The sequence below is a fragment of the Bidens hawaiensis genome, unplaced genomic scaffold (genome assembly GCF_021521415.1).
Source record: "Bidens hawaiensis isolate Kalapana, Puna unplaced genomic scaffold, B.hawaiensis_p1.1 tig00419431_1, whole genome shotgun sequence".
Taxonomy (NCBI): Eukaryota; Viridiplantae; Streptophyta; class Magnoliopsida; order Asterales; family Asteraceae; genus Bidens; species Bidens hawaiensis.
The window spans coordinates 287879-359540 of record NW_027504858.1 but is presented as its reverse complement, the minus strand read 5'-3'; the positions used below and the strand labels follow the sequence as shown (position 1 = coordinate 359540).

The 71662-nt window shown below is 37.3% G+C and overlaps 5 protein-coding genes, 1 long non-coding RNA gene and 4 pseudogenes across 8 annotated transcripts; 3 read left to right on the top strand and 7 right to left on the bottom strand.

The window, feature by feature from the left end:
• Positions 1-13527: 13527 nt before the first annotated feature.
• On the top strand, positions 13528-16219 carry LOC143608790 (rho GDP-dissociation inhibitor 1-like). Its single transcript, XM_077083731.1, has 5 exons — positions 13528-13924; positions 14561-14624; positions 14752-14973; positions 15736-15860; positions 15960-16219. Exons 1-5 carry the CDS (start codon positions 13700-13702, stop codon positions 16026-16028), a joined length of 705 nt encoding a protein of 234 aa, XP_076939846.1. The 5' UTR covers positions 13528-13699; the 3' UTR covers positions 16029-16219.
• Positions 16220-16792: 573 nt separating this feature from the next.
• LOC143608807 (phospholipid--sterol O-acyltransferase-like) lies at positions 16793-20593 on the bottom strand (annotated as a pseudogene). The gene is made up of 15 exons (XR_013149325.1): positions 20441-20593; positions 19835-19960; positions 19596-19740; positions 19351-19520; positions 19197-19273; positions 18881-19094; positions 18627-18798; positions 18434-18533; positions 18267-18361; positions 18084-18135; positions 17898-17969; positions 17629-17797; positions 17450-17554; positions 17283-17367; positions 16793-17202 (listed from the first exon to the last, which is right to left on the bottom strand). The product of XR_013149325.1 is annotated as a phospholipid--sterol O-acyltransferase-like (transcript).
• A 13-nt stretch (positions 20594-20606) lies between these two features.
• On the bottom strand, positions 20607-22606 carry LOC143608806 (cytochrome P450 93A3-like). Its single transcript, XM_077083745.1, has 3 exons — positions 21968-22606; positions 21672-21890; positions 20607-20651 (listed from the first exon to the last, which is right to left on the bottom strand). Exons 1-3 carry the CDS (start codon positions 22604-22606, stop codon positions 20607-20609), a joined length of 903 nt encoding a protein of 300 aa, XP_076939860.1.
• A 2130-nt stretch (positions 22607-24736) lies between these two features.
• LOC143608789 (putative disease resistance RPP13-like protein 1) lies at positions 24737-28972 on the bottom strand (annotated as a pseudogene).
• Positions 28973-30875: 1903 nt separating this feature from the next.
• LOC143608785 (exocyst complex component EXO84B-like) lies at positions 30876-34948 on the top strand. The gene is made up of 7 exons (XM_077083726.1): positions 30876-31110; positions 31764-31861; positions 31955-33005; positions 33119-33553; positions 33642-33827; positions 33923-34059; positions 34333-34948. Exons 1-7 carry the CDS (start codon positions 30940-30942, stop codon positions 34772-34774), a joined length of 2520 nt encoding a protein of 839 aa, XP_076939841.1. The 5' UTR covers positions 30876-30939; the 3' UTR covers positions 34775-34948.
• Positions 34949-35038: 90 nt separating this feature from the next.
• Positions 35039-36762, bottom strand: LOC143608783 (multiple organellar RNA editing factor 2, chloroplastic-like). Its single transcript, XM_077083725.1, has 4 exons — positions 36291-36762; positions 35562-35659; positions 35399-35464; positions 35039-35311 (listed from the first exon to the last, which is right to left on the bottom strand). Exons 1-4 carry the CDS (start codon positions 36704-36706, stop codon positions 35169-35171), a joined length of 723 nt encoding a protein of 240 aa, XP_076939840.1. The 5' UTR covers positions 36707-36762; the 3' UTR covers positions 35039-35168.
• Positions 36763-38838: 2076 nt separating this feature from the next.
• Positions 38839-40975, bottom strand: LOC143608809 (magnesium transporter MRS2-3-like; annotated as a pseudogene). Its single transcript, XR_013149327.1, has 5 exons — positions 40506-40975; positions 39849-40071; positions 39622-39778; positions 39339-39508; positions 38839-39236 (listed from the first exon to the last, which is right to left on the bottom strand). The product of XR_013149327.1 is annotated as a magnesium transporter MRS2-3-like (transcript).
• A 2289-nt stretch (positions 40976-43264) lies between these two features.
• LOC143608805 (magnesium transporter MRS2-3-like) lies at positions 43265-47504 on the bottom strand (annotated as a pseudogene).
• A 1903-nt stretch (positions 47505-49407) lies between these two features.
• Positions 49408-49909, bottom strand: LOC143608808 (uncharacterized). Its single transcript, XR_013149326.1, has 3 exons — positions 49835-49909; positions 49708-49748; positions 49408-49515 (listed from the first exon to the last, which is right to left on the bottom strand). It is a non-coding gene; the product is annotated as an uncharacterized LOC143608808 (long non-coding RNA).
• A 5113-nt stretch (positions 49910-55022) lies between these two features.
• On the top strand, positions 55023-57694 carry LOC143608788 (plasmodesmata-located protein 1-like). Its single transcript, XM_077083730.1, has 3 exons — positions 55023-55756; positions 56628-56828; positions 57450-57694. Exons 1-3 carry the CDS (start codon positions 55024-55026, stop codon positions 57455-57457), a joined length of 942 nt encoding a protein of 313 aa, XP_076939845.1. The 5' UTR covers position 55023; the 3' UTR covers positions 57458-57694.
• Positions 57695-71662: the final 13968 nt, after the last annotated feature.

Genomic DNA, 71662 nt, shown 5'->3' with positions numbered 1-71662 from the left:
GTATTGTTTGACACTGGAGCTGATAGGAGTTTTGTGTCGAAAGCCTTTAGTCAACTCTTAGACTTAACTCCAACCCCGTTAGATGCTAAGTTTCCAGTAGAATTAGCCGACGGAAAGTCTGTAGAAACGACTCATGTACTTGCGGGGTGTAAGTTAAAACTGTCAGGTCATGTTTTTGATATCGACCTTATTCCTTTTACGCTTGGAAGTTTCGATGTCGTTGTCGGCATGGACTGGTTATCCGAGAACCGGGCGGAGATTATATGTCACGACAAGATAGTCCACATTACTACCCCTTCCGGCGAGATCATTTCGATCCGAGGTGAGAGAAGCGACATGACCACCAGCGTCATTACCCTCATGAAGGCGCAGAAGTATCTACGAAAGGGTCATCCGGCAGTTCTGGCGCAGATTGTTGAGAACCCCGCGGAGGAGAAGCGAATTGAAGATATACCGATTGTACGAGATTATCTGGAAGTTTTCCCGGAGGATTTGCCCGGACTCCCTCCTATACGACAAGTCGAATTCCAAATTGAATTGACCCCCGGTGCAGCACCCATAGCACGAGCCCCGTATCGGCTCGCACCGGCGGAGCTTCAGGAACTGTCCACTCAGTTGCAAGATTTATTGGATAAAGGTTTTATCCGACCTAGCTCATCGCCATGGGGAGCCCCTGTCTTATTTGTCAGAAAGAAGGACGGGACTTTCCGCATGTGCATCGACTACCGGGAGTTGAACAAGGTGACGGTCAAGAACCGTTATCCTTTACTCGAAAGGATTGAGTTACTACTCGAAGATCGATCTGCGGTCTGGTTACCATCAACTAAGAGTACGCGAAGAAGATATTTCAAAGACGGCTTTCAGAACACGGTATGGACACTTCGAGTTTTCGGTTATGCCTTTTGGTTTAACCAACGCACCAGCCGTATTCATGGATCTCATGAATCGAGTATGCAAGGCGTACCTCGACAAGTTTGTGATTGTGTTTATTGATGATATCCTGGTCTATTCCAAGGACAAGGCAGACCATGGGGAACACTTAAGGGTAATTCTGGAATTATTGAAGAAGGAACAACTGTACGCAAAACTCTCAAAATGCGAATTTTGGCTTCGTGAGGTTCACTTTTTAGGACATGTGATCAACGAGAACGGTATCCATGTCGATCCCGGTAAAGTAGAGGCCATCAAAATCTGGGAAGCACCTAAGACTCCGACTGAGGTGCGGCAATTCCTAGGACTGGCCGGCTACTACCGGCGTTTTATCGAGGGATTTTCAAATATTGCTCAACCCCTCACCGCTCTGACGCACAAGGGTACTAAGTACAATTGGGGTGACGCGCAAGAATTCGCTTTTCAACTGCTGAAAACCAAACTCTATAGCGCCCCTATTCTAGCCCTACCCGAGGGAACAGAGAATTTCGAGGTACATTGTGACGCATCAATACAGGGTCTCGGTTGTGTGCTGATGCAACTCGAGAAGGTTATAGCCTATGCCTCTCGACAACTACGGGTTCACGAGAAGAACTACACGACCCATGAATTGGAACTCGGAGCTGTGGTGTTTGCCCTTAAGATATGGAGACATTACTTGTACGGTACCAAGTTTACCATTTACACCGACCACAAGAGTCTCCAGCATATCTACGATCAGAAGGAGCTGAACATGCGACAGCGTCGTTGGGTCGAGCTGCTTAAGGATTATGATTGTGCCATCAAGTACCACCATGGAAAGGCCAATGTAGTGGCCGACGCCCTCAGTAGAAAAGAAACCGATAAACCCAGGCGAGTGCGAGCATTGCAACTCACGATTCATGCCAGCTTACCCGATCAGATTCGCGATGCGCAACTCGAAGCTTTGAAGGATGAAAACCTTCCATCGGAACTCATGCGGGGCATGAACAAACAACTTGAAACCAAATCGGACGGGGTCCGATACTTTGAGAACCGGATTTGGGTTCCACGATACGGAGAGTTGAGAACTCTAGTGATGGACGAAGCACACAAGTCCCGATATTCTATCCACCCTGGCTCAGATAAAATGTACCATGACTTAAAGGCACTTTAATGGTGGCCGAACATGAGAGCCGACATTGCCACCTACGTGAGCAAATGCTTGACTTGTGCCAGAGTCAAAATAGAATACCAGAAACCATCTGGCCTGCTACAGCAACCGGAACTTCCAATGTGGAAATGGGAACACATTTCAATGGATTTTATCACGGGGTTACCTAAAACACCGACGGGATGCGATACCATCTGGGTGATCGTTGACCGGTTGACTAAGTCGGCACATTTTTTAGCGATTAAGGAATCGGACAAAATGGAAAGATTGACTCGCGTCTACATGAAAGAAGTGGTGTCTAGACACGGAGTGCCTGTCTCAATCATTTCTGATCGAGATTCCCGTTTCACTTCGCACTTTTGGAAGTCACTGCAAAGCGCACTAGGCACCCGTCTTGATATGAGCACAGCATACCATCCTCAGACGGATGGGCAAAGCGAACGAACTATTCAGACCTTAGAGGACATGTTGCGTGCATGTGTGTTGGATTTCAGAAAAAGTTGGGAACCTCACTTGCCTTTGGTAGAGTTTTCGTATAATAACAGCTACCACGCAAGTATTAAAGCAGCGCCGTTTGAAGCACTGTACGGACGGAAGTGTCGATCACCTCTCTGCTGGGCAGAGGTGGGTGACAGCCAAATCACTGGTCCAGAACTGGTACTCGAAACTTCGGAAAAGATTGTTCAAATCCGAAATCACATGGCAGCAGCACGAGATCGCCAAAAGAGTTACGTCGACAAGCGCCGAAAACCCCTCGAATTTCAAGTGAACGATCAAGTGTTACTCAAAGTCTCACCTTGGAAAGGTGTGGTTCGCCTTGGGAAGCGAAACAAACTCAACCCACGATACGTTGGTCCTTACCGGATAACTGAACGCATTGGTCCGGTGGCGTACCGACTGGACCTACCAACGGAACTCAGTGGCGTACACAATGTATTCCACGTATCCAATTTGAAGAAATGCCTATCTGATGAAACCCAAGTAGTCCCTTTGGATGAACTGCAAGTTGATGAACAGTTACGCTTCATTGAAGAACCAGTTGAGGTTTTGGATTGGGAAACCAAAACGCTCAAGCACAGCAAAATTCCAATTGTTAAGGTTCGTTGGAACTCGAGACGTGGACCGGAGTTCACGTGGGAACGCGAGGATCAAATGATGAAAAAGTATCCTCACCTTTTTGAAGGGCTGACCAAACACAGAAAACCGCGAAACCCGACAAACCGTCAGAAATCACCGGAGGTATGAATTAAATTTCGGGACGAAATTTCTTTCTACTAGGGGATGATATGACAAACTGAAAATTTTTCTTACTTTTTTAGACACTCAGCATGACTTGACTCAAATTTTCGGGAAGAAAATTCTTTAACATGGGAATGATGTGACAATCGTCAATTTCAGGTTAACTCCGTTAACTCAACTCCGTCAATTCAAACTTTAGATCACTGAATCTATAACGCACACCTCATTACATTTAAACTAGGATTTAAATGACGCTTAACACTTACTACATGTGTAGTCTTTCGGGAATTGCACCGAAACGCAAACGAGTTGACGCAAACTATTGGTGAATAAACGAAAAACGTCAAAACAATAATTATGTGATAATTATGTGTTAGACTTATGTGTTATGTGATAACATTGTTATAAACGTTAACTCAATGTGCTAGAACTAATTATTTAAGCTAGAAAAATAACATTTGAAAGTGGAGGGACCTAGATGTAACATGATTGTTATTAAATAACATTAAGCAAAAACCCTAGCCTCTCTTTCTCTCTCAAAACCGATCGGCCAGCCCCCCTTCTCCCTTGTTCTTGGCTGCCGTCAATCACACACACACATACATACAAGAATCGTTCAAGTTTATTGGAGATTAAGGTGCTAGGAAGGTATAAACAACTATTCTATGCATCCTTTATGCTTAATCTTGATTTTGAATGGGTTAATTATAAACCCTAGGTCCGATTTTCATGTGTATATGTGTTCATAGGTTTTATTTTGATTTGATGATGTATTGATTGTGATATGATAACTAGAATTGGTGTTATTACATGTTAATCGTTGTGTCTTTGATTTTGAGTTCAAGTAAGACCCTAATCATATATGTAATGTGTAATTGATGTGCATGGATAATGATTATGGTGTCTAGAATGTCATATGAACGGATTATGGTCTATAGATGGTTAATATGTTGAGTTTGGATACAAACAGTTTCTGGACAGATTGTGTTGTTGATGTTCAATTGACTGTATCGGGGTGTAAATGTGAAAATTGATTGAGATAATTGATACTACAGTAAACTAGGTTGAGTCTAGTTTCTAAAGAATATAAATTTGCAATTTTTGGACGTGTAAAGGTTAACAATTATGATTTTACAAAAACGTTGTGCAAATCTGAGTTGTTAGACCTGCTGTTAGGTTGTTTTGTAAATGTTATATCTCATGAACCACGAGACCAATTGAGTTGGTTCTACTTCTGGAAGTTGACTTGTTGAGTTAGGAACCTAACCCAAGTGGTCTTGCATTTGTTGGATTTTTCATTTAACGGGAATTTCAAATAACATTCTGTTTGCATGAATTTGACTGTTATGAGTTTGCTGTAATGTTTTGATCATTGTGAGAAACCTATGTGGAATAAAATTAAAATAAAATATGTTCTGGAAACCTAATACATGCATGCTTTTGTGATGATTTCTGGTAAATTAATTGAGATGCTATGATCGGTGGAATAGTACAATCTTTCAAGTATAATTTCTGTCTCGGTGAAACTAGCTGCTGAATTTTGTGAAAATGCATGAAACATGATAATTGCTAGTTAATTGTTATGTTTTGACCAAATTGCCCCTGCGGGGAATACTTACTATATAATTGTGGTGTTTTGACCAAATTGCCCCTGCGGGGAATAGTTGCTAGTGATGTACATTATTAATACGTGACACGTAAATAATTGTTCACACATGTGTTGTATCACAATTGTACTTGTTAAGTCACAAACGATTCACAAACGAAACACGAAACATATTGTGTGCATAGGTATTATGTGCCGAGTCTAGAGACTCGATAATAGTTCCGACACTTAGAAAAATCTCTTTGTTGTTTTAGAACGCTAGAGAGAGTTTTTCTGTGACGCGCATTCTTTGGTGATTTATTTTGGGAATTCTTCGCAAACAGTGAGTTTCACTTACCCCTTTAAACTGTTTTAAACGCTTTTCACTTGGGGGAGATAACATACTCCGATAAACGCATTTAAGATTTTGTTAGTAAATTATATATCATTTGTAAAGGCTAAGTGGCAAACGAAATATTTGAAGTCCTACACATCGAACCGGTTAATATTTGGAATAGCGAGTCACTGTTGAGTAGTACTACTGGGTTTGACAAACCCCACCCAACGCTAAACTCGACTGGAGGTCGAGCGGGTGTAATTTTGGCTAACACATACCATGGTCTGGATGACCTGGTGACAAGGCACTTGATAAACAGTCAGCTTCGGTGTCGAACACTTAGTAATACTTGTTGTATAGGCTAGCTACCTATCGATATATAATTGATTTAACACTATCTGGTAAACGCTGAACGCAAAACGCTGAACGCAAACGCTGAACGCAAAACGCTAAACGCTTTATTTTATATAAACTTGTGAACTCACCAACCCCGTGTTGACACTTTTAGTATGTTATTCTCAGGTAGCCGAGGCGGGCGCGCGGTTTAGGATCATGCATTGCTTGAAACGCTTTTAATTATGCAAACTTATTTTAAACTGTTATCATTAGGTTTTAAGTCGTCCTGCGTGACGCAACATTGGTTTCTATGGTTTTACGCTTTTCGCATTTTATTACTCGTAAACGTCTTCATGGTTTGAAAACTTTGTTTTATGGTTTGATTATAACTAATGAATCCGATCTTGTTAGTTCACACCCTCTGACGGTAAAACTCCGTTGGTGGATTTTGAGGGTGTGACATCAACTATCTGTTTTTGCAGGTCTCCAAGATGCATTTAAAGAAATCTCTGGAATACTAACAAAGGTGGAAGAAGGGTCAAAGCAGATCTCCCAATGCGTGTACGAGTCAGATAGCGAACTTATTCGAGAAACCGAAGAGGAGGGTGTGCAGCTGGAGGAACAACCGATACCTAGTTATAATTATGATGCGGAAGGCAACTATTTGGGATACATGAATTGGTTGGGCGAGTTGTTCCCGATGTTTTCAGAAGAAGGGAAAGAGCCAATCATGGAGTATATAGATGATTCAGAGGAGAACATTCTAGATACGGAGACACGAGTGGCTGATAAAGTCCCACCTCAGGCCACACAGGTATGCGTTGTTGATTTTGCAGATTGTTACAGTGACTCTGATTATGAAATAAATGATGAAGAGTGGGTTGCTTATCAGAGGTCTTTAGTGAAGAAAGAAGAGATAGAGTTTGACGTGGATTTGGGGGATTCACTTGAGTCGATTTTTGGCGTTGAGGAAGAGGTTGTGAATGAATTGAGTGAGGAATATGAATTCCTTGATCTGGAGTTGGATGGATGGATTCACTTGAGTCGATTTTTGGCGTTGAGGAAGAGGTTGTGAATGAATTGAGTGAGGAATATGAATTCCTTGATCTGGAGTTGGATGGATTGTCAGAGTATGACGAGGGGGGTACATTGGACGTTAATGCGTATGTTGCGTTTTTCGAGGCCCTGCTTGTAGAGGACAATGTAGATGAGGATGTGGTGTTAGAGGAAGAACACTATTGCCGACCCGTGGATTGTGTTTTGAATGGTTCTCGGGAATTAAAACCACGGGAGAAGGTCTAGGATGAGAAATTACCTGAAAACAGAAGTTGTGTATATTTTAGGAGATGTTCTACGGGAGTAAAAAAGCCATTAAATGTCAAGCACGACCTGTCTTCTCGATACTTACAGGTAAGTTTAAATATAGGTGGTCTGACCCGTTACTGATTTTTAATTCTAATTTAATATTTTGCGGGTCCATAATTGATATATTACTGTTTGATAAATTCCGGGTGGAACTAAACGGGCTAGATAGGGTCCACATTAAGGAGAAACCTCCTGATTAAGTTCAAGTGTGGGGAGGTTTCGCGGAGTTTGTATATTTTATCGAGTCACTAACGTAGTTTTTTGTAGTTCGTCTTTGTTTTTGTGTTTTTAAGTTTAGCTAGTTTGAAAAAAGATTGAGCTAGAAAGACGATCCCCAAGGAAGAGTATATTGAAAAAGACAAGTGTGGGGATGGAGTAGCAGTGGAGCCGTATACTTTATATTTATTTATTTGCTACTAATTATTCATGTTTTATTTGTGGGTTGACGTACTTTAATTGCATAATATCTATCATTATGATAAGATACATTTATAGTTAGGTTTGTTTTGTTTTGCCGCTTACGTTCGTGTGTGAGAGGAGTTACCATTTGCTGAGCACGTTCGTAGTTGGAGGGCATTCATGGAATAATACTTTGGCATCATGTTTCATTCGCATATTACTAGCTAAGTCTTTTCCATTATCTAGCTTATTAACTTTTTATATTATTTTTGTTTTTATTTTTAGGTTTTTAATGTTTTGTAGTCCGACTTTATTTTTATTTTTTATTTTTATTTTATGTCGTCCTAATCCTTGCATTGAGGAAAATGCAAAATTTAAGTGTGGGGATAGGATATTTGAGTCGTAGTTTAAATTAAGTTTTTGTTTGAAAAATAAAATTAAAAAATTGAAAAATGTTTTAAAAATGTCTCTTGAATATAGTTTTTTGCGTTAAAGTGTGAGATGATGATATTTATCGGGAAATTGGTTTTTCAAACTACTAATAATATGAGATAAATAAAAGAAAACGCGCTTAACTTGGGATGTGTCGGTAGGCTCAGCCTTGAAAATGAAAGGGAAATTTGATAAAATGGTTAAAACGGAAATCTTTTGTGGGTAAAGCGTTTTGTCCGTGGAAAATAAGTAATGAAAGGTCGGGCCATACTCAAGCCTCAATATTTGGTATGAAAAGTGGAAATATCATAAATTTTAAAAATCTGAATATGTTATAATATGATGCTTAGGTAGGTTTAACGTTAGAGTATGTCGTGTAGCCTGTGATATAAACTTAAAACTGCTAGTTTAGTGTTTTACACCTCATCGGCGTATGGTTTTATAACCTTAAATCCTGTATTGATGGGATGCTTCGGGTCCGGAGACATGGGTCTGTATGCCGACTATTCATCTGGGTATTCACAATTCCTAAGTGGGGTTGTGAATATTTAAATAAAGCCAAAAAGAGCAAACCCTTATAAGTCTATAAACATGATCACAAGAGTACAAAAGTACAAAATTCACTACAGACTTGATCATCCACGTTGTTAGCCACGTGGGGTCCCCTTGCCCGCGTCTCATTACCATTAAGAAACGGACCACAAGGGACACGCTACATGTAAGCCCTACAGATGAAATTTTGCATGCTCACCTATGGTGATGGGTTTGGGGTGTTGCTTGATAACGGGGGTATGTCATGTTGTGGGGAACACTAACTATAAAGTAATTGAACTTTAATCGTATCTAATGGCTGCTTGGTAGACTTTGATGCTTAAGCTTAGGTGGATAAACAATACCTTCTTATTGGATGATCGTGAGACTTGCCAAAAATCGAAATTCTTGATCAATGGAGGAACAATACCTTGATCGTCTTAGCTATTCATGAAAAAAAAAATAGAGCAACAAAAGTTTTAAATCTGCTAATTTTGAGGTTTAAGTCAAGTTGGGGTGGTCTGGTCCGGTAAAAGCTGAAAATAAGCGGGTCTTAATTGTGTAAACCGCTGAGTAAAAAATTGTCGGATCATATTTGTCCCAGTAAAGATTAAGGCATGGGTTTAAGTGGACAACAATATCGGTGATCACGGTTTTTGCGTTCTTCTGAGCTTTAAAAATTAACCTATATGTTTGTTAGACTTTAATTTTCCGATTCTAATCCAACTGCATCAAACTTTTTCAGGGACGAAAAAAGAATAAGTGTGGGGATATTCGAAATAATGCTAAATATATATGTTTCCCTTGTTCATTTTTAATTAATATTTTAATAGTTTTTGTTCGTTTTTAGTCGAGATTTGTATACTACTAACATTTTTATGTTTCGTAGGTTCCGGGATTTGATCGTGATTAAAAAGGGCGAAAAACGAGCTAAAACGAGCCAAAACGGAGATCCGAAAAGCGTCAGGAAGAACCAGAACAGAAAACCGGTCAGACCGGGCCGGTCTGACCGGCCCCCATAAAGAAGCACACCGCGCCGCGCGAAGGGGGAAGGCCAAATGCCCTTAGCGCAGCGCCTAGGCAATACTGGGCTTAATTAATTTCATTTTCGCTTAATGTCGGGCCTTGTTTTCGCTTTTTAAACACCTTTAACTTAAAACCTGACATAACCTGAAGCCACCAGACGATTTGGAGAGTTCTTGGAGCTATTTTACGAGTTTGTTGGTGATTTTGAAGGCACGAGAACAGCCGGTGAAGAGCTTTACGTTCAAGATCGAAGACTACGGGTTTTATCACCTTTAATCTTTCGTTTATCATTATTTCACCATGTTTTCAGTTTTATTTGCTTTGTTTGATTTAGACTATATGATGCTAGGTAGTTATTTTCATCATCTGATTTAATCTAAGTGTTTTAATAGTTTATTATATTTTATTTAATTAGGGTTAGGTTTAGTTAATTAATAATTAGTTTAAAACCCCCACTTCAAACATTATTATTAAATAGTCACGTCTTGTAGTTGAGTCTAATTAGCTAGTATACGTAATTTATAGAGTCTCGTGGGTTCGATATCCGTACTTACTTAGCTGTACTAGAGTCGACCGGTACACTTGCCGGTTAGTAGTTTAAGTTAAGTTTAAGAGTCTAGAATTATTACTTAGTGTCTAGATTAGCTTATTTTTAGTTAATAATTATTTGACTACTTTTAGCACATCAATGGTGGTGGTTAAATCCTTGATTGTTATGGATATGGTGAAACCTTATGATTTTTTATTTAGATTTGATTTTTATTGGATTTGAGGGTTGCGTACGGACGGCGGAGAGCTGTGGGTTGGTTGGTGGCTGTGGTGGTTCGCCGGAGAAGATGGTGGTGGTGGTTCGCCGGAGAAGATGGTGGTGGTGGTTCGCCGGAGAAGATGGTGGTGTATGAAGAAGAGAATGTGTTCTTTTATTTTTTTTGAAATGTTTTTTTAGTAAGCGGGTAAAATGACCAATTTACCCTCATGTGCAAGGCACATGACTAGACTTAACGATAAAAACTAACTGGGTTAGGGCTAAAGGACAAACGGTGCAACATTTGGAAACGTAAAGTACAATTTATGTTACTTTTAAAGATAAATGACAACCACTGAAATTTGGTGTAAACATAAAGGACAATTTCTGTAATTCTGTCTAATATAACTATAAATTTTTTTATAAAAATATTATGATTATTTCATTTCATTCTATTCTTATAATGTAATCCCATTAAATAAATTGGTTGTGGCTCAATGGTAGAGCACTCACTTTATAAGTGAGAGGTAGAGGGTTCAAACTTCACTATCACCAATTTATATGGGAGATATGAGGGATGACCCTGGCTTGCCAGGGTTTGAGTCCTGATCTCACCCAGTTTTACTGGCTCCTCGTTGTCGTGCCATTTGGCGGGCGTGAGGGTTGGGTTTTATCCGGTGAATCCCTCAATAGGTGGACCGCTAGGGGCTCCGTCCGTCCGGACTAGTGGCCGGCTCGGGCTACCTTTAGCCAATGGGGGCCGCGTACGGAGTACCCGGCGTTACTTAGTTAATCGTTCAAAAAAAAATGTAATCCCATTAAGATTTAAGAACTTGTCATTTTATTCTTATGATTTAACCAAAGCAATGATTATTCACACACTTTTTTTTGTTTTTTTATATTCATACACCCTTTAACACACATTTTATCTATTATATACACCCTCTCTAAAGAGAGAGAGGGTGTATGAACCAAACTATTGTTTTTAGAGGCGAAATGGATTATAATAATCCCAACTTAATGCAGTTGGTCGATAATAATCTCAACTTTGAAAATAGCTGTCACTGGTCCCAACTTTCATCTTGATGTACATAAAAATATACATCTTTGCGGCATCAAATAATCTCTAAAAACTGCAATTTCTATCTAATAACATAGCATAAAAGACTACTTATCATAATAAAACATAATTTCAGGTGAAACCAAGCCTCAAACGAAGAAACAAGCAAAAAGATGAAGAAAAACATAAGAAAACACAAGAAAACAAAGAAACACGCCCCCATGCCTCAAGAAACACGCCCCCATGCTTCTGAAACAAGAAAAGACAAAATCTGCAAGCAAAAGCACGGGGTCGTGGACGGGAATGCAGAAAAGACAAAGAAGAATTGAGCACATGTCACTAAATAACACGGGGCCGTGCCTGCTAACCACGGGGCCGTTGCCACCTCACACAAAAGACAAAACAAATCTGGCACATGTCATAAAAATACACGGGGCCGTGCTCATCATGCACGGGGCCGTGCCTCATCGTCCAGATTGCCTATAAATAGTGGTTCATGTTGCATTCATCAAGTGTGCCTTGAAAAAAGTTCTCTCCGGTTTTCACTTATAAAAACACACACTAACACTCACTTTGAAGATCTAGTGAAGAGTTTGAAGGCATGGAGGTCATCACCACTAATCATCATCATCAACCATCATTACCATCATTAAGAAGAAGGATTCATCTACACTTGGTTAGATTGTTCTAAGTTTAATCATGTATTTGTTGTTATCAATCATCTTAATGTTCATCATTATGCTCATTATGAGCTAAACTCCTTTTACCATCTAAAATCTATGAAGAAACTTTGTTTTACTTGATAATTAATCAAGACATGTGATGCAGTTTAGTAAAGTACATGGTTATATTACAATTATCTTTTGATGAGAAATGTTTCACCATCTTAAATCACTAAATCAAAGTTGGTGGTTGTCAATATCATTGGCAATCGTTCATGATCGATTCATGTTCTTGAAAGATAGAAATACTTTGATACATTATCGAAACATGGATCCTTATATTGTACTTAGAAATGATGAGATATAAGTTATGGTGTATTTTTCTAAACCCCGGTAATCCGAAAATGGCTTTGCTTAGGATATCAAATTAGTTAAATAAACCATATGTTAACGGAATGTGTAATTATAACCTACATAAATCAACCAAGGGGAGGTTGTGTGATGAACTACAACCACCCGAAGTTGTTAGAATTGGTATTTGAGAAATCGAAGTCAATCCTAATCTTTCTACTTTACGAAACTACTTGTCAACTCAAATCGACATCATTGAGATGGTATGACATTAGGAAAGGGTGGACTTTAAAATGCGCATACCATCTCCTTAGTGCCGAAGATGCTCACTTAAGGTTTAAGGAGCCATCTATCATATATTGCTACGGCAAGTCTATCACATGTTTACATATTAATTATCAACGCTAAAAATGGAGTGGATTCTTGATCTTAGATGGTAACCTTCGCATAATTGAACAACTCGTTTAGAATCTCTTGTCTCGGTCACCTGTATAATATATATATATATAAGTATTTATATTTTATAAAAAGTTTAAAAATCAACCCCAAAATGATTAAAACCTCCGATTAAAGTAAAACAACGATTTATTATTAGAAACCTGTGTGTCCACGGATCGATACTTGGTTCTTACCATTACTATTCTACATATACGATAGGTACACTTGCCTATTTTGTGTGTGTTTAGTCTTTGTAGAAATCACTTTTATAAATTTAAAACACGATCCTGTGCAAAAGCAAATCATTCCATCCTTTCATATTTTATACCACTAGCACGCACGCATCATATCTTATTTGTTTTCATTGGACTTCCGTTAAAAAAAACTTAACGGCGTTAAGTTTTTTCCAAATTTCAAACTGATATTTAAGGCTTTTGATCGGAATGAAGATACGAGTCAATTGATGTAAAACTTACGTCCAAACGGTGGTCCAAACGACTAAAGAATGCATCAATTCCGATGTTTAAACTTTTAATTAACAAAAATCAAGCCGTTTGAAGCGTCATTCAAGTTAAGTTTTACATCAGTCGGTTTGCATTCTCATTCCGATCAAAAGCTCTAAAAAAACAATTTGAAATTTGGAAAAAAACTTAACGTCGTTAAATTATTTTAACGAAGGTCCAATGAAAACAAATAGTGTGAAAGTTGAGACCAGTAATAGCTATTTTCAAAGTTAAGTTTATTATCAACCAACTGCGTTAAGTTGGGATTATTAAAATCCAATTTTCCTTTTTTAGATAATATAAAAGTGAAAACATAGAAATGGATCATTTCATTATGTTTCTTGAATTCACATTTTATTATTTTAAAAGTAAACGACCGCACATATTTTAAGGCAAAAAGAAAAAACATTCAAACAAATAAATATATGATACTGACTACTGTTACCAGTGTCTATATCATCTATATCAAAAACCCAAAAAGGAAACAAAGAGAAAAAAAGAGGGCTTTTTAATTTTTTGATTTCTGAAAATCAAATCAAATCAAATCAAATCAAAATTAATATATTTATTATTGTGTGATATTATTATTTTTATTATTCTCAGAATACAATAGTAATGTGTTTTGGAAATGGAAGGTGGTAAGGGAGCAGAAGCAGGAACATCATCTGGGTCTTCATCATTTCCTGACAAAGATTTGAAGAACAAACAAACAGAAGAAGAAGAAGAAGAAGTTGCAGAAAACTTATCAAAGATTAGGGTTCTTGATGATGATGATGTTGAAGATGAAGAGGGTTTCTCTAAATTTGTTCCTGGTCCTCTTCTTCCTCTCAAGGGGCAGATTGACAAGGATAAGGTTTTATTTTTACTTTATTTATTATTATTTTAAAAAAGTTATTAAATTTATTATTTTTTTCATTTTGCTCTTATTTAGTGTTGCTTTGATCTGTTTTGATTTAGGGTTTGTAACTTTGTATGCTTCTAGGGCTTACTTATTTCATATGTGATGTTTATATGTGCTTAACATATGGTTTGCACTGTTTCGATCTAGGGTTTGTAAAATGAGGGGTTTTGTGGTTTGGGGCAAAATGGGTATTTCAGTTAACTTATGCTACTTTGCTTTACTATGATAAGATTTAGAAGTGAAAAAGTTGAGATCTTGCTCTGTTTTAGGATTGTTGTTTGTAGCTTGTGCATTTTCAAGTATTATTGAGTGCATCTGTGCAATTTGTACAATCCTTTTGTTTAGGGTCTCTGTATTGTTAATTTGAAATTTGAGAATTTATCGAGTGCTTTGCATTTGGTCATTTGGGGCCAAAATTGTATATGATTTTGTGCTTAGTTATGTCAAGATCCGAATTTGGAAGTAGATGAATTCAAATTTTCTCCATGATTCTTGCATTTTCGGTTTTTTAGTTAAATTCTTGTTTCACTTTACAAGAATCTTGCTGACGATAATCAAGAATGATCAGTAACGTTTTTGGTTTTACAGGATGATGAAAGTTTGAGGAGGTGGAAAGAGAAGCTGCTTGGTTGTGTTGAAAGTGATTTGAATGGTTAGTTTTATCACATTGTTATTATAATCATTTGCCGTGTTGAAAAGTTGTATGTATTTGACTATAATGACTTGGATTCCATTTTGGAATATTGAATTATATGCTTCCTTGATGATTTTCTTATTAGGGGAAAAGGACCCGGAAGTTAAATTCCTCTCAATAGGAGTGATATCAAAAGATGTTGGGGAGATCACTGTTCCGTTACCGGTCAAAGAAAGTCAAAGTGGGTGTCCCCTCTTTACACTCAAGGAAGGAGTTCAGTATAGGTTTAAGCTAACATTCAATGTTCTCCACAACATTGTTTCTGGTCTCACGTGCACCAATACTGTGTGGAAAGGAGGAATCCAAGGTAATATTTTGATATATACATCTTGCATATATGTATAATGGATGAGTATCATTACAGAACTCTTAAAATATTTAAGAACTTGAAGGAACCCTTGAAAACTAACTTTTTTTATAAAAAATTTTGTATGTTAATGTTCTTTGAGAGTAGTTTTATCATTTTTTATATCTATATCTACGATTACAATTTTGAAAATTAGTTTTTATACATATCTATGTTTTGTTTGACACCTATGTAAATTTATTAGTACATAAATTTTACATATATGTAAACTTGTAATTAATATATGTAATCAAAATTTTTTATATAAAATATGATAAAACTACTCTTAAATAATGTTAATATATTAAAAAAATTAAAAAATTGTTTGTTTATTAAGGGTTCCTAAGAGTTCTTAACTTTTGTAGAGTTCTTAAATGATACAAACCCTGTGTATAATATCACTCACTTTATGTCTATATCATTTCATTCAACAACAAATGGTAAACTTTTCTTGTGTTAATCCATAAATAGTTACAAGATTCTTCCTTCATAACTTCCGTGACTCACTTTTGAGGTAAAAATCAATACTTTTACCGATAAAAAACATGAGAATGAGTTTTGTTATGAGTTAACAGTTTTTATTCATGCTTGTATTTTCAATAAAGTTGTATATGTTTATCATATTCTCATGAAAATATCCACTTTTGACTTTAAAAGTCAAACCATGCTACAATGTATGAATTATTTAATAATTTTAATGTTATTTTGCTGCTTTGATGACAGTGGATCGAATCAAAAATATGTTGGGTACATTTGCTCCCCAAAAGGATGCATACGTTGAAACCTTGGATGAAGAGACCACGCCAAGTGGCATTCTTGCAAGAGGATTATACACAGCAAAACTGAGGGTAAGTTTTGTTTTCGTGGGTCCTGTTTTTATTTGCCTGTCATGTTAATGATGCTAGAACAGATTATCCTCAACATTCTAATCGTGTTTGGTAATGCAGTTCGAAGATGATGATAAGAGATGTCATTTGGAGCTTGATTATTCTTTTGAGATCAAGAAAAAAAGTTGATATTTGATTCTTCAAGTCCAAAAATGATTTCCACTCTCAGTTTTTACGGTTATTTTTTTTCTAGTAAATCGAAAGATGTTTGTTTGAGTTACTAGTTTTTATGCTCAGTCGAAACAAGACTGCTATATCTATTTGTACTTTGTTCAATGTAAGTTGTACTTTGTGGATTTTATCGTTTGAAAAAGGTTGTTTCTTTACAAAATGGTTCATTATTTACCGCAACAAAGTTTGTATTAAGCATGTCCTAGTAAGTTTTTTAAAACGACCCCGAAACAAAGACTTTCATGTTCTATCGTATTATTCGTATGACATGGTTTTGGGCAACACCTTATAAAGCTATTTAAACAAACATTAGGACAACTTTGCAATAATTAGGCTGAAAGAATGGGCTTTTTAAACTGACTGTGCTACTCTAAAGTTAATGGGTTGTATCAAGCTTGACCAGTTTGCTCTGACAAGTTTGAAACTGGCTTTTAACCGGTTTATTTCGGGTTTAACTGGTTTGTAAGTATAGAGTTACAGTCTTGCATATCGATTTCAACCCTGCAGTTTGGTTCGAATCCAAACAGTTTCTGCTTTCCAACTCAGGTCCAGTTCGGGTTCAAAACCAGGGCTGGTTCCCAACCACATTTTGTGTGCACCTCTAATCATAGAGTTGCCCAAAAAAAATACCATCATGGTAACCAGATTAGCACGTACATAACACATGTACTTGCAGTATACAACATACGGTACAGGTATATAAAGCATATAAGTAAATGAGTTTGTTGTGTACTAATCATATCTGAGTAACAAATATCAGAAGTGTAAATCAATGATCCCAAAGTATACAAACTACCAACTTTCCACAGCATGTCATAAAAATGACTAAATAATTAACTTTTTTCACATAAACAAAATTCTGACTCAAGACAAACATGATGAATGACACATCATACATTTAAAAGAAGGTCTTCTCCTGGATGGTCACCAATCTCCTGTATGTATGGTGTGTAGTTCATCATGACACATCAATGGTATTATCCCACCATCATTAATCAAAACCGGATCATCATCACATTTCCTGTTGGTGTTAACGCTGCATCAAAGTTTTTATACATAGCTCAGAAGGAGATCAGCTGAAGAGCTTCTGACCCTGCAACTTTGACCCAAGTGAACATCTCCAAAAACATATCTGCACCATTTTACATACATAAACTTGTCATTACACACATACGTATATACATAAATCATTGTCTTAAGGACCGGATTTACCTATATTCACAATACTCAGGCCATGCACAACGAGCTTTCCCATAATCCCAATAACAATCTTCATCCCTCAAAGGTCCACGCTTACCTGTTAAATTCACAAGTCAACTTTTGAAAAGTCTGCTTTGACTTTAATGCTAAACAAAGATAAACAAAGAAGGAATACCGACGTTTAGTAACAAATTTTGATTTCTTATCAGGATGAATATCATGCCACATCTCAAGCCATAACTCCCGCATTAGAATAGGAGATCTCACAATGTTCCTATGATTTGCTGCCACACGTGTTTTACAGTCAATTAAAATATTTCCATATATTTTAATAAATATCTGGTGACTAATTATATACCTTTATCGAGTTCCCAAACAGCTGTCCTTTGTCCTGGAAGGCTTTCAGAATCTTCATAATAAGTTATGTATTTAACACGAGGAGATCTTGTCATGTTGGGGATTATGTCTTCCCCGAGCTGGTGTTCTACATCTGAATGTACTTGCACGTCTTGACCTTCATGCTCTGACTGAAACAATAACATAATAACTTCTTAACTGAAGATATACTTTTTTTTGATTATTTGGTAGTTTTACAATAAAGTTAATATTATAAATACTGCATATTACCTGAGGAGTTCTTGTTATGTTAACTTTTGGTCCCAGCCAATTTTTGCAATAAGAAAGAGAATTATATTGTACCTGTAAGCAACATTATGTTTGTTAATTTCAAGCTAATATGATAAGTAAGTTTTCAATAACTAGGGCTATAAGAATAAAGTTATATAGTGTATCCATCTAAGTATCTTAGCTTACCGTCTCATCACCACTTGCAGCCACAGGGTTTCCTTCAATCAAATTCCCAGACCTATGTTAAAAAAAGGAAGTAACATTTGAGCTGTTGTCTCACCCGTTTATTTTCTATAAACTTTATTAATTTGTCGGCTGCTATTATTATAATAAAAATGATCCTGAACATGGTAAAAGAGTATTTGCTACCTGGTATATAAAGATCCTTCAAACTCATAAACAACATCAGTCATAATCCAGTTGTCAGGATAAGGCTTGCCGCTTGGCGCGAAATAGTAACCAACCTATTTAAAACAAGTATATAATATTCTGTGGTTTATTGAATTGAAATTAAGATTTAGCATATTAATCAGTACCTCAGTTCTTGAATCTACTCCATATATACAAAAAATGTTCTTCAAAGGTGGTCTCTCCCAAGGTGTCAAAGGGTTTATAACTGGATCACTATGATATAACCTGAATAATTATAATAAAGAGGTTCATTTCAATTCGTTGTGTAAATATGTTATAAACAAATGACAATCATACAAACAATTATTCGTTACTCACTTGTCTAGTTGGTAAAGAAGCCTTTTGCTTTCTGGATCATAATCCTCAATCGCTTTAAAAAATGTCCCGTCTGCTATTTCACGAGCAGAAAAGGATAACTGAGTGGGGACCCCACATTCCATGTTAGATAAGTTGGCCTGCATTTCATCTCCAAAGGATGGATAAGCCGCTGCTACAATATTAAAAACCATTAATATAGTCAACAATCAACATCAAGAAAATTTATAAAAACATTAATCAGACTCATTTCATACCTACAACAGATGGGATCTCAATATTGATTATATCAGTTGGAAATCCAGAATAGTTTATCCGATATTCAAGATCATCACACTGATATACACTATGTTTTTTTCTTCGCCCACCAGAAAAATGCTTTGAGTACACGTTTTCACTCGTGCAATGCTCTGAAAAAGGTGACATCCATAGTGAAGATCTGAATGAATTGAACATCAATCGAGCTGTCCCCTGTATCTCACCAAATTACAGACAAAGTTAAAATGATAACTTAATTTTCGACCCGCATAGTCCATACAGGTCAAAATTGCTATAAAAAAGACAAGAATGAACCTCGGGTATAGGAAGACCAAAAGTGGATCCAGAGAGTGTTGCTTCTACAGTATGAACCGAACCAAGAAGTGGAGCTCCTGAAAACCGAGTTGCATTAAAAAATCAAAATAAAAACCGAGTTATATGTGCCTTAACCAAAAGAAGTCAACCGTACCAACAGCAAAGTAGGCATGAATATGATCATCTAGCCACTGGATATATCTTTTTGGGGAAATTTCTAGCTTCAACCACTCTAAAAAGTACCGAAAAACATTGTTACCAAGCGAGTGTGCAAATACAATAGACGGGCCACCACGATGTTTAAGAGCTATTTCAAACGTAAGCCTGCAAATAAAAAAGACACCTTTGTTTTTTATTATTTGAGATTAAATGGTGCAAATATTCAAACTATGTACAAACTTTAGCTTGTGAAAGTATAAATCCCGCTCCTCAAGCTTTGACGGCGACAGTCTCCAATCATATGGAACAGCAAGTATAGCATTTGCCTCAATCCCAAATTCAATGCACCATTTAATCCATTCTTTCCACACTGATGAAAGCGGGCCTGAAATTAAACAATTTATTATCAAAAGAAGCAAATTTAATATGTTGATATGCATTACAGAAACATGTGAAAACGAGAAATGAAAATCCTTTACCTGTTATATACCCTGGATCAAGCTCCGTGATAGCAGAAAGACCGCTATCGGGTCGGGACTTGCATTGGTCTGGTTGTAAGGATCCAACATCATGCACTTAAGCCAGCAATTCATTGCAGAAAGACACTGCATGGTAGATTGTAGCCTTCTTCCATCATCCACCGACATTATCCAATAAATATAGATCCTCATTTAAAACGATACAATATCTAAAGTACAAAATGTGTAGAGACCACAAGGATTCATTCAATTTTACAATAATTAATAAATCAAACCAAGTGTTACCATTACGGTCCCTAGGCACAAAATCACGAGAGAAGTCATTCTTTGTGAGAGAACTAGAGAAGTTCATACTATATATATGCGGTACATCATACTACACATATGTTGTATATATTATTACATAAAAATATGCAGTGTATACTGCATATATGTAGTAGTAATATTATTATTATTATATGTGTAGTACGCGTATATGTAGTATGGAGTTGTCTGGTTCGATCACGAAGAATGAGTTGTCTCGTGCTCCTGTATATCATCCAACAGAAAATGAATAACTAAGGTATGTGGTAACAAATAATAATGAAAAATGAATAATAATATTACTTTGGTGGTGTCAAGCCAAACAAGATCGAGAGGATTGAAATCGAGAGGAGAGTAAGGGCAGAGACCAGGCTCTGAGTTGAGTGGAGGAATAATAATACCGGATAGCTTCGAGTAATCGCCTTTCAATTGGCTCCCATGAACATTAACCACCATGGCGAACAGCAAATCACTTGTTGTTCTTCTTCTTCTCATTCGGAGTGAGTAACATTACCTGTGAAAAAAGTTAAATAAAATATATTATATTGACCGTGATCGGTATCGCACAAAACCTGTACTGAAATGTAAATATAAATAAATGCATCGCAATGGTTATTCGGGATTTAAGAAACATAATAATTTAAAAATAAAATATGTCAAATACTAATTATAGAATGAAATAATGCAAAATCAAACATAAAAATGAGTTAAAATTAATATTATGTATATGAAGAGACATATAATAGCATTAAATCAAAGTTAAAATTGAATTAAGTTGTAACTAACTACTTTAAAAATTGAGATGTTATTCATACATGTAAGACATTAATTGGTTTCTTTCATGAATAGTAAAATATATAAATTAGTAATTTTTTTTTCTTTAATAGCTTGCATTAGTTAAAAAACACGGTTGTGATTAACTTTTATAACATCGTAAACTATACCAAATGTTTTTAACGTACCAATACCATGACAGACTAATACTGACCAAACGACACAAATAAGTAGGACCAATTTGATATTTATTTTATGGTTTTCACCCTTATACTATTTAGAGGGTGTTTGCGATTTTGCTTATTTAACCTTTAACCTCAAAAGTAGTTTTTTTTTAGCTTTTTTATTTTTGACAAAATATGATTTTTCCAAAATGAGTTTTTTTTAAATGTTTGGATTAACTTTTGTGTCGGAAAAAGCTAATAAGTTAATAAGTTGTTTTTAAAAAGTGTGTGGCTTAGCTTATTCACGTAAAATGATCAAAAAAAGATACTCTTATAACAATGCCAAACATTTTTTTAACATACTGACTTTGAAAGTAGGAGTAGATCGGTAATTTTATGTTCAAAAAGTCAAAAACTATTTAAAAACCTGACTTTTTTTGCTTTTAGAAAACATCTTTTTAATCATTTTCAAAAAGATAGTAACTTCATTTCCAAGCTCAATAACAAACACTTCTTGATCTATACAAATGGACAAAGAGCAAACACGTGATGTGAGGAAAAATCGTATTATTTTAATAGTGATTTAAATAACTAACTAGTTCCTTAACAATTGCTTGGAGTCTAAGTGTTTTCTTAACAATTGCTTGGAGGTAAGGAAGGTTTGGTATGTCTGATTCTTGTAAATGTCGTTTCTTTCCAATCACTTGCTCCGTTTCTTCTACTGCCTTTTTCTTTATGTTCGGATGGTTGATGAGTTCTGCTAATGCCCATTCTATTGTGATTGCGGAAGTGTCTGTTGCGGCAGCAAGTATATCCTGAAATGACATATACATATGTTAGTATTCTAACATAAACACGAACTCATATTTGAGATATGATTGTCTAATGTTACCAGAATGAAGGCTTTAATGTTCTCTCTGGTCAACTTTATCTCCATGGTTTCATCTTCAGCCACATCAAGTAAAATGTTAAGTAGGTCCTTTACTTTTCCAGACTCTTGCTTTCTTGATTCTTCATGGTCTTTAATAATCCGATCGACCAATTCATCAAATCTTCTACGAATATCTTTCAACCTTTTTCCAAACCCCTGCAAATCTAGATTCTTAAAGATCCAGATGTAGTCCGAGAGGTTAAATTTACCCATAATCTCGGCTATTTCAATAATCAATTTCTTTATTTCCTCAGCCTCATGTTCATTCTCTGAACACCTTTCACTAAAAAGCATTCTTGATATCACATTGTTTGACATCTTCACCAGCTCCGCATCAAGATTAAATGCTTTCCCAGTTTTGGCATTTTGAAAGAGTGATTTCATGAAACGATTAATCTCGTCTTGCCTAACTTGAAGCAACAAGTCAAGTGTTGCACCATTTAGGAGTTGTGACATAACTATCTTCTTCAAGAATTTCCAATAAGATCCATATGGAGCAAAGGAGAAGTCTTTTGATCCATAAGTTATGTATTCCACGGCTGAGTTTTTGGGTCGATCTAGATAGGCATTTTCATATGTTTTAAGAAAGTCTTTTGCCATTTCCGGTGAAGAAGCCACCACACAAGGTACAGAACCCAGAAAGAGACGAAAAATCGGTCCATAACGGAGAGAAAGTTTGTGAAAATCTTGATGAGGGATTGGAGAAAGTAGGTGGAGGTGTCCAATCACCGGTAGCGCAAATGGGCTTGGTGGAAGTTGAGGTTTAGCATGTAGATGTGAATAAAGCTCGTATCAAGATGGTAGAGATCAGCCATATGAGAAAAAGAAGGAAGTAACCATGGATTTCACTCATGACTATTAGAAGTTTTATGATGATGTGTGCCCAATCAAGTAAAAATTACCCATATTTTTATAAAACTAAACCATGTACTAGTTATAATTAAGGAATAAAGTATGCCTTGCATATTTGGTGCTATTCTTCTATAAATAGATTCTTGCCGGCAACACCAACTAATTACTAATGTTTATGGAATAAGGACCAAGTTTTATGACAATGATTGCTAGTTAGAAGTTTAATATTATATGTTCGGAGCTTTTCTAAACGCGATCTATATCAGGATCAGCAATTCAGTGAGTCCAACTTATCCGGTGCTTTTATTTTTAGTTCTCACTTTTTACATTAATGTTTCTTGCATTTTTATAGATGGATGGACCTGATGGCATGTTCATCTGTGAAACCCCCAAGGCCTAAGGTGCTAATTTGAACAGCTTGATTAGACGAGTTAACTATACCAAGGGATAGATGTATTTGACTTGGTATTAATTTCTAAAGTAGGAAAACAACATTGCTTTTAGTCGGAGCATTATTTATATATGCAAAACATCAAGTAATGAAGTTAAGTTGGCCCAACAAGTTAAATCCAACCGCAACATGTTGTCTTACATGAACCAGGGTGTTGTTTTTAAGAATTCTGGATACCATCTTTGGGTATCCTGTCAAATGATTAATTTGCGGTCATCATAGTGTACCAAAATCTCACATTGTAACCGAAGTTCATTTGTAGTTGTTCATACAAAGTAGCCACGAACATAAGCTCCGTTCCTGTTATTCAAAATAAATTCAATCCCCTTTCGACTTCATGGTTGAGAATTAATGACATAATATTCATGAATGTGTTTTTTACAACATAAAATGTATGGTTTGACTTAGAAGTCAAAGCATCCCAAACTCACCTTATGAATTCAATCCTCTTGAAATCATTCACAATCTCTTTAACTTGTGCATCCCGCGCATACAGGGATCGACGAATAATCTAAAACAAAACAAGAAAATCATTAATACAATATTGTAAATAATATAATTACCGCATGTTGATAGTGAGAAAACATACCATTTGCTGTCAGATACATGGGTGTGTTATCTCTTCTATGCCTTAGAAACTTTGTAGGGGCGGATCTAGCATATAGGTTGACGGGCAGCCCACGCTACCCCTCGCATTTTTTGTGAAGTACGTTTTTAGTGCAAATCTTTCTTCTTATTTTTGTATTATGTATCGGCTACCCCTAAATAAAAACTTTTTAGCAAGCGCTATCCTCAACTTTTCTTCTAGATCTACCATTGGAACTCCGGGATTGCCATATGAGTACAAACATAGTTCAAGTGATTCAACTCAATAATAATCCAATCATCATACAAATAAATGAGTTCAACATTTGATTTACCAGGAAAGCTTGTATCAAGAAGAATTTGAAAGTTAAAATAATCATATAAACTCATACTATAAGCCACCTGATCATTACTTTTTATTCCACTAAATTATCAAGAAAGTTGTGTATTTAGTCTTGCTATATTCAACTCCTCTTTGATTTGATTTACTCTTTGATACAATGGCTATGCAAGACAAGAATCTAAAGTAAACATGCTATATATGTTAATTACATGTGAAACTGGACTAACGAAACTATATTATTAAATGGTATTCCATGCAAATAAATCCTAGGAATACCATGTAAATTTGATTAGTAAGACAAGATTAAAATCAAGTTTAAAAAATAAGGAGGATAATCCGTAAGCATGTCCATGTTAACAACCATATATTAAGATCATATTTTAAAATTGTTTATTTGACAAAAAAAAAATGCAAAACGAATATGATATTTAATTTAAAAAATTAAACGGAGCGATAGAGAAAGAGAGACCTTGATATTTACTTCATGACTGAGGGACCTTCATATGTCGATACGGGGGATATGGGAGATGAGGGTCTGGTAACAGCCTCCTTTACTACATCTTTCTTTCAGTTTTGGGCAATCACCCGATATTGTTAAACTCAAAAGTGAAGTTAATAATGTTTTTGGTAGATCCAACATGTTTGGGCAATTGGAAAAAGTAAGATGTTTGAGCTGCTGGGGATAGGACAAGTTATTCAAATTGGGGCAACCATTAAAAGTGAGATTTTGGAGGGAGGTGAGGTGTTGGAGATGGGTCAAGTTATTTAGATTAGAGCAATCGCGAAAATGAAGATGTTGGAGGGAGGTGAGGTGTTGGAACCCCATTGAAACCGATTCCAATTTCTTAAATTCATCTATTTGAAGAGAAGTTAGAGACGAAGGAAGAAGATGAGAAAGTTGACTACAATTACACACTCCATCTTCGCCACCGTATAAGATTAAATCAACAAGTGAGATTGGAAAATTATGTGGGTCCCAATCTGAGAAGGGCCTCTTCAGCTTCCCCAAAAGTAAGGAATGCAAATTGGGAGGCCAAACTCCACAAACATCCATACGTGGACAATTTGTTATATCTAGTTCTTTTAGCGATTTCAAATTGGCCAACTCGTTGTCAGGAAACGATTCCAGACTTTCACAATTTATTATCTTCAATGTGGTGAGGTGATCGAAGTAAATGAGATCAACGACAGATTTCAGATTTGACCAATCAATTATCCTTACATATTCAAGCATTGGCATGTTGTTTATGTGGTTGTTGATCTTTTTTCCACCCCACTCCCTCTCCAATAGTTTATCACAACCAATAATTTCAAATAACTTGAGCTTTTGCCCTCCTGTTGGTAAGGAGATAGCCGTAATTGAATTGCAATCCAAGACTCTCAACGTCTCAATGTTATCTGGACAAGTGAAATGAACCATATTGCTACATGCATATACTTCCAGCATCCTAAGAGATGTTAGGAGGTTGATCCTACAATAATCTGCCTCCTCTTTTTCTCCTAAACTCACCAAGTTATCACAAAAATACACTTTCAAGGTCCTTAACTTCACAAGAACATTGCTCACAACTGATTCTGATTCCCACATATATCTTATTTCATTACACCACCATATGCTTAATTCTTCCACTGCAACAAGATACTCTATAACACATCTCCACATCACATCATTAAGCCCTGAAATAGATTTTATTTCCAACTTGGTGATTGCCGAAGCTACTTGAAGCAACCTCCTCAATACACCATTATCACATCCAACTATTTGCAGAACATTCAATGAAGTTAGTGCCTCAAGTCCGACTTCAACCAATCTAGGGCAATTTCCTATTTCTAGAGCATTCAATGAAGGTAGTGCGTTAAGTGTTACTTCAACCAAATTAGGACAACCTCTTATAAGAAGTTGTTTCAGGCATGGAAACACATCACTATTCGTTGACCATTTCTTCCACCCATGCATTTGTGTAAAACTTAGAATTTCAAGTGAAGGGAATGCAAGGTTGTTCCCAAGTAACTCCATGCCCCCAACTTCCACCCCATATAAGCCTACAACATGCAGTTCCTTAAGGGAGGGTAGTTGCGCAAATGGTGGTAGAGATTCACATTTTCGACAACCACTTATTTGCACATGCTTCAAATGAAAAAATGAGGGATCCCCAATCCAATTTGGAAACTCTAATCCTCCATATGACTTAATTTTCAGTTGTATTAATTTATCTCTACGGGGTTTCAGTTTATCTAGGACCTCTTTTTCAAGCACTTCATTTCTTGAATCATCCCACAAGTCACTCCAAGCAACTTCCAACTCACTAAGCCTCTTTTGTGAAAAGTCCGCCACCCTTGCATCTATTGGATTGTGCACTTTCTCCAAGCCCATAATGGAAACTTTCCCGCTGAGATTCTCAAAGTCTTTAAGTTTAGTTAATTCAAACCCACTTTTGCCTCCGATCAATATCTTAGAGAGAGTTTGTAGGGTTTTTAACTCATCGATCCCTAACGGCATCTCATCCAAATTCCAAGTTTCCCTAATGTCAAGATGCTGCAAGTTTTTAAGCTTTAAGAAATTGTTGGGCAATTTAGTTAATCCACTACATCCAAATAGGATTAATGTTTGTAAGTTACATTTTCAGGTAAATGTGTGATTCTAGTTCGAGATAGATTAAGATACCTCAAGTGCCTCAAAGTACCAATGGAATCCGGTATCTCACTTATATGAGAATAAGCCAAACTTAGAACCCTTAATAATGGTAACTCACTAATTAAGTCAACTATAATCTTATTCGATAAGTATAATTGGCACCAACTTTCTTCCTCACCAACGGAGGTTGCCAGGAACGTCCTCAGACTTTTGGCTCTTGTGAACATCTCAAACCTCTTGTAAGATACATATCCATCACGAATGAATGACATGTGATGGTACTTCTCCAGCATCTCCTTCCTAACATTCTTCTCTGTCTCATTGCCTAACTTTACAAAAAACTCGCTAGCAACAGATGTGGCCAAGTCATTCATCAAGTCATGCATCACAGACAATGATTCATTATTAGGTGCACGTTGAAAAAAATGACCTAGAAAACAACTCATCAAAGTATCCATGACCCAATTGTTCATCTGTCAAGTTGCTTGTATTTGACTGATGCAGAAACCCTTCTGCTATCCATAGTAAAACCAATTCCTCTTTGTCAAATAGGAAGTCCTTTGGGAACAAAGAGCAGTACGCAAACAATTGCTTTAAATGTGCAGAAAGATCATAATAGCTTAGCCTAAGGGCGGGGACAATTACATCATCGTTTGACCTCCATATCTCACTTTCTACGACTTCCCTCCATGAATCTTCATCTTCTTTTGTCCTTAATGACGTCCCAAGTGCGATCAAAGCCAAAGGCAATCCATCACATTTTTTCACAATAGCTTCACCATGTGGCTTGAGTGACAAATGTGAATCAAAATTTTCCACGCCTAATGCATGGAGAGCAAATAAAGAGAGAGCATCGTCATGAGATAGGCTAACCAATTTGTTTATATGATTATAACCCAACTTTTTGAGCAATTGTTCCTTTCGTGTTGTCATGATGATTTTGCTTCCAGGAGCACATGCATGAAACGGGCTGACAAAGGTTTTCCAATCTTCATAACTCTCACTCCAAACATCATCTAATACCAATAAAAGTCTTTCCCCCCTTAGGTGATCTCTAAGCTCTACTTGAACCACGTTTAAATCCGCAAATTCCTTGTAAACCCTTGTCACAGATTGAAATATGGCTTTGCTTATACCAAAGCTGTCAAACTCATCTGAGACACAAACCCATGCCTTGTGTTGGAAGTGATCCTTGACTTGTTTTTCATCATACAAAAGTCTAGCTAGAGTGGTTTTACCCACCCCACCCATACCAACTATGGGAACAATGCTAATTGTTTTATCACATGGCTGATCCTCCAATAATTGGTGGACGAATGCCTCTTTCTCAGCTTGCCGTCCAATAATACTAGATGTATCAACCATAGAGGTTTGTAATCTTCTATTATTAAACTTTGGCCTAGTTTTCTCTTTCACAATCAAACCAAGAGTAGCTTTATCGCCTACGAGATCTTGTAATTTGGTGGTGATGTTGTTTAACTTGTTCTTGGTTGTGCTAGTTCTTAGTGAAAATCTTGTGAAACAAGTTGAAATTATCTTTCTTACCTTGCTGGTGTGGGTTTCTGCTTCATTGGTCAACTCATGGTGCATAGCTTCGGTTGCTAAATCGTCGAGTATGTCATCTATGTCATAAGCCAAATGTTGGAGATCAATCAGCCATCGTTTCACATAGTGATTGGTTATCTCCTTCTGAGAAACATCAACAAGCACATCTTGGATCTGGATTAGTGACCGCTGCAATTTCTCTATCTCAGAAGAATCAATTTCATTGTATGGAACAAGTTTTTCCATGCTGGCCGGGCGGCAGATGCCAGCTTCTCAAAGAGCACACCGAGAAAGGCAGAAAGCACGAGCTCTGCCATTGTTTCTGATTTGTGGTGGTGAGATTGTGATGAAATGGCTGGGTGTTGTGACTTCAATAATTGTTTTGCACAGCCAGATTTGGCCTACTTAATTCCTCTAAATATTCTAACCACCAAGTTGACGTTAGTTTATTCACGACCAGTAATCAGCTGTTGAAACACCCACCCCTGTGTTCACTAAAAAACTTGGTTTTATAATTAATACATAGATGAATCATGTGATTAACATACAAACAATGACAACACTCCAAAGTAGCCGTCATTAATTATAACTTAATATACGAAAATAACAGATTTGATGCTTAGTTTAAATTAATTCGAGAAGAAAACGATTTTAGCTACAATTTGTTCTAAGGCCTAATTCTATGGAAATAGTTTAAAGCGTTGGTGATCGACATCTACTTGCGTAATTAACTTCAAACGAATAAGAGGGTGATCTCTGAAAATACTAGGAAATGTTTTTATTTTGTTATAACATATATCAACCTTCAAAACCTATAACAACCAAAATCTTGTTCGAGGTATTAAATCACAAGCAGTCAAGTTGCACTCAAGCAACATGTTTAGAAAAACATATAGGCAGTTTCCAAAATAAATTGATCATGCACCGAATTTAACCTATATGGCTTAGATCAAAGATGTAATTAATTAGAGCCTAATTACTTCCTTATGTGTTTACTGATACAGTTTGTGTTTGTGTAAATTGTAATACATTGTGTGTGTGCATAATACATCATATCATATATCTAAACTCTTCACCGTGGTGCAATCACCAACTTTAACCGCTAATGGCTCAGCCATATAATTAAATCACAATCAGATCAAACTTAAAAGTTATATTTAGATTGAAGAACCAAGTGATACATAGTACCTTGAGTACGTATCCAAACAGGGACAGGGTTTTCGAAATAATGGAAATCGAAAAGGAAGAGATCACGAATGGTTTCAATTCAAACATGACGATGCTCTATGAAGAATCCAAACATGGCCATACTCGTACATGTTAGTAGGTTGATTTGAGCTTTAAGAATTAAGAGCTATAAGCCTATAATTGGGCATGTTTGGAATTGAGTTTGAAAAATGCTTATTGGCGTTTTCAAAAAGACAATATGTTTATATGTGTTTGGCAATTAAAAAAAACTTGTTTATTTTAGCTTTTTGAAATGGTTAAAAATAGTTTTTCAAAAGCCCCAAATCTTGACTTTTCAAAATGATTTTTAAAAAAAATCGATAAGCCAATAAGCATTTTTTAAACTCAATTCTAAACATGCTCTAAATGTTAGCTAATGAGTTTGATAGATCTTTCGTTTTCCCAAGAAGCACAATGCCATCCCATTTTGTCTCATATTTTTCAGTTTTGATTTAAAATACATAGTATGCAAAAAAAATACTTTTATTAGAAAAATATTAATAAAAAAACACAAAGAAACACTATCCCAAGTCCCAAGGCTTTTAGCTTCCATTTTCACTTCTAGCGTGTACCTATAATCATGAGTTTTAATTTATGTCTATCACATTTTTCCACTTTGAATACATTTAGTTCAAGTTATGATCGCTTGGTCCTTTCTCTTGAACAAAATAGCTGAAAACTTGTTGCCAAAAACTAGGTTTGAGCTGGGTACAAATCCCAATTTTCTTAAAAACTTGGTACATGTACCTAGAATGCTTGGTTCGGTACCGGTCCGGTACATATGCAAAAAATCGGTAAATATTGGTTATAATCATGAATTTCCTGATCCCGATTTTCTAAAAAACTTGATACCGTTACCAGTACCGAAATATTCGTTTCGGTACCGGTACCATTTACTCATCCCTTCCAAAACCCAATATTCGTTAGTTCATGGGGTCCAAGTCTTCAGCAACATAGACCCGTACCTTTGGCAACACCACTTTTTCTCCGTAGCTCTATGTTCGTGGCGCTCTTCTAAATTATTGTTTGGGAACGGGTTTGAGTTGCTCCATTGTGAAAAAGTATATTTTAGTGACTTCGTAAGTAGTAACACAAAAAATTCTATAGGCATTTCCCGCCAAGCAAAACGACAACGTATGAACCGTTTTTTGAAAAAAAACAAAGAAACAAATATTTGAAAGCAAACCGAACGAAGAAACCGAAGATACAATCTTTCTTTTTCAAACCAAAATGGCACAAAACCCAGATCCGAATCTTCTCTTTGGATCAATCATCATCACATATCTGAAACCGGCATGGAAACATCTCCTCCTGCTTTAAAATTCCGCTTCAGAGATCACGGTTATAACCATCACATGGACAACGCAGAATCTGTCGTCGCCGATACGAGTACTGAGCTCTCTTCGTTCACCAGCGATGAAGACTCTGATATCGAATCCGATGAGCTCGCTTCCATGACCGCCAAGGTAGACACTGGATCTGTTTTATTATATATTTGCTTTTATTGATTATATATGTATTCAAATATGATCATGTTGTTAGGTTCTGTTCATGTTCCTTCGTTAAGCTTTTATTGGACAAGCGAACTGTTCACAAATAGCTAACCAGGAATTTCTTGTTCGTGTTCATTCATTAAGGAAGTGAATTTGTTCGTGAACGGTTCATGAACACAAACAAAGTTTTATTAGATTTGGCTAACCGAGAATTGTCAGTGTCAACAGTTCACTCCGGCTACCAAGTTTCTGTTGGTGTCTTTTTAACATTCATATTCATATATGATTTTACATATGAATTAGTCACATATAATCATATATATTTTTTGTTTAATAGTTAATGAGTTTGCTTAAAGCTATCAGATAACATTAGAAACCTATAATGAACAAACATGAACATAAGCGAACACATTATCGAACGTTCATGAACACAATTGAACGAAATAGCCTCTGTTCGTGTTCGTTCATTTAGTTAATCGAACGTGGTTCTTTGTTCATGTTTGTTCATTTATTAAACAAATGAACATAAACGAAATTTCCACCAAATAGTTAACTGAGCGTTCGGTTCGTTTACGGCCCTACATGTTGTTGTGTTGAATTAATGATGAATTTTTAAATCATGTTAGGGGATTAATCATCTCTGTTTAGAACTTATTGAGCTGAAGCAAGCATCAGAAGTTGATTTTCAGGATAACTTAATTTCCAATTATTCATCCTTCATCAGGTGAACTAAAATATTTGTTAGTAACTTAGTATTATAAATTTTCCTGACAACTGCAGGATATATTAATTTGATATTGGTCATCATGTATCACAGGGTTTTTAGAGAAACTGAAGGTATAAACAATGAAGTGATGCAGTTGAAGCATCATCTGATGGCCCAAAAGCAGCTCGTTCGAAACCTAACCGATAACGATTGTTTTAAAACTGTATCAGATGATCAAACCGACACGGTTGTTGATGAATCCACGCTTGATGGTTATAATCCTACAACTTTATTCAAGACTTGTGCTAATGAAGTTTTGGAAACCTTAGACAACCTTCTATTTGAGCATAGATTAGAAGACGCATTGACGGTTTTTGAGATTGAAGACGGTGATTCTCCTAAAGTGAAGTTTCAAGAAGACATTTCACCAGATGTGTGGATGTGTTATAAATCTGACATGGCGGAACGAAGGGTCATACTTGCTGATAAGTTGACACTAATGGCTGACAACACAAGGGTATCCGCAGCAGAAATGCAAAAATGGTTAGCTGGACTTTGCAAGATCGGTTTTGATCGTCTTGCAACTCGGTTACTTTTCAAGTATTATCATACTCGTATCGCCTCAGGTGTAAACAATTTGCAGCCGTCATCGAGATCTCTACCTGGAATTTATGTTCATGATTTAGCAAAACATGTTTTTTCTATGATGTCTCAAGCAGCAAAGAGTTTTGTTTTATTACATGGAGAATCATCTGTATACGATTCAGAACTTAAGAAATGGCTCGGCGAGGAAACAAAAGCTTTTGCTGACTGTTTCATCAAACATGTAGGATCGATTTCAAAGATTAACGGTGGGTTGTTGACAGTGGTTGATTCTGTGCACTTTGCAATGTCATATTGCTCTTTGTTAGAAAGTCAAAAGTTAGAATTAAAACCGTGTTTGGTTGAGCATATATTTCCTTGTATGGAAGGTATTTTGAAGGCTCATTTTGATTATTTCAAGAAGGTTATTAGCATCTTTACATCTAGTGATGCTTGGGTTATGGGAAGATATCTTGTATCCGGACTGTTGACAGATGGCAGCTCTTCATTGGTTTCGGAACAACATCCTGAATATTGTTTGCTCACCAACAGTGGTAGGAAGTTTGTGTCACTGCTACAGGTATGCCAAATTAGCGTTTGACTTAAAAAGTCGAACCTTTTCTACTCTGATGTAAGGGAGTACTTACAGTTCTTCACATGCCAAATTTCTTACTTTTGTTTTAACATTTGCAGGCTGTAATCGAAGACGTTTCATCTTTGGTTTCTATTTTTGGAAGCTCGGTTCTTGAACAACTCATGGACCTATTTACGGAGTACTGTTTCAATCTTGAAAAAGCCATCACCTATGAAACTAATGATGTTTTAGAAGAAGGTTCATCAAAAATTAAATATGCAGAATCACTGTCACAAAAAGTTTCAGTAGTTGCCAATTTATCAACGTTAGAATACTTCTACTCCAATGTTATCAGAAACCTCTTCAAGGATATTAATCAGTTAAAGGCTGTGATTGATGGTCACATGACATCAGTTTCAAACATTTGCAGTAGACTTAGATCTCAATTATGCGCGCAGTTTATACATAGCATAATGTATAACGAAGCCTCGTGTATTAAAGACTATGCTGATTTTGACTTATTGCAGGATCTGATGCCTTCTCTTCCTTATCAGGTAACCGTTAACAGTTTCTTAAACCCTTAAATGCTAATGTAATATCATCATTGCCCTTATAACTGACATTGTGAAGTAAAATGATCAGATACTGTTTCTGGAAGTAAGGAAAGTAGAAGAACTTGCTGAAGACAATATTGTTGAATTTGATTGGTTGGCGAGCTTACTTACAGAGCTTATCGAGACGACATTCGATTGGATCTCCAAAAATGGTGAAAATTGGGTGACTCACAAGGATGATGCAACTGATCAGCTAACTGATGCATTGACTCAGGTGACATTATTTATAAAGATTTAAAATATCATCTATATCTAAAGTTGATCAGCTTAACTGCAAATTTTCTTTTATTAACTGTTGTTTTGAAACAGTTTGCCCTTGACAAGCAATTTCTGGTTGAGATAGCAAGGCGTGGAGGATATTTAACCACCAATATGATCAACTATTTGACAGATGTGGTATCACGGAGGGAATCAGCCATAGTTTCTTCTGAGTTTGATCTAAACAGGTACATACAGAATCCCCATTATAAGAGCAGTTAGTTGAACTAAACCGTTACTGAACGTATTTCCTAGATAACATTAATCCTTGTAATAAAATTATATATTTTTATTAATATCTAAAATCAAGACCATTTTGTTGGAAATATTTAATCAGAATCACTTCATCCAAATGGCATGAATTCATTATAAGAAAATCATTTTATCTATGTGAACTAGAATTACGTAAATATTACAAAGTACTAAACGCGTATTAAGATACATGTATTTGTTTTTGGTAGATACGTTGTTGATTATGAGAAGGTTGCAAATTCTGCCACGGAAGCCATTAAAAAGCTCGAATCACTGAAAGAAAAAGCCCGACAGTTTAATGAAGACTTTGATGAGGTTGATGATGAAGAATACCAACCACATTCTCCAATAAACTCCATTGAAGATGAGGACTCTTCAGAAGTTTCCTTTGAAACAACAGATCTTTTAATTCAGGACTTTGAAGAAGATGACAATGAAGACGAGGTTGAAGATGAAACCGAAACAAATGTTGGGGAAAATGGATCAACAGGAATTAAGAACAAGAAACTGGCTGAAAATGGTGATGCAGAAGAGGAGAGTGGTATCAAAGACGGCGAGACAGAAGAGGTTAGTTCAGCAACTTCAGATGAGCTTTCAGAGCTGAGGAAGATTAAGAGGGTTAGCAAAGTGATTAGAGATCAACTCTTGTAGGGAAATTTTGGAACTGGAAATAATAGAATTAAAGAGAGATGAGAATCTCACTTGAACCAAAATTGATACGAAATTTACAGTTTATGTTCAGTCGACGAGTTTGGTCAGTTTTGAATCGAACCCACAAATACGTTTAACTAGATCTTCATGTTCATTAAAAATCCAATATTTTCATTAACCAAATTATAAAACTTTAAACTTTTCTGCTACATACCTAAAATAAACTTTTAATAAACAAGACATGATTCTAAAAGATAATCAAACTCATTGTAAATACATGGCCCAACACACCATCATTACTTCATTAACAATAACCAGTCCACTAGTGACATTTCAGATGTCCAGATTCAAGCAGTTCATTACATGTTTAGGATTTGCAGGCATCGCAAATAAATTAACGACTATTTTCCCTACGCCTGACATATCGGGTCCGGTCATTGTATCTTGGTCTGTCTTGAACTCTCTGTGGAACCGGTTCCACCCTCCTTTGCCTTTCGGGCGACCTTTGAACTATCTCACCATTCACATACAGCTCAGCTGAAATTTCAAACCAAGTACACAATAATAAGTCACATAAACAAAAGTAAACTAATTGCAAATTAGTAATTACACAGTAATCATTACCTCCATAATCTTTGTTTTCAGCATCCACATATGAATCCGGTAGCACAAACAGCACACCAGGCAGCCCTGTAAAAGATAGCCAGAATTGTAATCACCAATTTTATAAAAACAACCAATCAAAGTCAGAAATAATATTAAAAAAAATACTAACAAAGCTACAAACCTTCTAGTTTATTGGATGTCTCTTCATCAATTTCACAGCCAAATCCAAAATACCTCTCACACGAAACATTATAAATCTTCTTCTTTGCTTCTTCCTCACTAACACAACAGATAAATCACATTAGCATAACAATTACTATATCACTAACACAATAAATAAATCACACTAGCATAATAATAACTATATCAGGTTTATAAGGTGTGCACGATTCAGTTTGGGTTGATTCTGAGCTAAAACCAAACCAAAAACCAAAACTTCGGTTTTTGAATATTTGAAAACCATTCGTTTTCGGTGTTTCGGTTTGGATTCGGTCCTGTTTCGGTTTTGCCATTTGAGCATTTAATTTTGAGCCAAATAAGTGTTTTTTGCCCAAAATAATGAATTTGGAGCTAAATCATTTTGTTAATTACCAGCTAATGACTATTATACATTTGAGCTAATATATTTGAGTTACATATTTATATATTTCTTAAATAAACGTAATTAAATAAGAAAAACCTTTAAACTCTGTTCGCTTTTTACAAAAACATAAAACCAAACCGACGTGTTTCTGGTTAGATGAACACCCCCAGGTTTATTGCAAACTATACATTTTGTTAAAAACAAGACGGTATTTAAAATTAAAGAGCTTTAAAAAATAAAAACTTATAACCTCCAGTAATTACAAATTAGTAAAAACGCCTAAACAATACATAAAGGCAATCATTTAATTAATTCAAAATCACGTACCTTCCAAGCACTTTAGCTAGGGTTTCAACATAGCAATCAATCATCTGCTGCTTGTTAGCACCTTCACCTCCAGGCTTATCCATCACAATCAACCAATGCTCATAATCACACCCCGGAAACAACGGCGCCATCTCCGTCGGCGGCCGGTCACTGAAGTTCGAACCGGAGTTAAGCGGTGAGTACGCGCTTCCGGACCGGTTCACACGGCACCGGATCAGGTTCAGACGAACGGCTTGAGGCGCGAAGGCGCGGAGAGAGTGGGAAATGGATATTGTTGTACGGACGGGACGAGAGAAAGTGGGAAGAGGTGGTGGTTTGGTTATGGAAGTGGATGATGAGAAGAGGCGTTTGCAGAACATAGTTGATGATGATGACCGGAAGAGTGATCGGCCGATGGCCGTTGTCGCCGCCGCCATGGTGGTTGTGTGTACGGTGGTTGGATTGGATCAGACGAGGGTTTATGGATAAAGAGAGAGGGTCAGGGGTGTATTCACAATTCTTGTGTATTTAACATTGGGCTAAAATTAATTCAATAAAAGGCCCATTTTAGTTAGTCTCATTAAAGTAGGGCTATTCACGAGCCAAGCCGAACCGAGCGAAGGGTTGCTCGTTGCTTGGCTCGTTTACAACCGAACCGAACCGAACGGCTGAAATTCGAATCGAGCGAAAACCGAAACGAGCCAAAATCGAATCGAGCATTTTTCGATCGAACATCGAACGATTTCGAGCATTATTTATTTCTTTTTCACTTTAAAATTTTCAATAATAAATAATTTTAAAGGTTGTAAATAATATAATTTTATAAATAAACTAGTAGTTTTTAAACAAACGTGTAATATATTGTAAATTTTTATTAAAAATAAGTTTAGAGTGAGATACAATGATCATGTAAACAAATTTTTAGTATTCTAAAAACTTGAATCGAACAAATAAAACTGTTAAATTGACGGAATATGAAAAGTTTGGAGGGGTAAAAAAATTTTAAGCTTATATTTATGTGTTTTGTCTATATATTTATATATTTGTTCATATATAATTATATATAAAATAAATTAAAAATATTCGAGCTAAACCGAACCGAGCAGACCCTTGCTCGTTGCTTGGCTCGTTTACAATCTGAACCGAGCAGAACGACTCGTTTTCAATCGAGCGAATAAACGAGCGAGCATTTTCCGAGCAATTTTCGAGCGAGCGGCGAGCGAGTTCGAGCGACGAGCGGCTTGGACGGCCCTACATTAAAGTGGTCTGCTTGGATAATTATAATCTATTATTGGTTCCGGACCCGACCAAGAGGTACCTGACCCCGATCGTACTTGACTTGCTGGTCTGGATCAGGTTTTGGGTTTCTTCTCGGGACCAGACCCACAAGAACTAATTTCAGATCTACCTAGTCAAAACCCAGACCTGAAACCTGATAAAATCCCGTTAAACCAGGTCAAATACCTGAACATACCAGGAAACAGTTCCTACCAACCCATTGCTTGACTTTTATTAACCATACCGGTCCCGAAAATACCCCGATTGTGCACTATTTTTATCACATCATGAGCAACATAAAATTTTTTTATCTTGAAAGAAAATTTTGGTAACCCACTTTTCTTTATCTTCATCATATGTTAAAACAATTTATTAAACTCATCAAAATTACCACATCATGTTTATGCTTAAATAAATAAATAAAAACCTTCAAAATGCCAGCCCAATGAAGCTATCCTCACCACGATAACGTACCGACTACCGAGTTTATATGTCATTATGATGAAGTTGAAGTTGATTATTGTGTAGTAGGAATGACAATCAATGGTGGTGTATGAGATGTGTTTTGTTAATCTAAGTGATTAAAAATTCGTGTCTCTTGCTCATCAAATATCGCACATGTACAATTTTGGTTTTATATGTTTGGGAACCTACAAACTAATTTTACCCGGGGTTACTTAGTTGGTCGTTCAAAAAAAAACAATTAACTATATTCCTTATGATTTTATAATATAGGCATTAGTCAAATGGTTGTTTAACAGGATGGTCACACGACTGTTGTCCTCAATAATCAGAAATTCTTTTATAGCCACGCATCTTTGGATAATGACACGAATACGAAACACATTTACCATATGTCACTCCGATCCACCCTTATATACTCGACCGTGATCTCTTATAATCAGTTAAATCATTCCAAATCAATTCACCAAGGGTTTTGAGAGTGTTGTGATCATTTTTGGTGAAGGATATCACAAAGATAATGTGTGGTGTATGTGTGTATCAACAATAACAAGGTAGAGTGTAGTAGAGTATTGAATGGGACTCAAGTTGTTCCATTAAACTCATTAGGCGAAAGCTAACGGCGTGTGTGACATATACTTTCAGGTTAAGAGCACCAAATCATTGGATGACTAAAGACCAGCTCGAGACGAATTATCAAATACCATGTCATGACATGCCCTTCTATTAGTGTTTAAATTAATATGTTGTATAATGTAAGTATTTAGAATTCCTTGGTATGGTTGATAATGAGTAATGTTTGACACGTCAATTGATTATAACCAAGAAACAAAAAAACAGGACTAAAACTTCGTATTAAATTTTAATACCAAATCTCTATATTCATAAACACCACCATTTTTACGCCTGCCTTGTAGCCCGTTACTAGTGAAGAATTCGTTTGCTCTTGTACCAGAAAATGGCCATAACATATAAGAAGATGCTACCAGTGGTGCCACCACCCACAGTCCATAGAAATTTATGCATACCAACTTCCTTGTCTCTATCAGTGTCATCTTTAAACAGGTTGATATGAATATTCATTCCGAACACTCCCGCAACAACCACAAATGCATTCAACACCATATTTGCTATTGCCAACATAACACTCATTTGCAGAAGCTGGTTCTGCTTGTCATTCAACACTATTTTGATGTAATCTTCTGTATCATCCACATACTCCCCCAGCTTCACTGCAAACAATTAAACAATCAAACATATCATCCGTTCCTTAATTATATATAGCTTATATACTTGAACAAATTATATGAAATCCGTTTACACACGTACCGTGGATAGTTTATTCAGAGTACCCTCGGTTTGAACAAAGTAAGCCTCAACAAGCATTTCAAGTTCCAGAACGTTAAGATGTTTTTTCCGCGTTTGGGCCCCACCGCTTTGTGTCTTATCACCTCCTTCACACTGGCTATCCACTTCTTGGATCTCATCATTGGAAACATCTGTAATATGAAAACTATAATTAATCACATTACTCATAGCATACTATATGACACTTTCTTAATATAACTCAATAAACTATAAAAGAAGATATATAATCAATCAATGCGCCAACCTCTCATCATATTTGTATTAAGAACCTCTTCATCTTCGTTAATCACAAACGAAGAAGATGAGGAAGAATGATCAACTTGTTGTTCTAGCTTGTGAGTTAGATACATTTCGGCTAGCTTTCCGTCATCATCTAGCAATTGCTCTAATTCATCCCTAACCTGGACGAATAAAACAATAATTATTTGTATCGACCTTTGTCATAATATAAAACCATTTTCCGCCAATAACCTTTTGTACACGCCCTGTAATCGCAACAAATCGGATTTTAATTTGACGGACACGTTCTAGGTTAAGAGTAGTATTCTTTGAGGTCAACCTATCAAGTGCTGGATGAGCTTCTTGCTCCAATGTACTCGCCTCATTATCCAATGAAGTGCAAGCAGCCTCCAGGCAGGCCTCCAGTGCAATGAACTCAAACGGAACAAGCTTGGGTTTATCAAAAGAATGTTTTCTCGCAGTTTGAACCTATAAACACATAGCACGACATCCGGCTCAAATGGCTATATATAAAATATTTAATTTTAAATTATACTCCCTCCGTCCCTTTACAAGTGTCATGGTTTGAAAAACACAAAATTTAAGAAAACTTGAATGATTGCATTTTTTGCTTAACAAATGACTATAATGCCCTTAACACATATAAAAGCACAAAATTTAAGAAAGTTTGAATATTGCATTTGTGTAAGGGTAAACTTGGAAATTAGTTAATAAATTTTGAAAGTGGACGCAATGGGACAAACTAAAAAGGAAATGTGGACACTTTCAAGGGACGGAGGGAGTAATACTTTATGTCTTTATGATCGTTATATCTTTTAAATTTACAACCTGGGAACATGCCCCGTGAAACTAAATGTGTTCGTAGATCGGTCTAAAAGTGACCCGAACCCATTTAGACTAAACCTGAAACCGATATATTTGATATTAGGTTCGTGTCGTGTAGAGAAATTTAGAAATCAAGAAAATAGATAATGCCTCATGATGACTTAAAATACTTTGTTGAAGGTGGTCAACAAATGGAGTAAAAGATGGATCTTTTGAATTAAGCAACAATATCTCTTGAGCAGTAATTATGGCCTTAATATGCTCAAGGTTAACCACGATGGCCCGTTCTCTACCAAAGACGGCAGATGAATATGCTAGGACCGGGTCAAGGACACGAAGATCTCTTGCAGGTACTCCCGTGCGACGCATGATAGAGTGCTTACCGGCCTCAATAACTTGAGACTGTCCAATAAAACCGAGGACGAGCCATGACCGGACTCCTGTAGCCTTTTTCCGAAGACCTGGTCCACCTACATTCGATGGTGCAGCAGTGGCTGGAGAAGGATGCGGACTCTTGATTTTCATATTTCATAGCGATAATAATAACTACCAAGTAACAACTAATAGATAATATTTATATGATTTGAGATAATCTTTATCTCTAAATTAATGATAATACAACAACAAACAAAGAGTGGATATGTCATAGAATATATAATCTGGAAATTAACATTTAAAAGATGATTCATATATAATATTAGCATAAGGCCATGAGGTATGGTGGAGTCTGATTTGTCCATAATGTACCATTAACACCACCACTTTTATGTCTGCCTTAAATCATAATATTTAAACAAGAAGCCACAGCAGAAGTGGTTCTGTTTGTCATCCAACACCTTGTTGATGTAGTCTTCAGTGACATCCACATACTCCCTTAGCTTCACCAAACAAATTAACAAACATCCTTTATAGTTTATACTTAAAACAAAATATATCAAAATCGTGTACACACGTACCGTGGAAAGCTCATTCAGAGTACCCTCGATTGGTTTGAAGTTTGAACAACATAGGTCACAACAAGCATTTCAAGTTCCATGACATTAAGATGCTTTTTTGTTTCATGCTGTGCTAGTTCAGGACCCGCCGCTTTGTGAATTAGCAGCTCTTACATACTAGCTATCTACTTCTGTAATATTTAAAAAATAAATGAACCTTTGATATGTTAGATTTAACACATGATTTTTATAATTAAGTATTTAACTCACATTTGTTACTATTTTATAGCAAATATTATGTTTAATTATAGGTGAGTAATTGCATGCTTGAATGATTTGTAGGTTTTGATGGAAATTAGTAAGCGAATCTGATTCTATCAGGCTATTTGTCGCACCTTCGCAAGCTAACTCAAACCCAACAAGCCTAAGTCATAAGTGTTCTTAATTAATTAATCTGGCTTCATCTGGTTAGGTCTTAAGGTGTGTCCATAGCCTTCATTTCTCGATGTGTGGGATTAACCTGGTTGGTATTAATCCATTTCAGCACTTCACACGGTGTTGTTGGATTAGGTTTCAAAACAATTTCATAGGTATAATCTCTCCTCATATTCATTATTCCATCTCTGATGCTTTAGCTCTAGATATTTACCCATTTTCATTTGATTCCCTCTTACAATTCTCTAGATCTCGTTTTTAGTTCATTTTCTTGTTTATCATCTTCATTTTCAACATTCTTAGGTTACATATTGATGGAGAACTTGGTATTAGTTAAGAGATACTATGTCCACGATCTTATATCTTACCTGAGCTATACTATTCATAATAATAATTGCGCTTGCCTATTTATTTACCTATCAAGTTTAGTATTTCTTAGGTCACATTTTTAAACTTAGTATGTTCGTGTTTGATTTTTCTATTACTATTTGAGCACGTCAACCCTTAACTCAGACAAGATAAGAACTTTGTATGTAAATATTTGAGAGTGACTTAAGAACCAAAGAGTGTGGCCAAAAGGTGATTAGATCGTATATACGGGATTGGGGTTTGGAAACTGTCAATTGTAGTTATCTATTTTAAATTTGAATTTAATTATAAATCCGTCCATTTGGGCTTATGATTTACGTATGACAAATCCAAAAATACATTTTTAATGAATTTTCAACATAGCAATAATAGTCAAAATAAAATATATGTAATATTACCTAATTACCCCCATCTTCATGTAAAGCACAGGTGCTGCCCCTTGGACTCACCACTTCTTGTGGGCACTGTCTCCTAGGAACCACCGTTCGTTAGGGGCTTTGACCCTACATCATAATAAACTCAAACATTCGTGCATCCTGCACCTCATGACTTGTTTAATATATATTATGATTATTACGATTTATATCGGTCGGCACGTGCACTAAAATAAGTAACACACGCATGGCTCGTTTACTAGCCCTGGTTACAAACACCCACTATTTTTAAGTTTTCAGACCTTTTATTATTAAAATAGTGGATCGATTTTGTTTCGCTAAGTATTAAACCAGTCTCTGGACAGATATTAAACACCAAGTTTTAAAATGTCGTTTTATGAAGTGTCAAACAAACAAAAGTTGTTATCTTTTACATAACGATTTTAAACGATAGCGACTAGTTGAGAACATGATCACAGGCATGTTTAAACACCAACATTGGTGGCGTTACATTCAACTAATGGATCTAATGTTTAATATAGACGACAATACACATTCATGCAACAACTCGGATCATTCAATCCATTTATTGCCTTTTTTGTCATATTCTTTAAGGCTATATATTAGGAAAGTTGTTCTAACAGTTGCACCAACACTTAGCATTTAACTATTATTATTCGAGTTTAGACTAGGTCTATTGTACCCGTTACTACTGAAGAATCCGTTTGTTCTTGTAGCAGAAAATGGCCATAACATGTAAGAAGATGCTACCAGTGGTACCACCACCCACAGTCCACAGAAATTTATGCATACCAATTTCCTTGTCTCTATCAGTGTCGTTTTTAAACAGATTGATATGAACATTCATCCCAAACACGCCCGCAACAACCACAAATGCACTCACCACCAGAGTCGCTGTTGTCAACATAACACCCATTTGTAGAAGCTGGTTCTGTTTGTCATCTAACACTATTTTGATGTAGTCTTCCGTGTCATCGACATACTCCCTCAGCTGCACCACACAAACAAACATCCTTTCCTTTATAGCTTATACTTTTAACAAAATATATCAAAATGGTGTACGATCGTACCGTGGATAGTCTATTCAGGGTACCCTCGGTTTGAACAAAGTAAGCCTCAACAAGCATTTCAAGTTCCACCACATTAATATACTTTTTTCGTGTTGTACTAGTCCGGGTCCCTTCAGACGGGCTATCTACTTCTTGGATCTCTGGCGTTAAACCATCATCGGAAACATCTGGAATACCATAACCAATTATATGGCACTATCTTAATATGACTATATAAATTATAAAAAGAAAATAATCAATCAAAGCTCCAACCTCTCATCATATTTGTATTAAGAACCTCTTCATCTTCATTATTCACAAAAGAAGATGATGAATCATCAAATTGTTTGTCAAGCTTGTGAGTTAGATACATTTCGGCCATCTCTCCATCATCATCTAGCAATTGCTCTAATTCATCCCTAACCTGGATCAAGAGATAAGACAGTACGTAAAAATATACATGGATCGATTCAATCAACGTACTTTTTATCGTGATACAACCATTATCGATCTACTTACCTTTTGTACGCGCCCAGTAATCGCGGCCAATCTGCTTTTGATTTGGCGGACGCGTTCCAGATTAAGAGTACTAATCTTTAAGGTCAACTTATCAAGTGCTGGATGCGCTTCTTGTTCCAATGTCCTTGCCTGATTTAAGTTAAAAATATTACAAAGGATTAAATTTCTACAGATTTAAAAGGAGGAAGGCAGACTGATCTCATTATCCAATGAAGTGCAGGCAGCATCCAGGCAGGCCTCAAGTGCAATGAACTCAAATGGAAGAAGTTTCGGTCCATTTCGCTTATCAAAAGAATATCTTTCTGCAGCTTTAGCCTCCTCTTGGGTATTTGTTGGAGGATTAAATTTTCTCGGCCGTGGCTCTCCAAGATCATACAAACGTTGGTCTGGTTGTATCTACATATTAACGCACCAAACATAACAATTAAAGAATATTCAAATTTGCCTCTATGTGACTAGTGTGTTAAGTAGAAGTTGGAGTGAAAATGATCCAAACCCGTATATTCAATATTAAGGTTGTGTCATGTCAAAAATCCAATCCACACTGGTTATATGTAAATCTTACTATATTATTAAAGCAAACCTTAATTTCCACATGACATCCTCTTTTCTTTCCTACAATTGTCATATAATCACATACACCCTATTTAAACCTTAACAATTTTCCACCATAATCATTTTAAACTCTCTTTCTCTCTATTTTGGCTTATTCTTACACCATCTCCTATATTCCGGTAATCTAGAATTGTATTATTCGTTTTCCGGTAAGGTTATATTTTATACGCTAATGTCCGATTTTGTTATATCTTTTTCCGGTAAGTTTATATCTTTTTCCTGTGTGTTTTTCTTGTAATGTTTTATATTTATTTGAATTGTTATATGTTTTTCTTATAATCACTTTATGTTGTAAATCAAAATCCAAGATGTTATTCATATGTTGAGGTTATTACAGTTTTTCGGTAAGATTTTCCGGTAAGTTTTTATATTTATTTTAATTGTTAAATTATTTGTTTATAATCTCTTTAGGTTCTATATCAAAATCCAAGATCGAATTGATATGTTGAAGTTATTACGGTGTTCCGGTAAGTTTTTCCTTTGAGGTTTTATATCTATAACAATGGTGGTTTTATATTTATTTTAATTTTTATATTTTTCCGGTGATTTTGTTTATGTTTTCCGGTAAGTTTTTTTTATACTCATCGTATGTTGAATTTATACTATATTTAGTTCTCTATCATATTATTCCGGTAAGGTTTTATTTCATTTACAACTACGTTTCTTTTTTTTTGAATTTATGTTAATGGAGATACCATTTCAAATTTCTCTAGGTTGTATATCAAAATTGAAGATACAGAGGAGATTTTCACTATTTCGTTTTTCCGGTAACACCATTCAAATTTTCCGATTATAAGTTATAACATCAATTTTACATTTGTTCACATAATTCAAATCTTTCATAATTTTTATTTATTTATTATGTGATATGAATATTAATATTCGATTTTATCATTTCAGGTTATTGTCCCCAACCAGATATAAGCTAATTTCATGGATTGAACATTGGTTGATAAAATGTTTTTTTTAAATATTGATGTATATTTCTTTTAGTATTCATGTATTTATTTATTTTTCATAATATATGAAATTTAATTGATTATTCTGTAATACGTTAAATTGGTTATAGTAAGATAATCAATATTCTATTGTTTTTTTTTTGAATTTCCAATCAAATCACATTTGTTAGGTGCAATTTAAAACATTATTATTATTTTCAATATTATATTAGTTTACATTTTTAAATTTATACACATTTAATATGGCATTTTAAAAACCGATTCTCACCATTTATAATAAGTTTACAAAAATGTATTATATAGTTTCTCAAAATTCATTCCTTAAATAAAAAAGATTTTTATTAAATAAGCATATTGAAATATTTAAAGTTATTATAATTTTAATATCACTTTCAACTAAACTTATTAGTATTTCAACTAAATTTACACGTTAATATATATTTATTTAACTGAATACACAAATCCGATAATTACAATTTCTACAGTTTGACTTTCTGCATTTGTTAAAAAAACATAATTTGAATAATAAATTAACTATTTGACTGAATTTAACTATTTATATTAAATATGTTTAAATAATATTTACATATTTAAACTTAATTTCAATTCCTATTTAGTTTGTGTTAGTATTAATTTTCTATTAAGACAGTCTGAATGATCAATATTTTGTTATATTGGTTATGTTTTAATATTTGTGTTTATTTAATACGATAGTTTCATAATATTATGTTTTTGATGACTAGTTTGATGCATTTTTAAGATTTTGGTTATAAATTTATGTTAAATTTTATGATTTTATAAATGTTTTCTTGTGAAATTTTATGATTATATATATTTATATGTTAATTGTTACATTTACACAATTTCTTTCTAGTTCTACATAAGTCTATAGATATTTATATTAACATAAACTCTTTATGACATACATTACCATTTTAGTTTAATACTTAATCATGTTCCATGGCTTGTTTTGTTTTTCAGGTTGTAAAACAAAATGCTTTTGTTTTTGGACGGAAATTTTGAAGATCATGCTGGGATAATACAGTTCTCTAATGTTTTCATGACTTTGCTAATATACTCAAGTTTGTGTAATTATTAACTTTTTATGTAGACAATTTGACTATCTAATATTTTGGCCAGATCATCCTAACGTTAATATATTGTCGCCTCTTAATGAAATTTTATGGTTGTGTATATAGATTTTGTTATTTATCTATTTTCAACCCGTGTGTAACACGGGTACGATCCTAGTATGTGATACAATAGAATAATAAGGGTCACAATAAGATTTCTTCTCTATAGATTACAAGTTTACAACTAGTGGTCCAACTCATGTTTTTCAAAAAATCAAAATCCATTCTTACAAACAATGCTATAGACAAATTTAGAAATCAGAAAAATAGATAACCTGATGATGACACAAAATGCTTTGTTGAAGCTGGTCAACAAAGGGAGTAACAGATGGATCTTTTGAATTAAGCAACAACATCTCATGCGCGGTAACTATGGCCTTAACATGCTCAAGGTTAACCACAATGGCCCGTTCTCTACCAAAAACGGTAGATGGATATGCTAGAACCAGATCAAGGACACGGAGATCTCTTGCAGGTAGTCCCGTGCGACGCATGATAGAGTGCTTACCTGCCTCAATAATTTGAGCCTGTCCAGTGGAACCAAGAACGAGCCATGCCCGGACTCCTACAGCCTTTTTCCTATGACCTGGTCCACCAACATTCAACTGTGCGGCAAATGGGGAGGCGAATACCGGAGAACGAGGGCCGCTCATGACTTTAATGCTGCAGCCTATGATGCCCACTCTTGATTGATTTTCATATAATTTTATAGGGATAATAACTAACAAGTAACAACCTCCACCAAGCAGCAGTGAGATGTTATAGATGCAACCGGGAAAAAACATGATTCAAACATAATATTAGCCTGTTAGGTACCTTCATAGTTTGTACTCATATTTAATTATTTTAATGATTTTTTTTTTTCAAAATAAACTCAATAACTATAAATACATACAAGTTACAAATAATCTCTTTCAGTGATACTTCCTCGATTACATTAACAACTTACTTCATTGGGGATCTGTTTTAAACCGAACAAGAGAGATACCTTTTAACCGACCTGTTTTGACCCATTATACGACCTGACCTGTGAGTTTTGCCAATCTTGGTCCGAATAATGTGGGTTACTTGTATACTATAATAAATTTTTTGGCATGTCAGTTAAGGTTCATCACTAAAATCATAACTGTAACAAAATATTATCCGGTTAACGAACTAGAAAGAGTAGAAAGATACGATTAAATTGTTTTTCAGTTTGAAATTTAGAATGCGTAAACCTGCTCACATATAATATAAGTAATGTACATAACATTATTTCAATAGGTTTTGTAGAAGTATAAAATTTAGCGCCTAACAAAGAAGCCACAAACTACATCCTAACACTATAAAAAAACGATTAGTAGCATCGAAAATAAGTACGACAAAGATTCAAGCAATCTAACAAGTTTCCGTTTATGTTCAAGATCCACTAAAGCAATGAGCTTTTCATGAGTCTGTTCTCCAGGCAGCATTAGCGTAACCGCTTTGCCCATTATAACCATTACCCGCCCCTTGTTGCTCTGCACTTGCCCACCATAACCAGAAGCTCCAGTTGCAGATTGACTCATCGGTCCAGAAACAGCCAGACCACCTTTACCAGCATTCCAAACTCCATAACCAACATTTGGACCGCCATAAGCGAAATCATCAATATGCATCATTTCCATTTTCTTGCTAACACGAAAAAGTTTAAAGCCAAACACATAAATAGGTTGTTTGGGCATTTAGTTAAAGTTTGAAAGTAATACATTGATAGTTTTTGTTTCAAGTAGACCCACCATAACCAGAAGCTCCAGTTGCAGATTGACTCATCGGTCCAGAAACAGCCAGACCACCTTTACCAGCATTCCAAACTCCATAACCAACATTTGGACCGCCATAAGCGAAATCATCAATATGCATCATTTCCATTTTCTTGCTAACACGAAAAAGTTTAAAGCCAAACACATAAATAGGTTGTTTGGGCATTTAGTTAAAGTTTGAAAGTAATACATTGATAGTTTTTGTTTCAAGTAGACGCTTTCATAAAATCAAAACCTACGACATAAAAGCTTTTTTACAAACCCATTATGGATTTTATACAGAAAATGATTTATAGACCATCAGAGTAACCATATACATCACGAATCATATTATATATTAGTATACGATGCCCAGTTTATGCTATAGCTATACTAAGCACTTACATTTAATGAAGTTGATATGCCATCCCAACTACATGTAACTAATAGACATTAATATCTATTGTATAAAATAGTTGACCAAATATTGTCTCAACTACTTATAGTCACACGGACACGTCACGCCTCACATGTTGCATCTACATGTGTAAGCATAATATAAGTTGCATGTTTATTTTTCAAGAAATTGTGCCACAACCATTGAATATGTGCAGTAAACCTCTTAATAAGATATCTGAATGACATGCGTGACATTATCCCTTAGAAAGAAAAAAAATGCATAATTGTTCATTTATATAAAATCTCAAATTTACTTTGAATCGAGAGCCACGTCACTACATGACCTTTTATGTCATTGGTAAAACCATAAAAAGAAGATTATAGAATGTTCCTTGATTGCATATACACAACAGAAGGCTTACCAGCTAGCTTTTCAAGTGACATTATGACCGACTTTTAGATACATGAAACATGTAGAGACACCAAATCCTCTCTACAACTTCACCTGCCACAAGATTTTCACCATTTAATCTCGTATACCATTAAGCTTTTTACATTTGTAAGTTTTGCAGTTAACAATTATTGTTCAGTAATTCACCTTTTTACTATTGAAAACAAGATTATACTGATAATTTAAAATTTTCATGGGACTCTGCTAAATCATTAATAAGTAATACGTTTCAGATGAAAAACTTACATTCTACATGCTCCTTGTTATCATCAATACAGCTGCAACATCTGTAGAATAAAATTTATAGTAATCCAAATCAAGAAACCGCTCAGCAATATGAAGAGCAAGAATAAAGTTTATAAAATATAGATACCCAATCTTAGTAGTTTTCCCTTTGAATTGACTCAATAATTCACCTGCATACATTTCAAATAAACGGGACCTACAAATATCAACAATCACACACAAAATAAGTTTATTCAAGAAATTGTGTCATAATTTCTGGTTTTCGGTAAAATGAAATAATAATAATAATAATAATAATAATAATAATAATAATAATAATAATAAAAGCCTTTACCACGGAGGAAGTGAGGCTGCTGCAAGCACAGGGGAGAGTTTCCACAAATGATGAATTTGATTGCTTAATTTATGTTCAAGATACTCAATGATTTCATGTTCCTTCTGCAACATGTTTAAAAACATGGTCTTTTTATATAAAAGAAGTCCATTTGCCACAAAATTGTAATAATACGTAAATCAACTGAATTACATTAACATTTGTAACAGAAAGACTACCTTAGAGTGTTCATTTTGTTGCATAGAATCGATGTTTTGAAATCTTTCAATTATCAATTTGTGCACTCCTTCATATAACGTGGAGAAACTACGCGGTTGTTCGTGAGAAACAGACATAAAATGGTGAATTATATCATTCCATCTGCTTGATATACATCCTACCAGTAAAAGCTCCTGTCACTATACAGTATGAGTGCATATGTAATAAAGTAACCAAGTCAAAAGAGGTGTGAAACAAATTACTCACAATCGTTTCCCATAAGTTGGCATTATCATCTTCTGACATATCTAGCCATTCAAAAACTTGCGCCCACTGAACTTTAGGGGCAGAAAAAATCATGCTTGCACCAGAAACTAACCTGATAGTCCGTTTATCAAGTAGATATGAAAGATTTCTTGTGTGCCAATGATTCCACCTGGTTCAAATAACCAATCACTTATTTAATATATTGTCAACAAAATGTTTTAAGAAAGAACATGATGCATATTATAGTTCTTACACATAAGCCTTTGGATGATTTTGTTGTTCTTGAAGCAAATCATCATTCAAGTTTACTTGTGTTATGGTCTTAGCAAGAACACCTACACTTGCCTCCATCGATGAAACACATGAAACCGCATGTTGCCTTTTCTTAATCCCTTGAATAGCAAACGTTGTCAAATCGGCTTTTATATCGTCTTTAGCCTTCACATGTTGTTTATAATTACTAGTATAGCGCATAGGTGAAAAGTCCATTATACCCTCCTCATTTTGCAGCTTCAACTTGCCCATATACACATCTAAGTAGTTAAATTCTGTCTTCTGAAGTTCATCAAGATCCATTTCAATAGTTGCTTTTAAAACCGCCTTCATATGCGAATCCCTCATAGGTAGCGCGCGAATTAGATGTTCTAGTATAAAAAACCTTGCTTTACTAAGTGTAGCAGATGACAGATGTGTAAGACCCTGCTTCACAACAAGGGTGAGGGTAGTTAAGTAAGTTTACATTTTTTCTCAACAAAGTATATTGAAAAACAAACTTTAAAGATGAATAATCTGAAATTCCCACCTGTGGGAAATGAGGATTGGATGTGAGTTCAGAAATGGCTGCATCAAGTTCACTCACAGGTTCCTGGTCTCCATCAATGCCCTTGAACACCTAAAAAGATAGATAATCAGGTGTTTAATGCACAGGGGATTGCATGAAACCAAGAAAACCAATCCGAAACAAAAAAAAAACAAACAGAAAAAAAAACGACGGTTTGGTTTTAAGGATTTTTTGCATGTAATAAAAAAAACCGAAAAAAATCAAACCAGGCCCAATTTAGAGACTTTCATTTTCTATTTGTTATCTTAAGTAATTTATAAGAATTTAATAAATATGTAACTCAAATACTTTAGCACAAATTCATTATTTTGGGTCAATTTTTTTTTTCGGCCCAAAATTTTCATGCTCAAATGGCAAAATCGAAAAAACCGAGACCGAACCAAAACTTAACGGTTTTCAAAAATTCAAAAGCCAAAGTTTTGGTTTTTGGTACAGTTGTAGCCCAAAACCGACCCAAACAGAACCGTGCATACCCCTAGTTTATTGTTAGGGGTAGTTAGGTCAAATATGCATCTCATAAACCCAAATCTAATGCAACTATAAAAGAAATGGAAGCTAAAATCACTATCGCATTGAATTATATAATATAATGGATCCAATTCGTGATTATTTGATTCAATTGGAACAATATAACTCACATTCTCGAAGAAAAGAGCCCACTGGAAAGCTTTCTTGATATTTATCGGATCCCAGTGAGCAAATTGACCAGATGATTGATACCCAGATGCTAAAATGAGGATATCAACAAACCCTTTGATCAGTTTCACCAACTCTTCTAGTGATATGTCAGGGTGAGACCAAACACCCATCTTCGTCTTCTTCTTCTTCTTGCTCTTTTCCCGCCCTTTCTATTGATGCAAGTATTAAATTATGCTGGGCCAAGTAAACAAGAAAATAACCATAAATCGTGGGTTTGGGTTTAATACCAACTAGGTGATTCCCACGCGCGTTACGCGATAAACTACGCACCGGAGCTAGATTTTAAGATTTTTGTGTCGTGGTAGTTGGTTCATAGGAAAAAAAACAAAGGTAATAAAAACCGTCGTTAAATCACAAAATACTTAGCGTCTTCGACGAAACCGTTAAAGTTATAAACGCAACGTAACGTGAACAGACACGTTAAAAGAAACAAAAACTTAGTTAAGAAAAATAAAAGAAAAAAAATAGCAAGAACTAAAAAAACACATGAACCAAACACAATTTTGTAAAACCCTAGAGACTCAAATTACCTATATATCAAGCGCACAATTTTTCCAGACCGCTGACCTGTAATTTGTTAAATATCTCAAATTAAGTTATATTTACCTCGTATATAAATCAAATAAAACAAAAAATAACAATAACAAAAGCAACGCAATAGCATGTTGGACTCTGTTTTCACGTTGTCCTTTAATATATAGTTAATAGATTCGGGTTAGCGTAAGTTAAACGAGTAAACACATTTAGCTAAACATGTTTAGTTTAGGTCACCTTAACGAGTTCACGGTTAAACCCATTTAACATGTTTGATTTTTAGCTCATTGATTTGATGTTGTGATAAGTATTTTTAAGTCATATTATAAGATAATTGACCTTTTTTAGTTAAAAAATAATTGTTTTATAGTTATTTATATTTTTTGTTACAAAAATTAAATTCTAAATAATAATAATACAAAAAAAATGGTTAAATGGATTGCTTTTGTGTCAAATCACAAACATTTGTGTCATTTACGTGTCCAAAACAATTTTGAGTTTGTGCTAAATTTTCGAGTTAGCAACGGGGTAGACATGCAACCTCATGACCATGGCTCGTTTACCACCCCTGGTTACGAAAACTTGCAAATCAAAGTTAACTCAACCGAATCGATTCACTGTTTTAATAAAAAGTCATAAAGAAGTATTATTTTTTCTTGAAAGAATCAACAACCAAAGGAATGAATATGGATTCAATAAACACGCCTTTAACAAATGATAAATTCCAAAAACAACTAGTTGAAATCCTTTTGAAGCTTCGAGGAATCTCTGGTAAAACTAGTATAGTTGCCTTTCGAAAAACAAACCTAATTCGTGGCTTTTTTTTAATAAACCAAAATGGCTATGGTTAAGTTCACCGAAGTATCACCCAGGGGCGTTAACCATCCGACTCGGCACAAGAGTGCAACCTGGAGAGTTGTCATGACTTATGCAGCGACAGTAGGGATGACAGAGCGGTTGGGCATTACCGCAATGACACCTAAAGGGACTAAGGGGGTGGCACGAAGATGAGCCATCGTCGGGTGATGGACGTGGCTCCGACGTGTTGGTGGATAATAATGAAATACAAATCACCTCCTACCTACCTATACTTAACTACAAATCATAATTGGGAATTAATTGCATCGCCCAACAACATATATATTTAGTGAAAGTTGTATAAAATTATGTGGGTTGGTTATTCCAAATATGACTATATTGGGGCTTGTGGGGTCCACGTGGTCAAAGAATAGATCAGAGGGACACAGAGAGAGGATGGCCATATGGGTTTTTAACCTTCCCACCTTTTAGTATATAAGTATCCAACTATACATATGTTATTATGCTTAGTGATTATTTTAAATCATATTTATAAAATCCATCTTGTATTGCATTATCAAAATTAAAGCTAACAACTATCCTCTTTCTTCACGATTAATTTCTTATTTTCCTTTACACGTTTCATTATCTTTTATAACAACCAATAAAGGTCATACATAAATTTCATGCAATAAACAACAAAATAAAATTAAAATAAATAAAAGAGGAAAACGTGTTTGCCTTTTGCGTTATTTGCTTTAAAACTTAATTGTTAACTAAACAACCTCAAATTTCAAGCTTATTTTCAAATAATGTGTATATAAGAACACAAGAAATTATTGAAATTACACTTTATTTGAGTAATACAAGTCAAAAGAGCAAAGTAAAAAAAGCAATTTAACAACACATGATATGAACTTATGATGTAATGTGATGAGCAAATATGAAAAAAAAAAATAATAATAATAATAATAATAATAATAACATATTTTTGTATATTAAAGTTTCTTCACATGTTAATTATTTTTTAAAATAACATAAAATATTAATAATCATTAACCTTGGTCCACATGGCCAATTTTTACCACATTTTTATATTTATTTTAGTCAACTTACACATTTAACTAACCAATTAACTGAATACTTTATATTTTTTGTGTTTTATCTTTCATTAGGTACTTGACCTCAACTCGTGAGTTTGATAGCATAGGTTCATTTACACCACAACCATATTTGAGATTTTCTCTTTCGTTTAGTTACAAATGTCTTTTAATAAATTTACAAATGTTTTCTCATTCTCATTTTTACACATCGTCATACAAACATAATTAATACCAATTGAATTCCTATCGTGTCTCAGTAGCAACACACATATTGAACCACACAACCTCTACTTTTCATACCTGCTCAAATAACGCAAACTATTTGCTAAACACAAACCGAATTTTCTAGTTTATAAGATTTGACGCTCTATAAAAAAAAGACAAATATTTTATTCAAAGGATTAAACATGTAGACACACACAAAGTATAAGACCAAAATTATAACGCACACACTAAAATTAGTACTATCACCACCTCCCCACAAAAACCCCTTGCAGAAAGAAATGGTGTGAACACAATACATTACACACAATAACCCTCAAATGGCCTCACCGGAAACCCATCTCCTCCACCTCTTCCTCCTCCTCCTCACCACCACCACCACCACCACCACCACCGATCTCACCACCCTAATCTACAAAGGCTGCGCCAACCAAAACTTCCAAAGCCCACTCGCATCCCAAAACCTCAAAACCCTCTACACAACACTCGTCTCACAATCATCCACCACCACCTTCTTCAAAACCACCGCCGGAGACAACGATTCATCCACTACCACTTCCATCACCGGCCTGTTCCAATGCCGTGGAGACTTATCAAACTCCGACTGCAACACCTGCGTCAAAAACCTCCCAGACACCATCCAAAACGTCTGCAAACATGACGTCATCGCGGCCAGAGCACAGCTTGTCGGTTGTTACATGCGGTACGAGGTGGTCGGGTTCCCACAAGCGCCGCCGACGGAGCTGCTGTACAAGCAGTGCAGCTCGCGTGACGCGGGTGGGTCAGGGTTTGACGGGAGGTTGGAGGCGGCGTTGTCGTTGGTGCCGAAAGGTGTTGGTAATGGATCAAGAGGGTATTATGCTGGTGTGTATCAGATGGTTTATGTTTTGGGACAGTGTGAAGGTGATTTGGAAGGTGGGGAGTGTGTCAACTGTGTGAAGAGTGCGGCGGAGATCGGGCGGAGTGAGTGCCGGAGTTCGGTTTCCGGTCATGTGTTTCTTCAGCAGTGTTATGTTAGTTATACGTATTATCCCGACGGAGTACCCGGCGCCGGTAAATTCATTATTATTTTTTTCAAGATTATTATTTATTATTTTTTTAAAAATTATTTTATATATTTGTATATTTAAATGATAATATATCTGCATAGAAATTGTTTTTATTTTACTTATTCATATAGTAATAACTATTAGTATAAAACTATTATCAAGCATGTTAAACAAAAAAAATAAAATTATGCAAGTAATAGGCTCATTTAGGCTTGCAAGACGGCTCGAGCAGTGACTAAGTTAAGACAAGAATGCCGGGGAGACGGACTAAAAATGTATTTTAAAAAATCATAAACGAGAGGGGGGGGGGTGGTTAATTTTTTGGTCACAAATGGGTAAATTTACACTACGTTTAAAATTTTCAGACGAAAAACGGCAAAAATTACACTACTTCGCGAAAAAGGGATGCTGGGACACCACTGGCACTCACTATGCTTCGCCCCTAGGCTCGGGCTCGTTTATTAAACAAACTTATCTTCAGGCTTGAGCTCGGGTTTGTTTATTAAACAAGTTTGTATTTAAACTTGAGCTCGGACTCGTTTATTAAACAAGCTTAATTTAAGGCTTGGGCTCAAGTTCATTTGTTAAACAAGATTATTTTTAAGCCTGAGCTCACGCTTGAGATTGTTCATACGCGAATTATTTTGAATTTTTAGCGAGCAAATCTCGGGTAGTTCAGAAGCCCCATTTGTGTCCACTAATTCTTCTAATTTTAAAATAATGAAATAAATTATTTGAATATAAAATAGTATCAAAAAGCACCTGGGGAATAAAACAATTATGCAGAAGGTACAAATCCTTATGGCAGGATTTGTATTAGAAAGACGACAATTACAAGTACGGGTTTCATTAATTTGGCGTGTTGGTGGTGACAGGAGATGACGGTGGCACTGTTGGTGGTGTGGAGACAGGGGCGGCAGAGATAGAGGACGACGGTGGGGACGGAAGAGACAATACGCAGAAAACGGTGGCAATTGTTTTCGGTGGGCTAGCGGCACTGGGGATGGTGGTTGCTTTCTTGTTGGTTCTCAAATCAGCTTTCAAAAAGAAGAAAGAACACTATTCATATGGAGGAGGTTAATAATATATGTCTCACTTTTGGGTATTTAGTGCATATATAATACGGAGTAATTATATAAAAGTTTTGGTTTCGGGCAAGGTTTTAACGAGGGACCGGTCCCCGATTTGAACCAATCGGAGCAGTTGGTTAAACCGGATTTCCAGTTTATTTAGTTCAATCTCATATATTAGTAGTTTATTATTTTAGACTTCATATTTTAAATATTTATTTAAGTTCTAATATTTTATTGACGTTTTAAATTCGCAACAAACATAAGGTATATTCATATATATATATATATACATATATATATATATATTAGTTTTTATAACGTAAATCAGTTCTTAAATTCAGTTCAATTGATCTGACCAGGGAACCGGTAATTGGTTCGCTATCACGCCTAATTCTTAAAAAATAATTATCTAATAAAAAAATGACTTTAAATATCGTATTTACCTAATTATACCCTACAATCTACTATTATAGTCAAAGTTTTAACATAAGGGTATTAATGTCATAAATCATAAAATATATAATAATTATTGGCTAAGAGGATATATTGTCAAACCACTCAAACTGTCTTGGTTTGACCAGCTATAATATTCGTTTATTTATGAGTTTTGGTCAAATAATGCAGTTTACTGAAGATGCTGATGGAAGAGTAGAAGTCTATGTTTGAGGGTTGTGTTAAGACTTAAGATGCAGCCATTAAGAATGTAAAGTTATAAAGTAGATTAAAGAGGGGAGCTTATTTTGCTTTTGAGTGGTAGTTGGTGGGTCTAGTAAGAGTTGGATCTTCCTTCACTTGCAAGTTAAACTAATTTTATTAGGCCTTAATCAGTTAACAATAGTGCTTATGTACATCCACATATGCTATAGTTTAATGACCATGTAAGCCGGAGGTTTGAAGGCTCGTGTAGATAGTATTATCGTATCGTCGATGTATCTAGATGTATGTGTCGAAACTCAAAACTGGTCACTTTTTTGGTATTATGGATAGTTGATTGAATGAAAAATTATATGATTGGAGTAGTGTTATATGTTTTGTTGGGTGAACTGTTGTGACATGTTGAAGTTTTGTTATGAGAAAAGAGTGGAAGTGTGAAACACTCTTTTACTTTTAAAGGGTCCATGGCCCATGGGTTGAGTATTATTGGTGGTATGTTGGACATTATAGTTATCTTGTATGCATTTGGAAGAGCCTTGTTTCATTGACACTTCTTTTTGGCTTTCATGTTCTTTTTGGTTTGTTGTTAATTTAGACAAATTTGAAATAAAAAGAGTACTTTTTATTTGTGGTTTGTCATACAACAATACCTTTTTAACATCTCTTATTCTCATTTTAGTACTTGAGTGTTCAAATTATTATTTTTATTTTTATTTTTGGTAGCTTTAACCTATAAAATTACCTACCTGGTGCTTACATGATTTTTTAGTATGTTGTATTCAATTACATGAAAATTTCAAAATATTTATTTAATAATAAAAATATAACCACGCACGTCCCGTCGACAACACACTTAGACCACATCTCATGAGAAGTCGAATCAGTTATCAGTTAATGACTACACAAGTCTCCCTTTCCATAAACTCCTTGTTTATGTCTCCTTCATGCTCGAGTCACCTTTGCCAGGGCCGGCCCATAAGGGTGGCGGGGTGGTCGACGGCCACAGGCCTGATACCTCATTAGGTCCAAATTTTTTTTTTAAAAGAACTTATATATATTTTTATATAAAACAATATGTATATTTAATGTTTAAACTTAATTACAAGACCACTAGCTTGATCTAGTGGCAAAAGAGTATTACTCTCAACCAAAAGATTATGGGTTCAACTCTCATTTGAGACTTGTTTAATCTTATTTTTATACAAAATTTTTTTACACAACCAAATTATAACCAAGTAAACCTATATAAAAATTTAATTGTTTAAACTAACAAAAATACTCTTTTTAATTAAGGTCCAAAAAATTTTTCGCATTCAACCCAAAATTATTTGTTTTCTCGGAGCCGGGCCTGCCCAACCTTACAAATTTCGCTGCAATAACAGGTCATGGAGGTTTCATTAAAAAGGTGAAACAAGTTTTAGAAACATGACATTTACATCAAAACTAAACTATCGAAAACAAATATTTTTGAAAGACGTCATAGTGCAATCTTAGAAATTAAGAATATTAAAAAACAAGCATTCAATATGTAGTCAAATCATGTTTTTTTTAAGTTTTATAATTAGTAAATGTTTAGAAACATGGGGATGGGGGCGATCAGTTCACAATTCTTTTTAAGAAATTGAAATTTGTTAAATGATTTGGTATTTATCAAAGAAATTGGCACATACTAGGTACTCTGCTGACAAAATAGTCATGTGTGGTTTGATGTTTCTTAACAGAAGTAGCAATGTAGTAGTGGAGGTGATAGCATGGGGTCGTGACAGTAGGGGAGTGGTGGTGATGATGACGGTGACACGGTGGTGGTACTGAGAAAGATTTTTATTTATTTGGTTTAATATTTTATTGTTAAAAAAACATGTTAGAAATGCATTTCCAACTAACTAAATGTTTCAAGTTCTCAACACAGAATTGCTCTTTTGAGGAAAAGAAAAGTTAAGAAACCTCCATAAACTTTACTTTGTTGTTCATGGTATAAACTTTCACAATTAATTGTTACAAACCTCTCTGAACCGACTCGGTGATGAATTTGAAGTTTCCGACTTTATCTGGCTAGGAGAGAGCTAAAGCATAGTTTGATGATAGTTGATGCTATGTTGGTTTTGAATGTTATTTCATGCCGGGCAAGATAGAGGCTTGTCTGCTAAGGGTATGTATACTGGGCGACGAATGAGGACGATAATGAGGGTTTGGGGGGCGACAACACCGCCCCCGGGCTACAAAAGGGGCAAAATGTTTGGGGGTTGGGGGTGGGCGACAAATTCAGTCCAATGGTGTGTTTGGTAAATATTATTATTATATATGTTGTGTGTGTGTGATATATATATATACATATATATATATATATATATATATATATATATATATATAATATGAGCTACAACACCATTACATCTCTAAAACAAAATCTCACTCTTTACTAACTGGACATGTCATAAAACGCCATATTTTATAACATCTTCACTACACATAACCTGGTGTGGTTTTGAATGAGCTGACATGACAAACAACGATTGGCTCTGTTTAATATGATGAGTTATTAAAAGAGATAAGTCATGTTTGTTTGTCAAAGTTGGTGGTCAAGATTTTGTCATTTACCGAGGATTATCTTCCTAGTACTATTACTTGTGTTATTATGCAATGAAGATTTGTAAATGAAAACATCATATACAGTACACATTACACAAAACATCACTCATACTCAATGAGGAGGCATACCTTGTGACTGTGTGACACTAATATTTTTAATTTTTTTAAGCAATATGATTGTTACTTTCCACAATTAATATAAACTACTTTAAAATAAGTATTTATTATACTAAAAGAAATAAGGATATTGGTTTTAAGTACTCTTAACTTTGACTAATCGGTAACACTCTAAACTTACGAAATGTTCCCAACACTCCTAACTTTTAACATGTTTTTTTTGGCACTTCCGGAGTAACGAAGCACTAACGAAGTTAGTGTTTGGGGTAAAAAGTGTCATTTTCAAAAGTTCAAAGGATAAAATCAAAATTGTGTTTATTATATATTTCACATCCTTCTCCACCTCCTCTTCCCTGCCACCACCGCCACTGCAGCCACAAGCCACCACCATCGGCAGCCACCAACCACCGCCACTGCAGCCACAAACCACCACCACTGTACCTAATTTCCAACAAAACTCTCAATTTCAAAATCCAAAATACAGAGATGATGATGGCGATGGTGTTTGTGTGTGTGTAGTGGAGGTGATGATGGTGGTGCACTAACCGTAAAAGCAAAGAGAAACCCAGGGTGGCCGGAGATGGTGATGATAGCAGGGCGGTGGTAGGGTAAGACGGTGACCTTAGATCTGGTAGTGAGGGTAAGTACGACGGTGGTGGTGACAGATTCTTTCATCGTGGTCTTCAATGACAGTGGTGATTGGTGGTTGTTGGCAGGGAGGTGGGGTGGCGGTTGTGGCAGGGAAGAGGGCGTGGTGGTTGGGTGGAGAAGGATGTAAAATATATAATAAATTAAAATTTTGATTTTATCACTTGAACTTTGAAAAAATAACATTTTTTACCCCAAACACTAACAAAGTTAGTGTCTCATTATTCCGGGAGTGCCAGAAGAAAATATGTTAAAAGTTGGAAGTGTTGGAAAACATTTCGTAAGTTGGGAGTGTTATCTACCAATGTGTCAAAGTTAAGAGTATTTAAAATCAAAATCTCAAAGATATATGGCCTATAATTTACCCAAAATATGTGGGATATAAATCTATAATTAAAAGTTCCGAGCCCAAAAAACAGGGGGTTCAAGACTTCTCCCCACCTATATTAAGCTCCGCCTCTGATTATACATCATATGCTCTTAAGTCTAAACAAATGGATTATAATTTTGAAAAGAAACTGTTATTATATAACTTTGTACCTGAAGAGGTATGTACCCGCCTCAACCTCGAGCGGGGCGGGTCAACCCACAAGATAAAGACAAGAGGATTGAAATCAAGATATTATGAAGGCACAAAGCCAAAACTTATGCGCATGGCGCATAGCACATATGCTCACGCATATCACATATGCTCAAGCATCAGATGCTCACGCATCACATATGCTCACGCATCACGCATGCTCCCGCATCACATATGCTCACGCATCACGCATGCTCACGCATCACATGCTCACGCATATCATATCTACGCGTGGCGCATCCGTGCGTGGCGCATATTACATGCTCGTGCATATCATATCTACGCGTGGCGCATCCGCGCGTGGCGCATATTACATGCTCGTGCATATCATATCAGCGCACGAAACATCTGCGCGTGGGAATAAAGAGAAGACCTTGCGCATCCTCAGGATGGGCGCATATCGCACATGCACATAATCAACCTCGTCCTTATCCAAATCAGGATAAGGACAACCTTGATTGTGCACGTCAGACAACCTTCCAGAAGGTATCCTTTTAAGGAATAAGAATATGCTGATATTGACAGCTGCCAATGAAAGGTGGACAACTCAGCATAACCCATGTGCCACCACGTGATTGCACATGGGTCAGGTGAAAGAGAATAATCAATGTAAAGGCGCCAGGTGTCCCAAGGACACGTGGCGCAAATCAACAGAAGGAGGCCAAAAAGGCCCTAACAGAATCTGAGCCCAATCATTTGGAAACCCTAGCACTATAAATACCATGCTGCCTTCACTAAGAGAGGTACAACGCATTACACAGTACAATTCATTACAGCAATATTACATAGTACACAGCTACACTGAGCAATACTACTGCTACAGTAAGCAAGTACATACAAGAAAATACTTTCCAAATCCCTACTCACTCTCAGATTACTTTATATCATCTCCTACAATCTCTTATTCTCACACCGGAGGGTTACCCCAAAGAGGACCCCTCTGTCCCTTTCTGAGGGGTAAGTTTACGGTGTTGTTCATTTTGTAGGTTGAAGATCCAGTCTCCGGAGAACCATCGGTGAAATCGCATAATCATACCCGAGGAAAGTAGATCAACTACCAGCGAGTCGATCCACGATTCTTCATTGGCGCCATCACCTGTTACAAACGGCAACAAAAATCTCATCAGTTCTCTGAAAAATTTTCACCATGGTTTCTGGTGTCCGTGATAGTGATCAAGTTCTGGGGGATATTGGGCGTGAGGATGTTAATGAGGGACAACAGTTTCTGAGGGTGCCGCGTGATTCTACGCGCACCACCAGTAACCATCCCTTCATCACAACTCCTCATTGCCAGACTGAAACTCCTCCAGACGATCTTACGTTCCAAAATCTTACCGGCGCGAAACAAAAGGGACCAATGGGTCCAGAAGATGAGGCCAATGATCCTAAAGATTGGCTCATCAACGAGCAACGGCGCCTAATGGATAAGTACAACGAGATGGTCAAACAGAAAAAGTTAGCTGACTTAACACAAAGGCTAGCGTTTGACAAGCAAACCAATCAAACAACAAAAAGGGCGCGCACGCCGGAAGATGGTCACTCTATTCACACTGAACACGCTGAGTTCAGTGATGAAGAGGTCCACAGCATGAGAAATACGCGCGATACTCATGCGGGAGGCTCACAGCTCCGCGCGCACATGAACGTGGCGCCTGGAGCCAGAGCTGATATGGATCTGTACACACCGTACAATCCACCAGTGAGAGGGCAAGTGGACGTAACCACGCCATACAGGCCAGCCATCCTGGTAAAGCACTCAAAATTCACGAAGTGCATCGCGAAGGCTCCTATCCAGCACAAAACTAAGATGCCAAGTGGTTTGGGCAAATACGATGGCACAACAGATCCAGACGATTTCTTACAGGGTTTCTATAACACTGGAAACCTAGAAAGCTGGACGATGCCAACTTGGTGTCACATGTTTGCTCGCTGCCTCACGGGCGCGGCACGTGTCTGGTTTGAAAGCTTGCCCACTGGGCAAATCGATGGGTTCGAAGAGCTGTTGGAAAAATTCCAAGCTCACTTCGTTCAACAGCGCAGACACACGCGCGACCCTGATGACATCATGCACTGCGTGCGCAGGAATGATGAAACGATTGAAGATTACATTACTCGTTTCAATCAGGAGTCTCTGGCAATCGGGGGTATCACGGAGCAACTCTTGCGCGTGGCCTTTATACAAGGCGCGCGCAGTGATCAACTCCGTAGAGCTCTCGTGAGCAAAGATGGCATGCCTACTACTTGGGCCAAACTGATGGAGGCATCGCGAGTTTTCGCGAGCAATGAAAAGCAAATTGCTCAAGACAGAGCAAGAAAAAGAGGGCATCAAGCTGAGGCGCCACGCAACAACGAAAGAAGGGGCAAACAAAACACTGTGTGGTCTAGGTTGCAACAAACCAGCTTTTCTCCCGCAGAAAAGCAGGCGCAGCCAAGTTCACCCCAGCCCCAAAAAGACGTTCGTAGTCGCATAGAGGGTGACAGGAGGGAAGGCGGCAGAGATCCTAGCAGACCTCTGCCAAGAATTTGGACTCCCCTCACTAAAACGCCCTCACAAGTGTTGAGCACTGAGAACGTCCAGTTCAAGAGCCCTAAGCCACTGCACTACAAGGGACCTTCAAACAGTGGCAAGTACTGTGAATTTCACAAATCCACAGGTCTTAACACTGATGCATGCCACCACTTGAAGGATGCTATTGAGAAGGATGTGAAATCCGGCAAGCTGGCTCATCTGGTAAAAAGCTCAAGACCAGAAAATGAGCAACCAGAGGGAGCCTCAGCCAGCAAGAAGTTTAAAAGAATTTGTGTGGCCGAGGGAGGAAGGCAAGGGCAAAAATCAAGAAAGCGAAGCGCGCAAGTCCAAGGAGACTGGCGCGAGCAACAAGTCATCTTCCCAAGAATCAGGGGAGGCCCTTCCATCAGCAGCCCTCTAGTCATCACTACACACATTGCTCATTATGAGGTGTCAAAAGTCCTGGTGGACACTGGCAGTGAGTCAGACATCATGTATGAGCAATGTTTCAGGAAATTGGATCCGGCGGACCAAGCGAGGCTCGAGATCGTGAATGCGCCAATCTCTGGTGTTTCAAATGAAATCATCCATCCCCTAGGTCAAATTCAATTTGAACTGACTATGGGGGATGAGAAACACAAACGAGCTGAAGTTGTCAACTTCTTGGTCTTGCCTACCACTTCATGCCACAATATGATCTTGGGTAGGGAAACGATCGCCCAATTCAACGACATACCGTCGCCAGCGCACGGCGCGTTGGGGTTCCCAACACCAACTGGTGTAACTTTTGTACACCGAGATCATTTGTGCGCAGTGACAAGCACTCCGCGGGAGGGGAGAATCAAACTTCCAATGGCAGATAACGCGCCGGAGGAATGGATTCTCAACCCAAAATTCCCGGAGCAAACAATCGCAATTGGCGCTACGATATTAGACGACACGAGGTTGAGAATGAAAAAATTTCTCACAGCATACATGTCAGTCTTCGCGTGGCAACACTCTGACATGACTGGGGTCCCGCGAGACTTGGCGCAACATTCTCTCAACACGTTCAAGTCTGTAGAGCCAATTGCTCAGAAAAAGAGAATCATGGGGGATGAGAAGGCGAGGGCCATGAATGAGCAAGTTGAGGACCTACTGCGCGCAAACATCATCCGCCCGATACGATACCAGACATGGGTAGCCAACCCTGTGATGGTAAAGAAAAGTAACGGGTCTTGGAGGATGTGCATCGACTTCAAAGATCTCAACAAAGCATGTACAAAAGACTGCTACCCCCTCCCAAACATCGACGCAAAAGTGGACTCCGTGGCGCCATTCAAATTCAAATGTTTCCTGGATGCCTACAAGGGCTATCACCAGATTCAAATGGCGCCACAAGACGAGGACAAGACCGCCTTCAGAACCGACAAGGGTGTTTTTTGTTACACAAAAATGCCCTTTGGTTTGAAAAATGCGGGAGCCACCTATCAAAGACTTATGGATTCAGTTTTCAACGAGCAAATCGGAAGAAATCTAGAAGTCTACGTGGATGATTTGGTAATAAAAAGCAGGGAGGAGAAACAAATGCTCAGAGACATCGAGGAAACTCTTCAGCGCCTAAAGGAAGTGAACATGAAGCTCAATCCGAGCAAATGCACTTTCGGCGCACAAGAGGGGAAATTCCTAGGTGTAATGGTCACCAAGGATGGTTTCAAAGTGAACCCAGAAAAGGTGGAGGCCATCCTTGACATGCCCTCACCATCCACCATGAAAGAAGTTCAGAAGCTGAATGGGAGATTAGTATCGATCAACAGGTTCCTAGCGAACCATGCAAGCAAATCTACCCCATTCGTGAACACATTGAGGAATTGCCTCAAGAAAAGCCAATTCAAGTGGACGCCTGAGGCGGAGCAAGCTTTTAATGAGATAAAAGAATGTCTGATAAATCTGCCCGCGCTCACAGCTCCACTTCCTGGCGAAACTCTAACGTTGTACCTGTCAGCAGGAGAGCGCGCCATCGGCGCAGTATTATTGGTGGATCGAAAGGGAATCCAAACGCCAATATACTATGTCAGTCGAGTGCTGACAGATCATGAGACGCGCTACTCTATCATGGAAAAGTTAGTTTTATCATTAACACATGCGTCGCGCAAGCTTCATAGATACTTCAATGGTCACCCCATTGAAGTTCTGACTGGTTACAACATCCAGCAAGTCTTGCGACGTCCCGCGCTCTCAGGAAGGCTGACAAAATGGGCGCTGGAATTAGGAGAGCACACAATCGCCTACAAGCCCCGCCCAGCAATAAAGGGACAAGTCTTAGCTGACTTCATCGCAGAAATCCCTGAGGGAAAGATTGAACAGGCTCAGCGCGAGGTAGATCCTCCGCGAGCCACTGAGGAAGAAAATGTTTGGAGTTTATTCACTGACGGAGCTTCAAACAATGAAGGATCCGGCGCAGGCCTCAAGCTGGTGGACCCAGAAAATCATGAATATACTTATGCAATCAGGTTGGACTTCAAGAGTACCAACAATGAGGCTGAGTATGAAGCTCTACTGGCTGGCCTGCGCATCGCGCACAAATTCGGGGTTAAAAAGCTAGAGGCCCATGTGGATTCTTACTTGGTAGCAGCACAGGTCAATGGCCTTTATGATGCCAAGGAGAACACCATGCCTCTATACTTGGAGCAGGCGAAAAAGCTCATCGAGCAATTTGACTGCTTCAGAATCATACACATTCCGCGCAGTGAAAACAAATCTGCCGACGCGCTGAGCAAGATGGCATCAACTAGCTTCGACCACTTTGGCAAAGATGTCAGGGTAGAAGTAATGAGCAACCCGTCTGTGGGAGCGAAGTCTGTCCTTGTAACTCACACAACACCTTCATCATGGATAACTCCAATACTGGAATTCCTGAAGGAGGGAAAGGTACCGGACGATCGCGCACAGGCGAGGAAGATAAGACACAAGTCGCAGAACTACGAACTGCTCAATGATATATTATATCGACGCTCTTATCTTGGGCCACTCATGAAATGCCTAGATGCTGAGGAAGCAAGCTACGTCATCAGAGAGATACACGAAGGAATCTGTGGATTACACGCTGGCCCGCGCATGGTGGTTGCCAAGGCAATGAGTGCAGGCTACTATTGGCCAGGCATGTACTTGGACGCGCTAAAAGAAATCCAAAAATGCAAAGTGTGTCAAAGCTATGCGCCAAACACCATGCGGCCAAAGAACAACTTGATTCCAGTGACCTCTGCATGGCCTTTCCACAAGTGGGCAATCGATATTGTGGGTCCCCTACCGCAAGCGCCGGGGCGGGTAAAATTTTTGGTAGTGGCAGTAGACTATTTCACAAAATGGGTCGAAGCAAAGCCACTAGCAAAAATCACCGCCGAGGCGATGAAGCAATTCATTTGGAGCCACATCATATGCCGTTTTGGCTTGCCCATGGAAATTGTAAGCGACAATGGCAAACAATTCACTGATAAGAAGATATCCAGCTGGCTCAAGGAATTGCACATCAACCAGATCTTCACTTCAGTATACCACCCTCAGGGGAATGGCCAAGTGGAGCGCGCAAACCAAAGCTTGCTAAATGGGCTGAAGAAAAGGTTAGAGGGAGAGTCCCATTCTTGGGTCGAAGAGCTACCTAATGTCCTGTGGGCGCACAGGACATTAAGCAAAACCAGCAATGGCGAATCCCCTTTCAGCCTAACCTATGGAACGGAGGCTATGATTCCAGCTGAAATTGGATGCCCATCCCATAGGGTGCTCATGATGAGCAAGATTGACAACGAGCGCGAAAGGAGGTTAGATCTCAACCTGCTTGAAGGGCGCAGAGAGGCGGCTATCATCAGTGAATCCAAATACAAGAAAAAGTTGGAAAAATATTACAACCAGCGCGTGAAAGAATGCCACTTCAAGAAGGATGATTTTGTCCTTCGAAACAATGAAGCTAGCCGCGCGATACCACCGGGAAAGATGTCCCCCAATTGGGAGGGACCTTATCAAGTCTCGGAAGAATTGGGAAAAGGCGCATACGCGCTGAAAGATTTGAATGGAAAGAAGATCCCGCGCGCATGGAACGCAGCACAGCTTAGAAAATGTTTCATGTAAATATTGTCAAGTTTTTAATCAAGGCTTTTTAAGCCATTATGAATAATGATACGCGCTATCTTCTCTTAATCTGTGTTCTATTACCTTTTTTGCATACATGTTTCACACTTCCCTTTATTAATTTTGAGCAATATGACAACACTATATTGACATCAAAACAAAAATAAAACGAAGTAAAACATACATGCGCGAGCGTCAAGCTCAAACGCGTTAATGAGTCTTAACTATAAAACGTCAGGGCCTTAGCCCAATAATATGAGCCTTAGCTCAGGGCCTTAGCCCAACAATGTGAGCCTTAGCTCAAATCACTCACAACATCCATCCTACATGCCGCGCAGCCTGACCATAAAACACCTAAACACAACTAAGGCAAAACACATGCCAAAACATAGTTGTTAAGGTCTCAGGTCGAGGTCGTGCACAGAATTGTAATGGATAACTGAGTAACACATGTTGATGCGTAAAGGCTAAAAACTCATAATTCCTATAATAAAGGCGCGATAACGTCGCGCAAAACAGGAATAATGAAATGCCAAAGCACGTGTCAACATAATCAAGATATCGCAAAATCACTTACAATATGACAAGGGTTAAGTAAAACAATTTCCTTACAACCTTGTTCTTATTTCAACGTGCAAGCATATCTTATATTCTACAAGCAAACATGCAATATAAAGAGATGAATTGGGAATGCGCAAGATGCGAATAAGGGAAAAACAAAATTTCATTCCAAAGTATTGAAATTTACAAGTTTACAATATGATGAGATACAAACTACAAATAAAAAAAAAAGAAAAGAAAACATGAAGGGCTTCTCAAGTCTCCACGTTGACCTCAGCCGCTTCATCGCCCTCATCATGGCCGCCCTCAGCATCTGGCGCAACCCGCTCCTCCTCATCTCCAAACTGACCATAGTCAAGTTCTTCATCTTGAATGCAGTCTTCTTCAATGACGATAGTGTCAGGAGCGGATCCTTGGGCCGCACCAGAGCTTCCAGCAGGAGCAGCATTCCCCGCGCCATCATCACCGCCACCAGCCCCCTCGCATTCATCAAGTAATTTCTTCAGTGCGCTGAGATCGGGCTGGTTAGCGAGCGCGGAAATCTGCAAATCATAAGAAAAAATATGAGTACAAAAAGACTTAGAAGATAAGTCAAGATAAACTCATTAAGGATAAAATACCTGCTCAAGGATGGGGATGGGAGTATTCAAATACTTCTCCCCCATCTCGGCCATATCCGCGCAGACGACGTCGAGCTGATAAGGGTACTCGGATGGGCTCTTCTTCAGCATGTTGTATTCATAACCATCCTTAAACCCCTCAGCTCGACCCACCAAGCGCGAGGCAGCGTTGCAGTCCATCACCAGGGTCTGAAACTCGTCTGAGTATTTCATCGCGTAAGCGCAACGAGTCATTCCCTGTGACACTAGCCATTGGCGGTCCCACGCAAGGAAAGTAACAGACGTCTCAAGAGCAGGAACCTGAGAGTTTAATAACTCAACAGTTTCCTTTGTCTGTTTTAGCTCTTCCCTGTCAGACGCTGCGGCCGCCAAAGCCTCGTCCCTCTCCGCTTGCGCGGAACCAAGCGCTTCCTGGCTAGACGCTGCCGTCGCCAAGGCTTCGTCTTTCTCGGCCCGCGCGGCCTCCAGCTCCTGCTTTAGGCGCGCAACCTCACTCTCTAAGGAAGATTTATCAGTTATAGATTGTACGAGAGCTTGGTCACGCGCCTCGGCGTCCAGCTCCAAGTCACGGACGCGCCGGGCAAACTTGGCCGCGTCCGCCTCAGCAGCCTGCAGCTTCTCCCGCGCAGCCTGCAGCTCATGCCCGCGCTTTATGAAGGCGGCGTTGGCACTTGCTCTGTTTTCGCTGATCTCCGCTTGGAGTTTCTCAGCTCTCTCGCGAGCATCAGAAAGGTTCCAAGCGGACACCTTAGCCTCTCGTTGGGCCTCCACAAGAGCATCGCGTACTTTGATATAATCATGATGAAGCTCTTGGGAGGCAGCAAAGAAAGCCGACCCAGCGAAAAGGTGATCGTTGAGCAAGTCCACGCGAGCGCGTTCCTCCTGAAACTTCTTTTCAGTTGGAGGCACGGCATGAGCCCAGAAGTCCTCACACACACCCATGGATTGGAAGGAGCTATCTTCTGTAATATTCCATCTCGGGCGGTAAATGTGATCGGCTTCCTGCAAAACACAAAGAAATATTCTAAGTCATCTAAGCAAATAATATGGAAGTCCGCGCAGCGGAGCAAAACGAGCTTATACCTGCGGGGAGCAAGCAGAAAAGTCGGCGCCAGCCCCACGAGAAGACTGCGCCACGAAATCTCGTGGCGCTACAGGGCTGGCGCGGCCTCCATCAGAATCTTCATGAGGCACCCCCTCATCCTCCTCGGAAACATGCCTCTTCTCCTGCGACCTGGCTGAATCAAAACCAGTCCCGCGAGGAGGGCTGTGCGCAGGAGAAGGTGAGGGAGATCGCGACGCCGCCAGCTCGGCGCGCAGAACGGATTCCTTCTCCTTTGAGATCCCGATGAGGGGAGACTCAGCGCTTGCAGGAGCAGGAACTGAGCCAACGGCGCTGGCACTGGCGCCAGCGGTGCCACCCGCAGCTTGCACGCCAGCTACAACTCCTGTGAAAAAATCAACAAGGAAAAATGGTTTATGACTTGATCCAAAAGAAAAAAGTCAGAAGACAAAAACATTATACATACCTTGGCGCACCGCCGTTCGCGAATTGAACATCGCCATAAAGTCCATTCTCCCCTTCCTTGGGAGAACGGGGGATGTTGAAGCAACCTCTGGCGCAGCCTCGGCGCCTGGTTGCGCCTGAGGCTGATCGGCTAACGTCGCCGGCTCTGCAAACATTCAAATGAGCAAAGATTTATCAACAATTGTATCATAATCGCGCTCACACAACTATAAGGCATAAACAAGTATACCTGTCGCAGAGGACACAGCAGGCGCAGAGCCGCTCCCTTCCGCCGCGCGAAGGGAGGAGGTGGCGACGCCGTACCTCGTATGGACAGGAGGTCTGCCCACTTTTACGGGCAGGGAGGAGAAGGGAAACTTGGAGATAAACTCCTGGGTCTCCTCAGCTCCCTTCGCCCGAGTAGGAGAATCCTGAGCAGGGGCATCTTTCTTCTGCTTTTTGCTGGCCCCTGCACCAGTCTTCCCCTTAGCTTTACGCTTCAGTAGGGGCATCTCTTCCTCCTCCTCCGCGAGCTCCAGCTCATAATTTTCTAGCGCATCTACAACATGTGCAACAGAAATGATAACCAAATCCGATATCATAAAAGGTGTAAGTATAAGTACAAGGGCTTACCAGGCGCATCGCTCTCAAAACAAAATCCCAGATCAATAGGGATGAACATGTCATCAAAGCGATCTGGGAAGCCCACCTCCCCAACGCCTAGCGCGACGGAGCCACCCTCCACCTGATCATCGTAGGCGGCGTGGACATACTCCTTCGTCCCTACACAAAACAAGGCAAATGATATCAGCAAAACAAATTAAACTCGCGCAGAAATAATGCAATGAGTTAAACTTACACTGGCCGTCTACTTGGATAGCGGGCTCACGCGCGCTGTCGGCCCACCGCCTGCTCATACCAACCCCCACCAGCGCCTCCTCGCAAATA

Bases quoted from the DNA above. Each gene is read 5' to 3' on its own strand.
- LOC143608790 (XM_077083731.1), top strand. From the start codon at position 13,700: ATGGAAGGTGGTAAGGGAGCAGAAGCAGGAACATCATCTGGGTCTTCA. The intron at 13,925-14,560 runs GTTTTATTTTTA...TTGGTTTTACAG, and splicing joins GGCAGATTGACAAGGATAAG to GATGATGAAAGTTTGAGGAG. The intron at 14,974-15,735 runs GTAATATTTTGA...CTTTGATGACAG, and splicing joins GTGGAAAGGAGGAATCCAAG to TGGATCGAATCAAAAATATG.
- LOC143608806 (XM_077083745.1), bottom strand. From the start codon at position 22,606: ATGGCAAAAGACTTTCTTAAAACATATGAAAATGCCTATCTAGATCGA. The intron at 21,891-21,967 runs GTAACATTAGAC...ATGTCATTTCAG, and splicing joins ACATTAAAGCCTTCATTCTG to GATATACTTGCTGCCGCAAC. The intron at 20,652-21,671 runs GTTAGTTATTTA...CTTTTTTCACAG, and splicing joins AAGCAATTGTTAAGGAACTA to GTAATGTTACTCACTCCGAA.
- LOC143608783 (XM_077083725.1), bottom strand. From the start codon at position 36,706: ATGGCGGCGGCGACAACGGCCATCGGCCGATCACTCTTCCGGTCATCA. The intron at 35,660-36,290 runs GTACGTGATTTT...CTGTTGTGTTAG, and splicing joins CTAGCTAAAGTGCTTGGAAG to TGAGGAAGAAGCAAAGAAGA. The intron at 35,465-35,561 runs GTTTGTAGCTTT...TATCTTTTACAG, and splicing joins GACATCCAATAAACTAGAAG to GGCTGCCTGGTGTGCTGTTT.
- LOC143608785 (XM_077083726.1), top strand. From the start codon at position 30,940: ATGGAAACATCTCCTCCTGCTTTAAAATTCCGCTTCAGAGATCACGGT. The intron at 31,111-31,763 runs GTAGACACTGGA...AAATCATGTTAG, and splicing joins TCGCTTCCATGACCGCCAAG to GGGATTAATCATCTCTGTTT. The intron at 33,006-33,118 runs GTATGCCAAATT...TAACATTTGCAG, and splicing joins AGTTTGTGTCACTGCTACAG to GCTGTAATCGAAGACGTTTC.
- LOC143608788 (XM_077083730.1), top strand. From the start codon at position 55,024: ATGGCCTCACCGGAAACCCATCTCCTCCACCTCTTCCTCCTCCTCCTC. The intron at 55,757-56,627 runs GTAAATTCATTA...TGGTGGTGACAG, and splicing joins CGACGGAGTACCCGGCGCCG to GAGATGACGGTGGCACTGTT.